Source organism: Hordeum vulgare, chromosome 7H (genome assembly GCF_904849725.1).
Source record: "Hordeum vulgare subsp. vulgare chromosome 7H, MorexV3_pseudomolecules_assembly, whole genome shotgun sequence".
In the NCBI taxonomy this organism is placed as follows: domain Eukaryota; kingdom Viridiplantae; phylum Streptophyta; class Magnoliopsida; order Poales; family Poaceae; genus Hordeum; species Hordeum vulgare.
The window spans coordinates 221,566,574-221,638,662 of NC_058524.1; the positions used below are offsets into that span (position 1 = coordinate 221,566,574).

The following is a 72,089-nucleotide window of genomic DNA, read 5'->3' on the forward strand; positions in this document are numbered from 1 at the left end:
TGTCACGAGTACGTCAACCTTGATGTGCGGCAAGACAACCTTCCCGGGCTTGGAGGTCATGATCTTGGGCTTCTCGACGACCTTCTCCGGCGATGTCTCTGGCTCACTCCGCACTCAATTTCATCACCTCTGGGTCTTCACGATGCTAGCACGGACCCCAGGGTCCTGGCGCACCTTGAGGCGGGCCTCGGATGTAACTTCATTGAATGGAGAAGACTTCTCCTTTTCCCCGTGTTCATCGTTACTCTCTTCTCTCTCCTCCTCCTCATCATCATCGCCATCATCTTCTGAGTCCTCTTGGTGCTCGGTATCACTCACCAGGTCAATGGGCGTTCGGTCAACTACTGGAATGGAGTTGACCAACCCTATAAAAGCCTGCCGAATGGAGGAAAGAAAATTACAAATAGATACTGAAACAACAAAGAAGTTCCCTCAGTCTAAATGCATGATGGCTCACGTCATTTGGTGGCAGCGCCTCCGAGAAAGAAGTCACCACCCTCGTGCCCTGATACTTCCCAAACATATCTATAATTTCTGCTTGTTCCATGATCTTTTGGGTGATGTTGTTATATGTTTTGCTACACTTTTATATCATTTTAGACATATTTGGACTAACCTACTAACTCAGTGCACCCAGTGCCAGTTTCTGTCTGCTGATGTATATTTTGCACGGGATTTTACCCAATTTTTTGAAGCCCGAAAAATTCCAGGAAAATTATATAAAAAATCAGTGAAACATAAGCTTTCGGATCATCGAAGATGGGCCAGAGGGGGGCCAGGGGCTGCCCAGACGACCTGCTGGTGCGGCCAGGGCCTAGGCCGCGCCAGGAGGCCGCCTGGGTGGGCCCCACCTCCTCTGGTGCCATCCTTTGGCCTATATTTAGAGTCCCAATAGGAAACCCTTACACAACTTCCAGAATCGCGAATTTCTCTATCGTTCCACCGCCGCAACGCTTCCGAGATCAGGAGCGTCACGAGACCTCTTCCCGGCACCCTGCCGGATGGAGGAGTGACCTCCGGGAGCTTCTCCACCACCATGGACACTTCCCGGACGTGACGTGAGTAGTCCTCCTTGGACCATGGGTCCATGACCAGTAGCTATGTGATGTCTTCTCTCCAATCTTGTGCTTGAATGGTTAGTCCTTGTGATCTACCCTACATGATCAAGGCATCTATGTAATTCTCTTGCTATTGCTATGCTCGGTTTGTTGGGATCTGATGGATTATGAGATTATGTTCAGATTGTTATTAGTTATATATTTGATTATCCTTTTATATTATGTTCCTTAGTGATTCATGCATTTTCTCCATTGCTATTTATTGCTTTGGCCGAGTAGTAGATTGCAACTCCAAGAGGGAGTGTTATGCATGATTGTGGGTTCATGCCCCTCGATGTCTAGCTTGAGTGACAGAAACATGAGACTAGGGGATGTGATGTTGCCACCAGGGAGAAAACAACGGTGCTTGTGACCACGGTTGCAAGGATTGTTTACCTTACACATAGTTCGTTAATGCGGTTATCCGTTGCTTGGAGTGTACACTTTGGTTGGGGCTCGCAACTTAATACCGCCGAGATTTTCTGGATAGATATCTCAAGGTGGATGATTAGTAAGTAGATGCTGATGAATAAACGGTCTACATGTCTTGGCGTACTGCCCATTACTATTGAACCTCTAACTATCAAGTAGCATAATTAGCATTGCGGTGCGTTCATAATTCTGTCAATTGCCCAGCTGTGATTTGTTTACCCAAGCATAGTTGTTTATCGTCTTTTGGGAGATAGACATCACCGGTGAACATCATGTGACTCCGGTCCATATCACCATCATTGTTTACACCTCCATTATTTACTACTTTCATTTACTTTTCTGTTGCAATCACTATTACCTTCCCGCTTGTGTTTTGATCCTTTGCAAACTACAAGGTCGGAGATATTGAAAACCTCTGTGTACTCATTGGGAGAAAAGTTATTTGTGTGTGTGCAGGTCCAAGTCTTCGGCTAGCGCCATGGTGGAAGACACCTACTTGTTGAGCCTAGGAGTCCTCTTGGTTCGATAAACCTTATAGTCTCCATGTAAGGGAAGACTTGTTGCTGACTACTTCTCAACCTTCCACTTGGGGTAACCAACGAGGTGCGAGAAGTATGTACATAATCTCTTCATCAAGCAAAGTTTTCTAGCACCATTACCAGGGACTCCAGTCTTTAAGATAGGGAAGTTGCACGCTATCTTTTACCTTTGCTTTTAGTCTTGTTAGTTTGCCATGAGCTAGTTAGGCTTATGGAAAACTACATTCTTAGTTCACTGCTTGGGGAAGGACTCTTTAGCACACCCGTGGTATAGAAGTCTCCTCCACCTACTGAATGTATCCCATTCAAAATACCTCTTCAGAGAATTGAAATAATTAGGGCTGATTGTTATGGAGGAGGTGGAACAGTCGATCCTAGTATTCATTTGTTGAAAGTTACAAAACTTTGTGAGTTGTTTAATATTTCAGGTTTGACAGGAGATGGAGTCATGAGTAAATTATTTGCCTTGTCGCTGAAAGGAAAAGCATTGGAATGGTATAGGCTGCTATATGATTCTCACCTACGGGATTGGGAAGAGATTCAGTCTCTCTTTTACTCCAAGTTTTATCCTCTTCATGAAGTCCACGTGGATCATGGTAACAATGCTTTATGTGATACTTATATTGTTGATTTTATTCATGATCCCATTGAAAATTATTATGAGAAGGGAACATATGCTTATAGATATTTCAATAATATCAAGTTCCCTCTCTTTATGTTGAAGGTTTTGAAGCTGCACATGTTTTGCCATCCTTTTCTTATTTCTTTGTGCTTCAATGAATTATTCTATTGCAATACTCCTTTGCATAGGAAGCATGTTCGACTTAAATGTGTTTGGTATTTTCTTCTTGATGCTCTCTTTTGTTCTACAACTCTTATTCCTACGAGAGCATCATTAAAATCTTAAGCCTATCTTTATGGTTATAAAGAAAGAGCTCTAGGGAGACAACCCTTGTTATCTTTACTTTGAAGTTTTTACTTTCAGTTTTTAGTGGTATTGATGTGTTTTACTACTGTAGCAACATCATTTTATCTTTATTTTTAAGGTTTGTTCCAAGTTATAGCCTCCGATTGCAAGAAAGTTCAAGAATTGTGACATGCTATCCAGAAACAGATTATGTCTGCTTGACGGAACTTCGCCAAAAATCACCAGATCATCTTTTTGATCTGACTTTTTTTGACAGCATGCTCTCTATAATTGCCTTTCTCACATCTGTTCAGAGTTTTTCGATTTGAGTTGCAGAAGTGCCCCGTATAAATTATTTACTACCCATTGTTCTGTTATTCACAAATTGTGCCATGTTTTGTGTTTCCATTGTTTTGCAAATCCTAAGCTTACTTTTTATTGACAAAAACCTTTTAGCAATCATGATAAGCAGTAGATTTTAATGAAAATCTTTATTTCCAGTAGGTAATGAATTATTTTATTAAGGGTACTAACCAGTCTAATCAGCTTATGATGAGTTTTGTATGAAGGGAGTTTTCAAGTATGCGATGGGAGATGATGAAAGAAGATACATGAGTGTCAAGCGCTCAAGCTTGGGGATGCCCCCATGCACCCAAGAAATATTCAAGGAGACTCAAGCGTCTAAGCTTGGGGATGCACCCGTGCATCCCCTTCTCTATCAACAATCATCAGTTCGTCCATCTCTATGCTATATTCTTCTCACATCATATGTTATGTGCTATGTTTGGAGCGTCCCTCTATTTTCTTTTTAGTTTTTTTAGTTTTGCTTCCTGTTCATACCAAGTTGGAACCTATCCTACCTTGTTTGGGAGAGACACATGCTCTATTCTACTCTAGAACACAACATAGGTTTTCATGCTTATCTTTTTGTGTGTTCTCCATCTTTCCATAGCTACTGTCATGCTTAGCTCTTAGTTTTCATGCTTATATTTTAAGAGCTTTTATTTAGGTTGCTTTTGGAACTCTCTTGAGTTATCATGCTTATCTTGTTTAGATAGTTGGCTCGTTGCACTGAGTTGTGTGTCTTGCATAAGTAGGTAATGGAGATTGCTATTTAAGTATAATAGTAACCTGCAATGGTTTTGAGGTATTGATTTGAGTAATGTTTGGAATATTGGTGCCAAGAGCTTGAGTCTATTAGTGATAGGTGTCGTATTTTGGGAAATCCGTGTGTTTTTCAAAAACTAAAAATTAGTTGATAACTCTAGCTACTAAATTGATCGCTAACCTCTTAAGGGTTGGAATATATAGAGTACCCTCACGTTACCATGAGTCGAGGATAACAAGGATAACCAAACCCCCAAACACTCCTCCTCGGGGTACTTGTCTCTTTGTGAATTTCCTAACTAGATAGAGAGTTACTAATAATAAGTGTATGAGTTCTTCGGACTAATGTGAGTATTCGATTGTTGGCACTTCCACCATCCATATTTTGCTAGCCTCTTCGGTACCGTGCATTGCCCTTTCTCACGTTGAGAGTTGGTGCAAACTCCGCTAGTGCATCCAAACCCATGACATGATGCGCTATGTCATACATAAGCCTCATTATATCCTTCCTCAAAACAGCCACCATACCTACCTATTAAGGCATTTCCATAGCCTTTCCGAGAGACATTACCATGCAACAACCACCATCTCATGACTTGACCTTCATGTCATACATGCTTTTGCTTGATCGTAGACCCGCATGATATTTGCGACTTGCCCCAATTATTGCTACATGATGCGCTAGTATCATTGCATATCCTGCTACACTGGCAGAGGCATACATTTGCATACATCATGATAGTTTTCACTTCTTATAAAGTGTGATGATCTTCTTTTTATTCATGTAAAACATAGAGTGTTGCCCTTAAGTGAGGAAAAGATCCCAAAGAGGGCAAACAAAAGATCCCAAAGAGGACAAATGAGAGATAAAAAGAAAGAGCCAAAGAGGCCACAAAAAAGAGAAAAAAAAGAAAAAAAAAGAACAAAGAAAAAGAGAGAAGGGGGAAACACTACTATTCCTTTTGAAGATCCACACTCGTACTCCATTGCTATATTGGTACTACATAGAGATTATCATTCATGCATAACTATGTGGGGACCCTTACATTATAGATCTTGGTTTTCATATTCCAATGATGAGCCTCCTGAAATGAGCTCTAGGTCTTCATGAGCAAACAAGTTGGAAGCACTGCCACTAGTTCCATTGGAGAGCTTACCCTAGCTCATATGTGCATCCGTTACATGGCAATCCCTACTCCTCACATCATATCTATCAGCTGGCTTTCTCTCGCCTATGGTTATCCTCATTGATGTGAGCCTTTCACACCTTTTTGTCTTCCTTCCCCATCATTATTCTGTTTGCCATCCTAAGTGCCAACATATCTTTCTTACGCTCATCCATTGCATGAGTGCTCAAAGTCAAAAGGAGAGGATCATTTTGTCTTGTGCCTGACTAGTGGTCTAGGGATGAGTCAAAATAAGATTCTGAAGGAGACTAAGTGTGAAATTTTAGTAGATTGAGTTCTCAATTAAAAATATATTTTATGATCTCAACCCATCTCCCACTTCTTGCACGCAAACACCATTTGGAGACATTCGAGTCACGGACAACGAGAGCTCTTGCACCTTTATGTTCTTACTTTGCTAAATTCAATACTAGATATAGACTCTTGTTTGTTATTGTTTTGACTTGAATTGCATATCTAACTTGCTTTACTTTGAAGTTCTTATATGTGTGTTACCATGTTACCATAGAAATTATTGTGATATCATTTATCTACTCGAGGACGAGCAAAAATTAAGCTTGGGGATGTTGATACGTCCCAAACGTATCTATAATTTCTGCTTGTTCCATGATCTTTTGGGTGATATTGTTATATGTTTTGCTACACTTTTATATCATTTTACACATATTTGGACTAACCTACTAAGTCAGTGCACCGAGTGCCAGTTTCTGTCTGCTGATGTCTATTTTGCAGGGGCTTTTACCCAATTTTCTGAACCCCGAAAAATTCCAGGAAAAATATATAAAAAACCAGCGAAACAAAAGCTTCCCGATCACCGAAGATGGGCCAGAGGGCGGCCAGGGGCTGCCTGATACGTCTCCAACGTATCCATATTTTTTTATGGTTCCATGCTATTATCTTGTAAAACTTTGGATGTTTTGTATGCCTTTTATATCTTTTTTGGGACTAACTTATGAACTCAGTGCCAAGTGCTAGTTCCTATTTTTTCCGTGTTTTTGACCCTTTTCAGAGGAGGATTTTAAACGGTGTCCAAACAGAATAAAACTTCCGAAAATATTTTTTTCGGAACAGAAGATACGCACGAGACATGAAACCAAGGCATGGGCCACCAGGGGACCCCACAAGACCCCTAGGCGTGGCCAGGGGGGCCCGTGCCTAGCAGGCTTGTGGGGCCCCTGTGGCTCGTCTGCCCTACCTCTTCCACCTATAAATTCAGAAAATTCCAAAACTGCGAGAGAGATCCTCGAAAATACTATTCCGCCGCCGCAAGCTTCTGTCTCCGCAAGATCCCATCTGGGGCACGTTCTGGTGCCCTGCCGGATGGGGGATTCGAATACGGAGGGCTTCTTCATCAACACCATGACCTCTCCGATGATGCGTGAGTAGTTCATCATAGACCTTCGGGTCCATAGCTAGTAGCTATATGGCTTCTTCTCTCTCTTGTATCTTCAATACAAAGTTCTCCATGATCTTCATGGAGATATATCCGATGTAATCTCTTTGCAGTGTGTTTGTCGAGATCCAATGAATTGTGGATTTATGATCAGATTATCTATGAATCTTATTTGAGTTTCTTCTGATCTCTTATATGCATGATTTCATATCCTTGTAATTCTCTTCGAGTTGTGGGTTTTGTTTGGCCAACTTGATCTATGATTCTTGCAATGGGAGAAGTTCTTGGTTTTGGGTTCATACCGTGCGGTGACCTCTCCCAGTGACAGAAGGGGCAGCGAGGCACGCGTCGTGTTGTTGCCATATGGGTAAGAAGATGGGGTTTTCATCATTGGTTTGAGTTTATCCCTCTACATCATCTCATCTAGCTTAAGGCGTTACTCTGTTCGTCATAAACTCAATACACTAGATGCATGCTGGATAGCAGTCGATGTGTGGAATAATAGTAGTAGATGCGGAAAGTATCAGTCTACTTGTCTCGGACGTGATGCCTATATGTATGATCATTTCCTTAGATATCGTCATTACTTTGCGCGGTTCTATCAATTGCTTGACAGTAATTTGTTCACCCACCGTATTATTTGCTATTTTTAGAGAAGGCTATAGTGAACACTACGGCCCACGGGTCTACTTCACACCATATTTTCAGTCTTACACTTTTACTTCGTTGCACTTTCCGCCTTCAGATCTCACTTTGCAATCAATCTTGAAGGGATTGACAATCCCTTTATAGCGTTCGGTGCAAGCTCTTTTGTGTTTGCACAGGTACTCTAGAATTGGCGCGGTTCTCCTACTGGATTGATACCTTGGTTCTCAAACTGATGGAAATACTTACTACTCCTATGTTGCATCACTCTTTCCTCTTCAAGGACAAAACCAACGCAAGCTCAAGAGGCAGCAGAAGGATTTCTGGCGCCGTTGCCGGGTAGGATCATGTCAAGAAATCATCCAAGTAAGTGTCGCAAACTCATCTCTGGCATTTACGTTTTTTGCCTCTCGTTTTTCCTCTCCCCCACTTCTCAAAAACAAAATTTACAAAAATATTTGGCTTTTTCGTTTGCCTTTTTCGTTCGCCCTTTTGTCTCGCTTGCTTTCTGTTCGCTTGTGTGCTTGTTTGCTTGCTGAAGTCACCATGACTGAAAACACCAAACTTTGTGACTTCTCGAATACTAATAATAATAATTTCATTAGTACTCCGATTGCTCCCGCCACTAGTGCGAAATCATACGGAATCAATGCTGCTTTGCTGAATCTTGTTATGAAAGAGCAATTCTCCAGCCTTCCTAGTGAAGATGCCACATCCCATTGATACGTCTCCAACGTATCTATAATTTTTTATGGTTCCATGCTATTATCTTGTCAACTTTGGATGTTTTATATGCATGAATATGCTATTTTATAACTTTTTTGGGACTATCCTATTAACCCAGTGCCAAGTGGCAGTTTCTGTTTTTTCCGTGTTTTTGACCCTTTTTCAGACGGAGTCCAAATGGAATAAAACTTTACGATGATTGTTTTTGGACCAAAAGAGACCCCCGAAGGTTTGCATGAAGGCCACAAGAACCACGAGTGAGTCACAAGCCCGGGATGCCCGCCCCCCCCCCCTAGGCGGGGCCTAGCAGGCTTGTGACCTCTTCGTGGGCCCAATCGACATAATTCCACCGCCATAAATTCCTATAAATCTTGAAACCCCCAAAAAGAAACCTAAATCGGGAGTTCCGTTGCCGCAAGCCTCTATGGCCACCAAAAACCAATCTGGAGCCCGTTCCGGCACCCTACCGGAGGGGGAATCCATCTCCGGTGGCCATATTCATCATCTCGGCGATCTCCATGACGAGGAGGGAGTAGTTCTCCCTCGGGGCTGAGGGTATGTACCAGTAGCTATGTGTTTGATCTCTCTCTCTCTCTCATGTTCTTGAGATGTCTTGATCTCGATGTACCGTGGGCTTTGCTACTATAGTTGGATCTTATGATGTTCTTTCCCCTCTCCCTTCTTGTAATGAATTGAGTTTCCCCTTTGAAGTTATCTTATCGGATTGAGTCTTTGAGAACACTTGATGTATGTCTTGCACGTGTCTATCTGCGGTGATCAACTTGCGGGTTTGTAACATTGGGAACCTATTCATATGGGTTGGCACACGTTTGATGCATGTGAGTACTCGATGTATGTTTTGGTGATCAACTTGCGGGTTCGTGACATTGGGAACCTATGCATAGGGGTTGGCACACGTTTTCACACTCCGATAGAAACTTTGGGGCACTCTTTGAAGTTCTATGTGTTGGTTGAATAGATGGTTCTGAGGTTATGTGATGCATATTGTATAATCATGCCCACGAATACTTGAGGTGACAATGGAGTATCTAGGTGACATTAGGGTCTTGGTTGATATGTGTCTTAAGGTGTTATTCTAGTACGAACTCTATGATGGATCGAACGGAAAGAATAGCTTCGTGTTATTTTACTACGGACTCTTGAATAGATTGATCATAAAGAATAACTTTGTGGGGGTTTCGTACCCGACAATAATCTCTTCGTTTGTTCTCCGCTATTAGTAACTTTGGAGTGACTCTTTATTGCATGTTGAGGGCTAGTTATATGATCCAATTATGTTATCTTTGTTGAGAGAACTTCACTAGTGAAAGTATGGACCCTAGGCCTTGTTTCCACGCATTGCAATATCGTTCGTGCTCACTTTTGTTACTAGTTATCTTGCTGTTTTTGTAATTTCAGATTACAAAAACCTATATCTACCACCCATATTGCACTTGTATCACCATCTCTTCGCCGAACTAGTGCACCTATACAACTTACCATTGTATTGGGTGTGTTGGGGACATAAGAGACTCTTTGTTATATGGTTGCAGGGTTGCTTGAGAGAGACCATCTTCATCGTACGCCTCCTGCGGATTGATAAACCTTAGGTCACCCACTTGAGGGAAAGTTGCTACTGTCCTACAAACCTCTGCACTTGGAGGCCCAACAACGTCTACAAGGAGAAGGTTGCATAGTATACATCACCCATCTTAATACCTTGATTGAGCTTTGCGATATGCAAAAGAAGAAAGATGTGGATAATGATGTGATTAAATTGAAGCTTTTTCCGTTCTCGTTCCGAGATCGAGAAAAAACTTGGTTTTCGTCTTTGCCCAAAAATAGTATTGATTCTTGGAACAAGTGCAAATATGCTTATATATCTAAGTATTTTCCGCCAGCTAAGATTATCTATCTCCGTAATGATATCATGAATTTTAAGCAACTTGATCATGAACATGTTGCACAATCTTGGGAGAGAATGAAATTGATGATTAGAAATTGCCCCGCTCATGGCTTGAGTCTTCGGATGGCACGTTCCTGGAAATCACGTTAGGAGAAGCCACAAAACTCCTAGACAATATCATGACGAACTACTCTCAGTGGCACACTAAAAGGTCACCTACTGGTAAGAAGGTACACGCTATAGAAGAAATTAACTCATTGAATGCTAAGATGGATGAGTTAATGAATTTGGTTTCTAGTAGAAGTGCTCCTTTAGATCCTAATGACATGCCCTTGTCTTATTTGATTGAGAGTAGTAACGCTAGCTTGGAAGTTAATTTTGTTGGTAGGAATAACTTTGGCAACAACAATGCTTTTAGAGGAAACTATGTTCCTAGGCCTTTTCCTAGTAACCCCTGTAATAACTTTGGCAACTCCTACAACAATACTCATGGAAATTGCAATAGATTACCCTCTGATCTAGAGAGTAATATCAAGGAGTTTATCAACTCACAAAAGATTTTCAATGCGTCAATAGAGGAAAAACTACTCAAAATTGACGATTTGGCTAGGAGCGTTGATAGAATGTATAGTGATATTGATGCTTTGAAAGTTAGATGTGCTCCTCCCAAAATCAATATGGATGAAACTTTGAAAGCTATGCGTGTTTCCATGAGTGAGAGCGAAGAAAGAACCGCCCAAATTCGTGCGAGACATGAATGGCTTAAAAAGGCGTGTTCTCGTGATAAGAATCACGAAGATCTTAAAGTGCTTGGTGTGACTCCCATTGAATCTTTGTTTTCTTGTGTCAAACCTAATGATGATGGGGCTGGATATGAATCCACTTTGGTTGAAAAACTCCCCAATGATTCAGAGTCCATCTATCTTGATGCTAAAAGCATTGAAAGTGGAGTAGAAGATATTAAAACCTTGAGTAGTAATGAAACTACTACTTTGGATTTCAAGGAATTCAATTATGATAGTTTCTCCTTGATTGAATGCATTTCCTTGATGCAATCCATGCTAAACTCTCCACACGCTTATAGCCAAAACAAGGCCTTTACCGATCATATCGTCGATGCTATGATAAAATCTCTTGAAGAGAAACTTGAATTGGAAGTTTCTATCCCTAGAAAGCTTCATGATGAGTGGGAACATACTATCAAAATCAAAATCAAAAACTATGAATGCAATGCTTTGTGTGACTCCGCGATTCCAAAGTCTTTATGTGATGTTCTGGGTTTTAATGAGATTGAGGAGTGTTCTCTTAATTTGCATCTTGCGGATTCTACTCTCAAGAAACCCATGGGAAGGATCAATGACGTTCTTATTATTGCAAATAGGAACTATGTACCCGTGGATTTCATTGTGCTTGACATTGATTGCTATCCTACATGCCCTGTCATTCTTGGTAGAACTTTCCTAAGGACTATCGGTGCTATCATCGATATGAAGGAAGGGAATATTAGATTTCAATTTCCTTTATAGAAGGGCATGGAGCATTTTCCTAGAAAGAAAATAAGATTGCCTTATGAATCTATGATGAGGGCTACTTATGGTTTGAGCACCAAAGACGACGATACATGATTCTATCGCCTTATGCCTAGGTAAGGGCGTTAAACAATAGTGCTTGTTGGGAGGCAACCCAATGAATTTATCTTTTTCTTTTTGTTTTGTTGCGTCCACACCGTCATAATTCTGTTATGATTCTGTCTTTTGTGTTTCTTTTTGTGTTTGAGCCAAGCAAAACCTTTATGACTAGTCTTGGTGATGGTTGCTTGATCCTGGTGGAAAAAGACAGAAACTTTTTGCTCACGAGATTATATTTCATTTTTATTCAGAAAGAGATTTCTAGTTGATTCTTTTTGCTGCTGGTTAATATCCCTTTTGCCCAGGCAGTCGTAATGTTTCAGAATTTTTGAGGTAACAGAAGTATACGAAGTATACAGATTGCTACAGACTGGTCTGTTTTTGACAGATTCTGTTTTTGTTGAGTTGGTTGCTTGTTTTGATGAAACTATGGATAGTATCGGGGGGTACTAGCCATGTAAAAGTGAGAATACAGTAAACTAACACCAATATAAATAGAAATCAAGATAGGTACAATCACTAAAGAGGTGGTAGTTTGTTTTCTTGTGCTAATGATATCACGAGTTTCTGTTTAAGTTATGTGTTGTGAATTTTTCAAGTTTTCGGTGATGTTCTCATGGACAAAGGGATAAAGAGTGGAAAGAGCTCAAATTCAAGGATACCAAAAAGCCTAAGCTTGGGGATGCCTCGGGAAGGCATCCCCTCTTTCGTCTTCAATCCATCGGTAACATTACTTGGAGCAATATTTTTAAACACGGAGGGCTTCTTCATCAACACCATGACCTCTCCGATGATGCATGAGTAGTTCACCATAGACCTACGGGTCCATAGTTAGTAACTAGATAGCTTCTTTTCTCTCTTGGATCTTCAATACAAAGTTCTCCATGATTTTCATGAAGATCTATCCGATGTAATCTTCTTTTGCGGTGTGTTTGTCGAGATCTGATGAATTGTGGATTTATGATCAGATTATCTATGAATATTATTTGAGTTTCTTCTGATCTCTCTTATGCATGATTTCATATCCTTGTAATTCTCTTCGAGTTGTGGGTTTTGTTTGGCCAACTAGATCTATGATTCTTGCACTGGGACAAGTGCTTGGTTTTGTGTTCATACTGTGGGGTGACCTCACCCAGTGAGAGAAGGGGTAGCGAGGCACGCATCATGTTGTTTCCATCAAGGGTAAAAAGATGGGGTTTTCATCATTGGTTTGAGATTATCCCTCTACATCATGTCATCTTGCTTAAAGTGTTACTCTGTTCGTCATGAACTCAATACACTAGATGCATGCTGGATAGCGGTCGATGTGTGGAGTAATAGTAGTAGATGCAGAAAGTAGCGGTCTACTTGTCTCAGACGTGATGCCTATATGCATGATCATTGCCTTAGATATCGTCATGACTTTGTGCGGTTCTATCAATTGCTCGACAGTAATTTGTTCACCGACCGTGATACTTGCTATTTTGAGAGAAGCCTCTAGTGAACACTATGGCCCCCAGGGTCTACTCCACACCATATTTTCAGACTTACACTTTTTACTTTGTTGCACTTTCCGCCTTCATATCTCACTTTGCAAACAATCTTGAAGGGATTGACAACCCGTTTGAAGCGTTGGGTGCAAGTTTGATTGTGTTAGCGCAGGTACTCTGGACTTGACAAGACCCTCCTTCTCGATTGATACCTTGGTTCTCAAACTGAGGGCAATACTTACTGCTCCTGTGTTGCATCACCCTTTCCTCTTCAAGGGAAGAACCAACGCAAGCCCAACCTCTGTCAACGTGTCAACTTCTGGTGGTGTTGTCTGTGGGATAGCAATACCCTAAGGAAACTATTGGGTATACCTTCTATCTTAGATCCGAAGGTAAAATCTTTGTTGCCAAGAACGGATCCTTTCTAGAGAAAGAGTTTCTCTCAAAAGAAATAAGTGGGAGGAAAGTAGAACTTGATGAGGTAATTGTACCTCCTCTCGAACCGGAGAGTAGCGCAGCACGGGAAAATGTTCCTGTGGCGCCTACGCCAACTGAAGAGGAACTTAATGATGATGATCATGAAGCTTCGGATCAAGTTGCTACTGAACCACGAAGGTCCAGAAGGGTACGTTCCGCACCAGAGTGGTACGACAACCCTGTGATAGAGATCTTGTTGTTAGACAACGGTGAAGCTTCGAACTATGAAGAAGCAATAGCATTCCAACAAATGGCTTGAGGCCATGAAATCCGAGATAGGATCCATGTGTGAGAACAAAGTATGGACTTTGGTGGACTTGCCCGATGATCGGCGAGCCATAGAAAATAAATGGATCTTCAAGAAGAAGACTGACGCAAACGGTAATGTGACAGTTTATAAAGCTCGACTTGTCGCAAAAGGTTTTCGACAAATTCAAGGAGTTGACTACGATGAGACTTTCTCTCTCGTAGCGAAGCTAAAGTCAGTCTGAATCATGTTAGCAATTGCCGCTTTTCATGATTATGAAATTTGGAAAATGGACGTCAAAACAACGTTCCTTAACGGGTATCTTAAGGATGAGTTGTATATGATGTAACCAGAAGGTTTTGTCGATCCTAAGAGTGCTAACAAGGTATGCAAGCTCCAGCGCTGCATCTATGGGCTGGTGCAAGCATCTCGGAGTTGGAACATTCACTTTAATGAGGTGATTAAAGCGTTTGGGTTCATACAAGTTTATGGAGAAGGCTGTCTGTACAAGAAAGTGAGTGGGAGCTCTGTATCTTTTCTCATACTATATGTGGATGACATATTATTGATGGTGAATGATATAGAGTTATTGGAGAGCATAAAGGCCTACTTGAATAAGAGTTTTCAAATGAAGGACCTTGGAGAAGCTGCATACATATTAGGCATCAAGATCTATAGAGATAGATCGAGATGCCTCATAGGTCATTCACAAAGTACATACCTTGACAAGATATTGAAGAAGTTCAAGAGGGAAAACTCGAAGAAGGGGTTCTTGCCAGTTTTGCAAGGTATGAGATTGAGTAAGACTCAGTCACCGACCACTGTAGCAGATAGAGAGAAGATGAGTACTGTCCCCTACGCTTCAGCCGTGGGCTCTCTAATGTATGCCATGCTGTGTACCAGACCTGATATAAACCTTGCCATAAGTTTGGTAGGGAGGTACCAAAGTGATCCCGGTATGGAACACTGGACAGCGGTCAAGAATATCCTTAAGTACCTGAAAAGTACTAAGGAGATGTTTCTCGTTTATGGAGGTGACGAAGAGCTCGTCGTAAATGGTTGCATCGATGCTAGCTTCGACACAGATCGGATGACTCTAAGTCACAAACCGGATACGTGTATGTTCTGAATGGTGGGGCGGTGAGCTGGTGCAGAAGCAAGCAAGACGTCATGGCAGCATCTACATGTGAACCGGAGTACATAGCTGCTTCGGAAGCAGCTCATGAAGGGATCTGGATGAAGGAGTTCATCACCGACCTTGGAGTGGTTCCAAGCGCATCAGGTCCGATGACACTCTTCTGTGATAACACTGGAGCCATTGCCATAGCCAAGGAGCCCAGATTTCACAGGAAGACCAAGCACATCCAACTCCGCTACAACTCCATCCAGGACCAGGTTGAGAGAGGTGTCATAGATATTTGTAAAGTACTCACGGATCTGAATATTGCAGACCCGTTGACTAAACCTCTTCCACGAGCAAAACTTGATCAACACCACAATGTTATCGATTCATCACAATGTAACTAGATTATTGACTCTAGTGCAAGTGGGAGACTGTAGGAAATATGCCCTAGAGGCAATAATAAAATAGTTATTTTTATATTATCATGTTCATGATAATCATCTATTGTTCATGCTATAATTTTATTAACAGGAAACAGTAATACATGTGTGAATAAATAGATCACAATGTGTCCCTAGCAAGCCTCTAGTTGGCTGGCTCGTTGATCAATAGATGATCATGGTTTCCTGATCATGGACATTGGATGTCATTGATAACGGGATCACATCATTAGGAGAATGATGTGATGGACAAGACCCAATCCTAAGCATAGCACTAGATCGTGTTGTTCGTATGCTAAAGCTTTTCTAATGTCAAGTATCTTTTCCTTCGACCATAAGATTGTGCAACTCCCGGGTACCGTAGGAGTGCTTTGGGTGTATCAAACGTCGTAACTAGGTGACTATAAAGGTGCACTACGGGTATCTCCGAAAGTATCTGTTGGGTTGGTACGAATCGAGATCGGGATTTGTCACTCCGTGTGATGGAGAGGTATCTCTGGGCCCACTCAGTAGAACATCATCATAATGAGCTCAATGTGACTAAGGAGTTAGTCACGGGATGATGTGCTACGGAACGAGTAAAGAGACTTGCCGGTAACAAGATTGAACAAGATATAGGGATACCGACGATCGAATCTCGGGCAAGGGAATTGTATACGGGATTGATTGAATCCTCGACATCGTGGTTCATCCAATTAGATCATCGGGGAACATGTGGGATCCACCATGGGTATCCAGACCCCGCTGATGGTTATTGGCCGGAGAGGTGTCTCGGTCATGTCTGCATGCCTCCCGAACCCGTAGGGTCTACACACTTAAGGTTCGATGAGACTAGGGTTATAGGCAATTATTGTATGAGGTTACCAAAGGTTGTTTGGAGTCCCGGATGAGATCCCGGATGTCAAGAGGAGCTCCGGAATGGCCCGGAGGTAAAGATTGATATATAGGATGGATGGGTTTGGACGCTAGAAATGTTTCGGGCACCACCGGCAACGTGCCGGGACCACCGGAAGGGTTCCGGGGTCCCACCGGGAGAGGCCACTAGCCCTGGGAGGCTACATGGGCCAAGTGTGAGAGGGAACCAGCCGCTAGGTGGGCTGGTGTGCCCCCACACCCAGCCTAAGGCGCACAAGAGGGGAAGGAGGGGAAACCCTAGGCGCTGGTGGGCCTAAGGCCCACCTAGGGAGTGCGCCAACCCCTCCCTTGCCCTGACCACCACCACGTCGTCGTGCTGCCGGAGCTCTTCCCTAACCTCTCCCTCCTCCTTGCTGGTTCAAGGTAGGGGAGACGTCACCGGGCTGCACGTGTGTTGAACGCGGAGGTGTCATGGTTCGGCACTAGATCGGAATCACACCGCGATCGAAATCGCACCGAGTACGACTCCATCAATCGCGTTCTAGCAATGCTTCCGGTTAGCGATCTTCAAAGGTATGAAGGTGCTCTTACCCCTCTCTCATTGCTCGTTTCTCCATAAGAAGATCCATGTATGGCGTAGGAAAATTTGGAATTTTTGCTAAGTTACCCATCAACGGGGTGGTCGTCTTCGCTGCGGTGACTGAGGGGATCGACGGTGAGGCCTCGGCCATTGGGGCAACGGGGAGCTCCAGGAGCTTGGGGAGGGGCTAGAGGGCTTGCTGGCGGATGGCAGGGGCTCGGGGATGCGCTTAAATAGCAGAGGGGAGGGGCTATACGATGCGGGAGAAGTTGCCCGACGCTTCCTGTCGTGGCGAAGCTCCGGTGGAGCATCCATGGCTGCAGACGCCTTCACGAGCTAGGGGACGAGGGGGAGAGGGCTCTGGGCGATTCACGCGAGCGGTGAACGTCCCTACTGCGCTGCCAGACAAGCTAGATCTCGCTGGATAGGGGCTCCCGAAGGGTCCAACGCACAGAGCACAAATTTGGCATGCTCTACCCGTGGTCACCGCGCGGCCACGACATTGCCACGCTCCACTAGCTGCCAAGAGGTATCTAGGGTGTTATCCACGTTTCACTGAGATGACTTGACTCATCAAACGCTACGTTACAGCTCTGGTGTGACCTCTCCTTGCTCAACAAGAAGCCAACAACAAACTGTTTGTGCTCTGTAGTGGCCATCACAGTGCTCCTCTTGTCCTGAACTTTGGCTGAGGTTGACCACTCACTAGAGTGAGTATTTTGGCCAAAATGCAGCACAAACAAATAAGTCTAGGGGGTACTTCCTTTGTAACCTGGCAATCTGACCAGAAATGAAGAAGATGATGCTGGGATCAAATGGCTAGATGAAAACGGCTCAAACTGGGTGGAGACCAGTAATTTAGGCATATGGAGGCATTGTAAAAATTTCATACCATGTGCATAAGTATAAATGGTACTTCCTTCCCAATGCTCCAGTCTGGACAGAAACTTGGATAATTTTCTGAGGGAGAATGGCTGGATGGAATGGGATAAATTTTGGTCGACGAGGGTAATTTATCATAATGAACTACCCTGCAAAATTTCAGTCCAAGGGGATCAAGGAATCAAGCATTTCCTTTGCAAACAGGAAATCTGGGCAGAATTAGCAAAGGGATGTTGTGCTCAACTTTTGCATTGTGGAACTTGATATTTTGATGGAAATGGTGAATATATGGATATGAGAAGCTCCACAAATTATTTGGGATTTTTCCTAGCTGCCAAAATGGTAGTTCCTTTGGAAAAGCCCCAAATTGGAATATTGGCTTTAAATAGGAAAAAGGCAATTTTCCCCATTTTGTAATGGCCAATATTTTACGAGCGCTCAATATGATCACAAAGAATATCTCCACAACTTTTCATGACCTTGGGAGATGGTTAGATATTTTCTTGGATTTACTTCCTCAAAAAGGCAGAAAGAGGAATTAATTCTAAATGAGAAACATTGGATATAACTTGGCAATATTTTTTCACATCTAGGGTTTATGAGGGACGAAGGAGCTTTGGAAATTTTGGGAGGATTAACAGAGCAAGGGAAATGGTAGCTCCTTTGTAAACACAAGGGTAGGATTTCCAGTTCCAATATTTCAGAAGTAGGGTTTGAAAGAGGTTTGGGGTTTACTAAACAAAGGCAGGCTGGCACAAGGACATGGGAAAAGCACTGAGAGGTTGAGGATAGACTGGATTCACCTGGTCATTTGCCAGATTCCAGACGAAAAATTTGGGAGAGAAAATCTTGGAAGGAATAACAACACAAAAATCGATAACCTGATTTTTGGGGTTTTACATCTGGGCAGGTCACATGCTTTGTGTCTGGTCAGTCTAGACACATCTCAAAGCAGTGCCCCAATAAGAAGCCTGATGCACCATGCCCCAAGCACCAAACCAAGGACAAGGTCATGGAGTGCCACCCAGGAACAAAGCTCCAGAAACCAGCCAAACAATGGCCAAGGTCGTGTGAATCACGTCACCGCTCAAGAATCCCAGGAAGACCCGAATGTTATAGTGGGTATGTTCCTTCTCAACTCAACCCGTGCAACAGTTCTGTTTGATCGTGGTGCTTCGCATTCTTTCGTTACCCAAAAGTTTGCACTAGAGAGTGGTATGAAGCCTACACATTTCGGTAGTCATATGATGCACTATGGGAAACAATTATTTTGCCTACTGTGAAATACTTTGACGTCAGCCTATAGTCTCGGTAGACGACAAACATTATTTTGCCGCCTTTGAGCAGACGGCAAAGTAAGACAGACGGCCAAAGTGACGTAAAGCAAACGACAAAGAATACTTCACGACAAAGATGGGTCTGCCGTCAACTAGTTGGGTAGCTGAAGGCAAAGATTGCATCTTTGTCGTCGTCCTCCTCCATAGCTGAAGGCAAATGGTTATCCACGGGCCTATCTAATGGACCTTGTCGGTGCACTAGAGACTGGGGTCCCTTGTGCCCCAGACTTGTGCATAGGCATCGGCGACGCCCCAAACAGTAGTGTACCGGGAAGAGCAGCAGGAAGGCAATCCAAAACCCACCAAGGCCATGCCCTTCCCTCACTGAGTAGGGCGTGGGATACAAGGGCTCCACACACAAGGCCCTGACAAGGCCTCCTTGCCGGGAAGATTCCCAAGGCCCCGGCAAGCCCGCTTCGCTGGGAAGACTACTCGAAGAATAGCAAGACCCCTGAAAGCTTCCCTTGTCGGGAAGTATCGCACAGATTGGCGAGGCCCCCGGCAAGCCCTCCTTGCTGGGAAAGTGTCCAAGGCCCCCGGCAAGCCTTCCTTGCCAGGGAGGTGACCAAGTCACCCGATGGAGGCTCCAGGCCAGCAAGCCCTTGTTCACTCCCCAGGTGTCCCCGCCACTTTCTAGCACAATCTGACCACTCCAGCACATCCCTCGGGTCCCAGCACAAAGCACAGGTGTCGATTCACCTGGGTACGTGTCGCAATCATCTTGCGGCAGGTCAGGGGTCAGACAAGGCATCTACTGCCCGTGACACCACCGAAGAAGTAGAGCGGTGAACACTTTTGACTGTACATCCCATGAGCACACTGTTGGTGACCCCTTTGCCTATAAAAGGAGTCCCAAAGCTCATTCTTAGGGGTTGGAATTTTTGGGGATCAAAGCCTAATCACCTACTAAGTTACTATTACAAAAACACCCTACAGTAAGCACACAATACAAACTAAGCAGGAGTAGGGTTTCACGCGCCAAGTGGCCCGAACCTGGGTAAAGAGGACCTTGCCGGTGTTGGCCGCTAGTTCCGCTCTCGACTCCATACCTCTCTCTCCCCGCCAAACGATCAAGGGACTCCTCGAGTTTCCCATAGCAGTTGGTTTTCCCTGATAGACCAGAACATGTATACATTTTGTCGACTTGCATTCCGTCCAACTGATGGCAAAGAGGGCTGCTTTGTCGTCTGCTTTCTGCACCCACGATGACAAATAAAAAAACCCAGCCACACACCCCACACTCACCCAAAATATCCCTTGCGGCCCCTCTCTCTCTCTCTCACACACACACACGAGCGGATCGATGTCATTCTCCCTGTCACCCGCACCCCGCATCTCCTCTCCTCTCCCGTGCCCCTAGGGTTAGCTGCCACCACGGCCGCCGCCGTCGCCGGTCTCCGGACGGAGGCTCCAGATCCACACCACTGTGTGTGCCTCATCTCTCCTCTCCCCACTCGACCGTCGGTGCCCTCCCACCTTCTCTCTCGAGCGGAGAAGGTTAGGTGGCGGCCAGATTTGCATCGTCCAGCTAGGCCATTGGCCTCCACAACTATGCGTCGGTCTTCTCTCGGGCTACCGTCATGGTGTTCCTTCCCTAACAACCACACAACAGGGGATAGGAGGAGTCCTCTGTCTTCTTCTTATCCATGAAGAGGATTTCTAACCCGAAACCCTAGCCCACGGGTGGCCATGACGACCGAGATCCTTGCCATCTCTCCGCACGTCAACGATTTGACGTCCGGTTTCTTCTACCCTGCTGTAGCATGTAGGTTAGATGCTTGCAATTTCATCTATCCCTCATGTTCCAGTGTATTCTTTGCTGCCCGTCCCACCAGATTTCTATTGGTTGCTGCTCCATTCCTGTATTGTAATCCCTCAATTTGCAGTTTTTGTAGATCAATTTACTTCATCGATGATGTTTAAAAAAGTATAAAATATTATTTGCCTCTGGATTGCTAGTTGGATGCTTCTCGATCTATCCCTTGCTTGTAATTTCTTTGATTTGCATTTTTTCTATTATTTGTTAACTCCAGAACTATAAAGAGGAAATTAATAATATGGCATTATTCATATTAAAAATCACTTCTCAAACATAATATCTCAGACCAAAAAAAATCTTGGAGTACACTCAGAAGATAATTATTAATAATTATACTTATAGTGTATACACTTATACTGATTTTCTTATGGTCATTACTGGCCAACTAAATTGAAATCATCAATAGACTATACATATCTCTACTATTAAAGGGGGATCTGCCGTCGTGATGGTTCGACCACGACAGACCCCCCTCGTTAGCACTGCCACCGTTAGCAGTTCCACCGATTTTTTTCGTTCCTGCATAAACCGATCGATTAAATATAGAAAAAAAAACATCTCATCCCTCATTGCTTACCCCGAACCGGCCGAACCGCACGCACGTCCCCGTCCCTATCTCTCTGCCTCGCCCACGTCTCGCCTCTCCCGTTCAAACCTGCGTCAGGTCGTCGCCGCCGCTCCCCTCGATCCATTGGCTGCGCTTGATCCCGCGGGATCCGCCCCCCGTCGGTGCGGTAGAGATCCACCATGGAGGCCATGGAGGATGGCGGCATGGCTCCGGGAGGCGGGGAATGCCGGCGCTCCACAGCCATGGCGGGTCGGCCTCCTGGGAAGAACAGATGAAGGAGAGAGAGGAGGTGAGTTGGAGAGAAGGCACATCTCCGGGAGGCGGGGAACGCCGGCGCTCCACGGCCATGGCGGCTTGGCCTCCTGGAAAGAACAGACGAGGGAGAGAGAGGTGAGTTGGAGAGAAGAGAAGCAGAGCAGGGCGACACGGATTCCTTGTTCTGGTCTGGCGACGGCTCCGGTCGGCTGATCCAGGTATGTGTCCCGACTCCTCTCCTCCCTGTAAAAACAGATCGAGCAGCGGCTCTCCCGATCCGTGCTTCACTGGGGTTGCGTGGTTAGATCTATATTGCTCCTATGAAGGCGTTGGTGCAGGAGAAGATGCGCGACTGGAAAGTGAAGCTGGGCTCGTTGGGGATAAATTGCTTGGAGATGACAGGTGATAGCGAATACTGCAAAGGCCATACATGATTCCGATTTGATCCTCACCACTCCTGAGGTATATGTCACTACTTGTTTTGCATCATATGATCTACATAAACCTCTGCTTCTGCAAACTATTTCCCTATTTTTCCCAAGCAACATTTGCGTGCAAAAGCTTGATTCTATGAGTCGTAATGGAATAAGGGATGGAAGATTGGGTTTCTTCAGTGATATTTCTCTGGTCCTTATTGATGAAGTTCATATTCTCAATGATCCACGTGGAGCTGCTCTGGAAGCAGTGGTCAGTAGAATAAAAATGCTTTCTCGACCTGGCAACATGAAATCTGCTCCATTGGCAAATGTTCGATTCATAGCAGTTTCTGCAACTATCCCTAATGCTGAGGATATATGTTAGTAAAAACGTGAATTAGATTGACCATTTCCAAAAACACATGTGTCATTCAGCCCATGGATAACCACTGTTGCTGCTGGAGATGATGACTGCAGATACAAGAATCATTTGATACTAGGAAATGGAAAGCGTATTGGTAGACTTGGAGTACCACGTAAGTTCATTTGGATATTTGGTGCATACTATGTTACAAGAAATATCCTGCATTTGTAACATGTAAACAGTATCTTGGCTCTCTCTTTTTTGCCCTGGAAAATGATGTAGTCCCACTGGTCTCTGCATCGATTAATGCATGTTGTCATAACAGTATCCTTGGCTATGCCCCACAGTCATTTATAGTGCTAATGGCCACACATGAACTCTACCATGAGTTCCCGTTATACTAACCAAGACTCTTATGGAATCCTAATATACTACTTAAGTACTTATCCAACATCTTTTATCTGATTGTGAAAATACTTTGGTTGGAAGATGCATTATGTGTTTTGTTCTCTTTGTAGGCTCTTGATTGCAGAGTTGTAGTCCTCCTGGTGTAATCTTGCAATAACATTCAACAAGTCCATTTTATAGTACTCTGACTGGTGTTGGTATTCTGACAATTAACTATACACTTCTACCTGAAAATTATCTCATCTGATTACAGCTGCAACACATGGAAATAAATCATTTGGCCTGATTTCTGCTACTGATGCTCTGTTGGGTCTATCTTCAACCAAGTACAGTGCGCTAGATTGTCAAGGCCAGAACTCTTAAATAAGAGGAAAGTTCAGGGGAAAATTCTGTTGTGTGGCTATTCTTTTAATTATATTTCTGGGACAGCTTCAATCAAGAAAGTGTCTCAAACAGCCACGAGTCTAGGTGCTGCTGGCTTTGTTGTTGTTGTAGAAGATAGTTACCCAGGGACAAAGTTTGATCTTGTGCCTGTCAATATTCCTGGGATTCTCATCACAGATGTCAGCAAAACAAAGGTATTTTATCTCCAATGGAGCCTATTGTGCAGATATGTACGGACAAACACCATTTGTAAAAGTAGATGCGACATGTACTACAAGTGTGAAGTAGATCAGCCTGTTTATTTGTTTTCTCAATAAGCGACTTAGAAGCCTGAATAAAAAAGTTAACATACAACAGAATTGTTCTCAAATATCAAAACTAACTGGCAGGTACTTCCAGAGCAGTAATGTAGACCATACCATGTATGCACTGCTGCTATTGTAGGATGACATTGCAAATGAGAAAATTTGTTTAAAGTACCCATGCATGTTAAGTTCTATAATTATTTTTCTGATACATCACAATGACATTAATTTTGGCCATGTAGGATCTTATAGACTACTACAACTCTTCTACAACAAGAGACTGGGCTGGACGGGCTACAACGTTCCAAGCAACAGTCGGTATCGCAAATGGTTTGGCACCAACATTGTTCAATTCAGCTCCCTAGGTCGCGTTGTTCTCTTCCCGAGGGCCTAATGTAAAAGGTTTTAGCTTTCAAGATGCTGATGTTGTTAAACCTGATATACTCGCTCCTGGAAATCTTATATGGCCTGCGTGGGCGCCTAATGGAACACATCAAGCAAACTACGCCGGTAAGTTTTTGCAATAGTTTTTCCCTTAGTGGTAGCAGACAAGCTTGTTTGCATGTTATGGTCAATCAATTATAAAAATCTCTACTATTAAAGGGAATATGCCGTCATGATGGTTTGACCACGACAGATCCCCCTTGCTAGCACTGCCATCGCTAGCAGTTCCATCAATTTTTTTCCGTCCTTCCATAAACCGATCGATTAAATACAGAAAAAAACATCTCATCCCTCATTGCTTACCCCAAACCGGCTGAAACGCACGCACGTCCCCGTCCCTATCTCCCCCTATCTCTCTGCCTTGCCCACGTCTCGCCTCTCCCATTCAAACCCGCGTCAGGTCGCCGCCGCCGCTCCCCTCGATCCATCGGCCGCGCCTGATCCCGTGCGATCCGCCGCCCGCCGACGCGGTAGAGATCCACCATGGAGGCAGTGAAGTTGACTACCAAAGTTCTTGGTATGATTCAGGCTTCTTGTTATTTTAGTATCTGGATGAGCATATGAGTGCATAAGAAAGATTGACGTCGTACTTTGGCAACCCATAAGGTGTTTATCATGAAGCTACTTGAACTTTTCTTATGCTCTAGGCCAACTGTTGTGCTGGTCCGACATAGTGAAAGTAATACTCAATCTATTCTTTTTTTTGTCTTGCCATAAAGAATTGATACCCTTCTAGATCTTATCAATTATATTGAAAGCTTTGTATACCATGTGCTTCAAATTTTGGTTTAATCGTGTTAAAGCAAGAGAAACATTACTCATGGTCGAGTCCATCCTCTGCATTGAAGGGGTGCAAATTTTACCAGTCATAAAATCATGTTAAAATAGATCTTTACTTTGTGCTGCTAAAAATTTAGGAGCATGTGGATTTTCCCTAACAATTTGATAGAAGTTAACATCTCTGATGATATTTAGTACTGTCAGCCATTGGTGTGTTTTCCCTAATTAATAATTATTTCATGGTGCTATTTAGGTTATGCTCCAGCGAAAAATGACTTCCTCTTCAAGAGAGTACGCATAATTCCTGTCCTATAATGTTTGTTTTTTCGAAATTCTAGGGCCGGATTAAGGACGGGTGTTCGGATATATTCTATCATACTTTATGCACAACATTTTCTTCTAAAAATATTGGACACTGTTTGGATAATTTTTTAAAACTTAATTTCCTTTGTTTCTTTCACTTTCAGAGGCTACAAAGTTTCATTTTCGGTAAGTCATATCTCCTCATCTGTCAATTACACTGCCTACTGCCCATAAGTTAAATTGTCAAAATTGAAGTGCTCAAAATAGAAAGTGAATATTGTATACAGATATACTGATGAAACATTCAAGAGGGAAGTCTGCACTTGTTTTCTGTTCTACAAGAAAAGGTGCACAAGAAGCAGCACGGTGCCTCTCACAAACTGCAGGGTCTCTTGGCTATTCAAATCCATTCATGAAATCTATGTAGCAGTATGAACATCTACGAGAGGCTTCCTTAACCTGTAGTGACAAGCAGCTGCAGTCTTGTATCGTACATGGAGGTCATGTTGAATCTTGTTCTCTGGGACATGACCTTCCTAATTTTGCTACCGATTACAATGTTTTTGTCTTCTTATATGGACACTCATGTTAGGTGTTGCCTAAATTTACACTGACATAGTCATATTTCGAAATTTCAATTGGTTTCATAATGGTGGTCTTTGCTTAAAGGATCAGAGTCTTGTTGAGGGGCTTTTCCTGAAGGGTGATCTTCAAATTCTATGCACGACAAGTACTTTGGCACGGCATCAACTTACCTTCACATATAGTAGTGATAAAGTCGACACAATTTTTGTGAGAACTTTTTTAATGTGAAAGCATTTCTACCAACTTTTTTTAATGTGAAAGCATTTCTACCTACCCTATGAACTTTTTTATGATATTTTCTGATTTTTATACATTTTGTAGCAACAAAGAGAAGGGATCTTATGTATAATATGAGAGATCCATGGTTCTCCAGGTGTTCTACTAAGTCTCAGTTGCTCCTGCAAAATAACATCTTAACAAACAAAGGATAAGCACCACCAAGCATTTATTTGCTATGCATTTTTTTCCTTACAGCCTAATATACATGTTGCCTAAGGTGTTTTTACTTGCTTACCTGATTAATAAATGAAAAAAAATAATAGACAGGTTAACAAATTTAGCTCAGGCCTCGTTAATATCGATATAATTATATGTGAACTGTCCTTTGAATAACATAAGTTGGTTCTGACTTTGTTCCCGCAAATGATCGGATATGCTAAATTATTTTTCATGTATACAAGGATTTGGTTATCCTGTAATGCATTACCGTATTTATTTAAAGTTATTTACATTTTGTAATTCAAATAGGAAATGATGGTATGTGATAATGCCCTTGCTTCTGATAGAGCCTTTTTTTGTCACCTCACAGATGTGTGGGAGGGATGTCCGTCCACCATTTGATGATACTGGAGCATTCGTAATTATGACAAGAAGAGAGACAATAAATTTTATGTGTTTTCCTCTCTTTTCCTCTCTTGTTAATTCTGAAATACCATTGTCAGGAAAATGATTGATTGTAACAAGCACATATGTTGAAGCATATACAACATTGTTTCTTACCGCATAAACTTAATTTCCCCTCATGTTGTTGACTTTCAGTGTTGAACCTAAATAAGTTTTACGATCTACAGATTATAGTTACAAGCCAAAAAAGCTTCAAGAAGGTATTTTACAATAATATTCATGTGATGAGCTAGCGACAGTCCAGTTTCAGATTATTCTTTGTGCAAGTGTTTTTTAAAAGAATTATCTATGCACATGTTGGTTCACTGCACTCACTAATAGTTTCCTACATAGAAACCTCTGCTGCACACTCAGGTTTAGAAGACAGAGCCAACCTTCTATTCTACGCCTTAAGAAAATAGAGCAATCAGCAGTACCCATGAATACGATAGGAATAAAGAGTAGAGAAGATGACACACACTTTTTGGGATGTTTCATAGAGAGTTGGACGTGCATCTCTGTCTAAATTTATAGTTACACAACAATGTTGAGCATTTATTTGGGGGCCAATATACTTGAACTTGTATGAGTTTTGATCAAGAATGTACCGGTATAAATTATTATTGACTTGCTTATGTTCAACTCAAATTTAAGTATGAGTCGCATGTATTTTGTTTTAGTGATACACTGTATAGGACAAGAAAGTATATGGTGATATTTTATGTGATGGACGCTTTCAGTGGAAGGATTGTAATGGAGGGGTTGCTAGGGTGATAGAACCTATTCATTGGTTGACGACGACGAGAAACAAGGGATTTATTACGATGGCGGCGAGACAACTGATAAGGTTGGGTCGGACTCAACAGCTAGAAATAACGGTGAGCAACATAAGTTTGTTATTCCGTGGCAACGCACGGGTGCTCAACTAGTAAATTATAAATGTGTGATGTTTTACTTGTCAGCTCAAACGACAAGGAAGTTAACGAGGGCTGGTCATATCTAGTGCCCGAAGAAGTTAAACAGGATCGCTACCTACAGGAGTATGGATTATTCTTAAAAGTAATCATTCTGTTTCCTGGAGAAGTTCCCACCATTTCCCTAGCCTTGCATATTGCACACATCACCATCTTGGGTCTAGTAAACAAAAACTACAGTAAACTACAATGTTAATAAGATCTCATTTTATATGAGAGTGTGTCTTCAATACAAAAATTGTGTACTCTGTATTCTAAAAATATTGCACACTATGTGTTATTCTCTTCCTACCATACACTTGCAGGATCAGGTGTACTAAACAACAAACCAGTAAGTTATCTTTTAAAACAAATTGCGAAGCACATGAGTAAACTTACTCTAGTTTCTCATAAGCATCATGTTTAGAGCAAATGATCTCTATGTATAAAAGGAAGTCATCTTCTTTGAAACTTCATAAACTCCTAGCATCTAGAAGGAATGTAAAATCATAACTGGCAATTATTTTCATGCATAAAAATGAGGAGAAAATAAATACGTTATTTGACTTAACATCAAAATATTGTACCAAACACACTTTGCAAGTTTTGAAAATGGGAACACGTCCAAAATGGGGAAGTTTTATGGTTGTGGAGGAAATGATTCAGATATAGTTCTCGAGTGAAATAAAGTCTCCATGGGTGATGAAATCCACTACTTAGTATTTTTCTCTGGCCTTCAATACAAAAACAGTCAATAGTAGACTAATCCTTCCTCAAACTTTATGGAGGTGTTTGGATTAGAGAGTGGTAATGTAAATGGTAAGGCAGATCATGCTGGTAAAGGAAACGTAACGGACAAATCTATGTTTTGTTTGGTTGATGCATGTAAAGTAATCAGAGTTATGGTGTCTCTTGCGGGGTCGTCAGTCGTCTCGGCCGGTGAGGAGACGGGGAGGAGAGTATACAAGGGAGGAGGATGAAGAACTGATGGTTGATGACAGAAGGACAGGAGGAGTGAGGGAGCGTGCACCTTGCAGCAAATAGTCCGACCGACGACGAGGGCGAGTTGGGACGACTTGCACGAGGTGTCGACCAGGAGAAGGCGTGCGCTCGGTTGCTCGTCAGCCATCGGAGATGGGAGGGAGGTGGCTACGAAGGGGATCGGGAGAAGGGGGAAGGAGGTGGCGTCGACTCTGGAACGGGATCGAGGTGGCAGCAGTGCTGGTAAAGGAGGAGGGGATCATGGAAGAAGAGGTACTTGTGGTAAGGCAACCTTTACTGGAGGGGTGTGGGTGGTAACGATTGATAGGTGGGCTGGAAGCATTTATGGAGGTAGCCAATTATGACCCATACATACCAAACACGCGTAACGTTTTGGGTTTACGCTGTAATCAGGTTACGGGGATTTTCTCCCGAAACAAACACCTCCTATATCTTTAAAATCTAGATATTCTATTGAATGTCATTGATCCCTCTAGAGTACCACCCTGTAAAATTACACATGTGTTAAAAACTATGTCTCGTCATGCGATATTAATGGCCCAAGCCAACATTGTAGAACTTACTTTCCGGTAACCACGAGGATAAAATAACCAATATCAATAACCACATTACCAAATTAACAAATATCAATAACCACTCTATAGTGAAAAATATCAATAACCACATTACCAAATCATTATAATTAGATACATCATAAAATATATTTTCACATTTCATTTATTTTGTATTGTAGAGTTGTTGATATATTTTGATATAAACATTAGTCAACTATAGAAAAGTTTGACTTTTGGAAAACGCTAATATACATTATATTTTCGAACAGAGGGAGAATGCCATAAGTAAATATATTTTTGATCAAAGCAATACATTTTCCTTGTCCTTGTCATGTTTTAGTCTGAAGATAGATTTGAGAAGTGATTAGGATATGATGTGATGGCATCTTATGACTAGTTTAGCTGTATATAATTTTCTCCTGTCGCCTCTATTAACTATGATTCTCTATGTACTATTTTTAGAATCTCGTTAACCCAGAGCATATTCTTGGAGACAGAACTCTGGAAGTGAAGATAGCGACTCCTAAGGTAAATATTAGCCAAAAAGTATAAAATCTTATCTACCGTATGCAGCATACAACAGATCTTCAGTGCCAAGGCTTTTCTTGTTTTGCCTTTTTTGGTAACAATGTGATGAGTTCTAAACACAGGAAGAAATGCGAGCTCCAGGAAACAAGAAAGCTACTAGGATATTTGTTGCTGAGATTCCATAGTCTGTGGATGATTCAATGTTTCCCATGTCAGTCCTAGTACACATTTTGTTATTGTTGATTTACCCAACCTTTAATGTATGAACTTGTCTAAGCGTTGAGATTGTTTGGACATCCATTTTCAATCTTTTGGAGAAATAACAAATCTTTATATGCCCAAGGCGAGGAGGTTAAGCTGATACGAGATATATAGTATTCTAGATCAAAGTGTCATCATATAGTTTTGCTCATGTTAGTGTATTTACTAACTCTAGTAATATACGAAAAACAAAAGCAGTTGCTGACTCGCATAAATTTTCTGTATGTTAATCTAGGATTCGATGAATGTGTGCAACCTTTTCTTTTTTGATAGTACATTGAAGATATTTCCAGCCAACTTCTGCACTATTTTAGTGGAAGTTACTTGTCATGTTAAAGATCAATGTAACATCCCAAACTTTGGAATGTTATTTTAATAATTAAATGATTGATTGTTTGAATAAATTTGAGTGAGATTTGAAACTCTTTGAAACTTTTGAGTGAGAGGGAATAAAATGATTTTCCCCTTTTGATTTTGAATTCAATTTCATCCAATCAAAACCATTCACATAAGATGACATGACTTCTTCCAAATAAAGGATTTGAAAAGTGGAATTTAAAACTATTGAAAAGTTTCTATTTAATACGTGGCCCTATTTTAAAGTTTAAATGGATTCCAATTCCTTTGCCCAAATTCAAAAACAAATGAGAGGAGGAACATAACCCTTCATGTCAGGGTATTTTTGTCAATTGTTTTGAGCCATACAACCCAAGGGGTAATTTGAAAAATATTTGCAAAACGAAAATAAAACAATTTAGGGATTTTCTGAAAAACTTTTTTTTGATGTATTTATTTTGGCCGTGGAAAAATGTTCACCTTATTGGATTTGTTTTCTTGATAATTTTGATATATAATACTCCTATATTTGGAGTTATATTTATTTTCCTTTTTATGTTTACTTTCTAGTTTTCAAATAACAGGAATAAATCGCTTTAAAAGGAAAAACCATCGCAGCTCATTAGAGCCTGGGCCTCACTCCACAGGTCGTCTTCCACCTCGCGTTCAACTTACTCCAGATCATTGCTGGAAGACCATGTCCGCGATCCTCGCGCCAGGTGCCCCCTTCTTTCCTCTACTCCCGCGGAAGCTTCCTCCCCTCTAGATCCTTCCCTTCCCGCTCCTCCCCATCATTAAGACGCATTAATGGCCGAGATCACCGTCGCAAAAAAATCGGCCATGACCGGAGTGACATGCCCTTGCTGCCGCACTCTCGACCCTCCTTGCCCCTATATAAAGACCCCTCGAGGCCCCCTCATTCCCCTCAACCGATTTTACCCTCGGAAGCCCAAACCACCCTCCCCATCCAGAGAAATTGCTTGCCGGAGTTCGCAAACTCTGACAGCTTCTCCACCGCCGCCCGAGGATCCGTTGGCCGTTCCCGGGCCTCCCTTGAGGTTGTTGTGATACTCCCTTCCCCGTGCCGTGCTCAACTACCTCCGGATGTCACTGAATCATTTTATCCTGTGTACCCCACAAAAATATTTTTGAATTTTTAATTTGAAATCAAACAGATTTGATTCAAAACATGTTTTTAAATATCTTGAGTTTAAAAATAGGTTTTGAGTTGATTCTTTTTGCTACTAGTGACTAGTAATATTATTTATCAATAGGTATAATTTCAGAATTTTTAGAATATTTTAAATTAGGGTTTTAAGCAAAACAGATTTTGTTTTAGTTCTTTTTAGGTGTATTGCTATTTCTTTTGTTATAATTGTTTTTAATTTGTTTTCTTTTGTACTTGTGAAAGGATTATATCTTGTTTTCTTTTAGTTAACAGTAGATTTTCAACAACAATAAAATTTTAGTTTATTTATTTGATAGCATGAAATGAATTATAGTTCTGTAATAACTTGCAAGTTGATTTCATTGCTAGTTTGATTTCCTATTTGAAAATACTTACAAATAGTATTGTTTTATAAGTTTTATTTTTTGTTAACTTTAGTTTAGACAAGAAAAAAATTGTATTAAAGTTTAAATTGTTTTTGATTTAATTCAAGTTAACCTTGTTTCTTTTGGATTCTTATTTGATCTTTGGTATTGATTTTATTGCATCAATTTTTATTGTTGTTTTTTATATTGATTGCTAGCATGATTGCTAGTATGATTGCTTATGTGAATACTATGTTTGATTATATAGAATTTCATTGGAGAGTGACTAATAGTTCTATCAAGTTATTTCCCATGAGCGATATTTATCTTCATCAACCTTACCAGGCAAGTTCACATTGATCATAATTTACCTATGGTTTTATTGCATTAGATCAACCTTCTCAACCCATTTCATGCAAAGTAGGTACTTGGAAATTATGGGTCTTGAGTGGTATATTTTGATAGGCACCCCTAAATCCTTGTTACTTTGGCCGGGACGTTATTTTCCTATGCTTCTAGTTGATGGGGTTTGGTTGAGTGTTTATCATGAGTGTTGTGAGAACTTAATAATCAAGACCTGAAGATTTCAAGACTTTCAAGACCTCATGATGCAATATACCTCTGGGTGAAGGACGGTTCAGATGGGCACCCTGGGGAAGCCAGTGGATGACCCGGGATGCATGGGGAAGCGCCATGACATCTTGAGGAAAGCTTCACCCAGTCACAAAGAGATCGATGGATTCTTCAGACCCGAGGCTTACCTGCACAACTACAATTCATTATGAGCTCTGGCTTGGTTGGACATTGTGGTGACTCTGGACGTGTGGTGCTACGAGATGTAGAAGAACGGTAGGATTGGGTGGACATCGACAGTGTCTCAGAGGAACCCTTTGGAAGACCATGTTTCGATCATCCGGTTCTCAAACACCGTAAAGTGCATGGACTTCAACGGAGGCGATCAAATTTTGTGGGGAACGTGTGCAAAACTCTACAGAGTACTCAAACCTAATCGATTGGCGGTGTCCATGGTCATGGACAACTTGAGCCAAAGTATTTGAAGCTATCAGGAATTCTCAACACCATTAGCTTATTGATGTTGGTAATATTGATAACTTGGGTATGAGAAATGGTTGGTGGAACCTTCTCATTAACAGCCAACAATGTAGTAAATTTTGCTTTTACCCTCTCTCTTGTTGTAGGAAAAAATTGCTTTACGCAAAACTTAAACTACAGCCCCACCTGCCATATATGAGTATAGTATAGAGGATATTTTCACCCCTCTCTTTTGTGACATGCCGGCATATTCAATACGCCGACCTACACGGCTGCAACGTCTTATGCTGCTGATACATTCTACGACAAGTAAGAGTACAATTCAGGGTTACGGTCTGCACTCAACCTGTCGTTAATGTTTATTGGGACTCCACTCTCTTGATTGTTTCCGCTGAGATTTTGAGGTATATATCAGTTTTACGTTATTTACATGTGATTGCACTTTGATATATACATTGATGTACTGTGTGTGCCAGCATACTGATCCAGGGATGGCACAAAACACACAGAGGCTTGACTCGTTTTGAGTCGGCTCGCTACAATCACCAACCTTTCATGGCCATTCATGATCACTCAAGGAGGCAAATACCAAAGAACATTGGTTCTAGCGTTATCTTCACTGGAAATTAAAATTGATGATGTTCAAGCATCTTCTGGAGATATTTCAATAAAATTTAACGCATAAACCTATGGTCAAGCTACTTTCCCCACATGTCTTCGATTTGTTTTGAACACTTGACAAGAGACATAGTGCCTTAAATGTTAAGAAGGAACTGCTGAGATTCTACCAGTATAAATTAAGAATCTTTGAGATATCTTTCCTGAGAAGCTATAATGAATCTTCATCTATTCTTTGGAGCTTTCACTTCTAACAAACTCATATTATTGTGATGTATGTAGAAGAGGGTTCAAACTTACAGACTTGTCTACCGGTAGACACCTGTGAAGGCATACAGCCTTTTGATGAGCATGGTCAGCTCGCTTGCATCACTTTTAGTTAGAGTAGACAAGTTTGGTGGGCTTGGATTTGCACATGCTCAATTTCCTTGATTTTCTAGTCCCTGTAATATATTTTTTGTGCTGGCCACCTATTTGATGCAAACATTCCATGATCATGTCAAAAATATTGTACAGAAAAATTGCAGTTTCATTTGACATCCTTCTGCTAACGTGGGTTTTGGTCTCCCTCTCATCTCATGCAGGAACTGGGTTCAAAAGAACATCGTGGAATTGGGTTTGTTACTTTCTGGAGTGCAGGTGCATGTATTGAATCTTCTAAGAGATGTTTTATTTAACTAATACATTGGTAGGTCAGATTAATAATAGAGGAAAAATGTTATAACTTATGGTCTTCCATGTAATGCAAAAACATTGCCTTGTAGTCCTAGCAATATAATGGTGGGAATGGTGCTTGTAGTGCCGCTATAGTACAATCAAGACCCCTATGATTTTCACCATCTCCCATAACCTTAAATTCATGTAGGAGGGTTTGTAACTTCCATTTGCTTCACCATTTACCACGAGGAATATAGTGTTCTTCAACAACCAGTAACAAAAGGTCCACTAAAATATTAAAATTCTGTGATTCTAAAAAATTGCAATATAGTTTCAAAGGCACTAGAAATGTGACATATTGATGATTTCAAGCATGTTATTTTTGGCATATCAATGATTTCAAGCATGTTATTTTTCTTGTTGTGTCAAAATGTGACACAGATCATTTCGTCTTGCAGGTTGCCACCTGGATGCTCATCGGACTATGGAATGGACATGAAGACACTTGTTGTAGTGGCAAATCTTATGTAGCGATGCTCGCTTGGTTCATTGTGTATCATCTTTGTTATGTAACTATGCTATGCATCTTTGTTATGGAACTATTGATATATATATATATATATATATATATATATATATATATAGAAACTATATTCATCACCCAGGATGCATAATAGTGTATTCTTCACCCGAATTAATCTTGCGATCAATTTACAAATAAATTGAATTTGAAATACAAATAGTTAGGTTTATATTGAATCACTACGTAAAATTTTACAAAAGAAAAAGAAAAATATAGGTCACAAGAGCAGGAAAAAACTGAATTTATTGTATTTTTGCACTATTTTTGTATGTTCATAATTTTACGTGACATAAAATAATTTTACATTGATTTTATTTTTTTACGGTCTCTTTTTATGTATAAAATAAGACAAAATTTATGGAACATAAAATTACCGTGCATTGATGTTAAAAGAGAGGGGGTGAAGAATAACTATTCCTCATCCAGGGTGATGAATAGCGTGACCCTATATATATATATATATATATATATATATATATATATATATATATATATACATATATATATATATGCGCTCTATCATGGACCTGTTGGGGATATTTATGTATTTTGTTCATTATGTACTCTTTGTCGGCTGCTGTTTTGGACACCTAACGACAAAGAATTATTCTTTGCCCTGTGGCAGACATGGGGTTGACGGCAAAGAATTACTCTTTGTCTTCTGGTGCATGATGGGAAAGGTTTATTCTTTGTCGTCTGGTCCGCATGAAGGCTGACGACAAACACACAAACTCCATCCGTTTGATGGCTGGTTCCGTGAGTTGCTTTTTTTGTTGTCTTTTCCGGACTAGCTGACGGCAAAGAATTCACACTGTCGGGAAAATATTTGCCGTCTGTGCAACCAAATGATGGCGGCAAAGAACCACTTTCCCCACTCATAAATTGTCTTCATTCTTTGTCGTCTGCTGGTAGACGGCAAAATCTTTGCCGTTTGTATACATCCCTTTTCGTCTGTTTTTGCCTAACAACAAACTTACTGATTCCCGTAGTGATGGTACAAACCCCGGGTGCAGTATTAAGGACCAAGATAGGGTCTAAAGGTGTTGGGATTAACATCAACGGAGTGGACTTCCAAGAAGACCTCATAATTCCGGATTCGCCAAGCGTGGACATTATCCTTGGAATGAATTAGTTGACCAAGCACCAAGGCTTGCTACATTGCGCCAAGTGAACTGTTACCATGACCAGTAACCAAGGAGTTCAACTGAAGTATGTTCTCAACCCTGCCTTTGCTCAAGCACCTCGAGTCTATTGTTTGTCGGGAATTGAGTTGGACCTAGTGCGAGTGGTATGTGAATACCCAGATGGCTTTCCTCATGAGCAGCCCGGAATGCCTCCTGCCCGTGACATTGAGTTCATTACTGAGCTAATGCCTGGAGCATGGCCCATCTATAAGAAGACCTATAGAATGGGATTCGAAGAGTTGGTTGAACTGAAGAAGAAACTGTCTGAGGAACTCAGAAAATGATTTATTTGCCCTAGTGCCTCTCCTTCGGGATCATGTGTTCTATTTGTGTCAAAGAGGGACGGAACTATCATACTCTGTGTTGATTACCGTTCACTCAATGAGGTCACAATAAAGAACAAGTACACACTCCCCAATATTGAAGACTTGTTTGATCAGCTAAATGGTGCCAAGGGTATTCTCTAAGATCAATCTTAGGTCTGGGTACTACCAGTTGAAGACCAGACACCAAGATATCCCAAAGACAACATTCGTTACCTGATATGGCATGTATGAATATACGGTCATGTCATTTGGGTTGACTAATGCCACAGCTTACTTCATGTACCTTATGAAGAAATTCTTCATGGAGTATTTGGACAAGTTTCTCATTGGCTTCATCAACGACATACTCGTCTTCTCCAAGTGTGAAGAAGAACATGATCAACACTTGAGGATGGTCCTGGACAAGCTTAGAGAGCACTAGCTTTATGACAAATTCAGCAAGTGTGAATTCTGGCTACATGAAGTTGGATTCTTGGGTCATGTGTTGATGGCAGATGGATTGTTACTCGATCCCGCCCAGATAGAAGCGGTGACTGAATGGAAATCTCCGAGCAACGTGAAGGAAGTCCGAAGCTTCCTCGGACTCGCAGGATACTACTACAAGATTGTTGAAGGGTTCTCAAGCATCGCCCGACCAATGACTCAACTCTTGAAGAAGGACATGATGTTCGAATGTATGCCAAAGTGCAAGGAAAGTTTCCAAGAACTAAAGAAGAGATTGACAACGGCCCCAGTTTTGACCATTCTCTATATTCACAAGGAGTTTGTGATATATTGGGATGCATCAAGAACCGGTTTTGGTGGCGTCCTGATGTAAGAAGGAAGAGTCATGGCATATTTGTCCACACAGCTATGCCCTCATGAATATAACTACACCACTCATGAGCTTGAGTTGAAGTAGTGGTTCATGCCTTGAATACATGCCGACATTACCTTCTGGGAAAGCGATGTGAGATATACACAAACCACAAGAGTTTGAAGTATATTTTCACTCAGAAGGTATTGAATATGGGGCAGTGAAGATGGTTACAATTAATCAAATACTATAACATTAGTGTTCAATACCACCACGGGAAGGCCAATGTGGTAGATGATGCCTTGAGCAAAAAGGCTTATTCCTTAAATGTTGTGATTAAGGAAAGGCTACCCGCCTTGTATGAAGAACTTGAAGACTTCAATTGGAGCTTGTTGCACCAGGATTTCTGGCCAACCTCGAAGAAAAGCCTACGCTGATGGATGATATCAAGGAGGCTCAGAAGGTACACGAGAGCATCGAAGGCATCAAGAAGAAGATCAAGATTGCAAATCCCCAAGATTCTCAACGATGAACAAGGAGTCACATGGTTTGGGAGTCGCATCTTTGTACCCAACAGGGTTGAGCTCAAGAACTTTATCTTACAGGAGGCTCATGACACTCCATATTCCATCCACACTGGAGGGACCAAGATGTACCAAGACCTCATGGCAAGATTCTCGTGGCGTGGAATGAAGAGGGAGATATCTTCTTATGTCTCCAAGTGTGACATATGCTAGAGGGTCAAAGCTAAGCACCAGCGACCCGCTGGACTATTACAACCTCTCAAAGTGCCTGAATGAAAGTGGGAAAAGGTTGGGATGGACTTCATCATCGATATGCATGGATCAAGCAAAGGACATGATTCCATTTGTGTCGTTGTCGATCACCTGACCAAGGTAGCCCATTTCATTCCTCTCAAGATCCAGTCTCTACATCATGCGTATTGTGAGCTTCCATGGAGTTCCCGAGGAGACTGTGTCAGACCAAGGTACTCAATTTACCTTGAGGTTCTCGAAGTAGTTCCAAGAAGCCATAGGAACAAGCTATCCTTCAGCACTGCCTTTCACCCCCACACAGGCGGGTAGACGGAATGTCTAAACCACATACTCGAAGACATGCTTCGCGCTTGCATTTTCACATATGGGGTCAAATGGGAAGACTTCTTACCTTTCGCTGAATTCTCTTACAACAACAACTAACAATCCAGTATTCAGATGGCACCATGTGAGGTGTTGTATGGATGCATGTGTCGCAGTCCTCTCAACTAGTCAGAAACTGGAGAAGGACTAATATTAAACTGAAATATTCTCCATGAGGGTGAACAGCAAGCGCACCTTGTCAGAGAACACCTGAAGAACCCCCCAAGTCAAGACAGAAGAGCTACGTCGACTCCCATCGGCGGGAAGTGAGTTTCAACAATGGAGACCATGTCTATCTTCGAGTCACGCCTCTCAAGGGAACCAAGCGCTTCCATGTCAAGGGAAAGCTTGTGCCAAGATACATAGGCCCCTTGAAGATCACCGCAAGACAAGGAAAAGTTGCCTACCAGCTATAGCTACCTTCCGAGCTATAGGATATGCACAACATTTTCCATGTGTCACATCTTTGGAAGTGCCTCCAAGTTCCTAACCGCCCCGACCTCTAGAAGGACATCGACCATCAAGCCATCGACCTTCAACTAGACCTCACTTATCGTGAGAGACCGATCCGCACATTGATGCCATCGAGCGTTACACGCAAAGCCGCACCATCAAGTACTTCAAGGTCCAGTGGAGCAACCACACCGAGCAGAAGTAACATGGGAGCGTGAAGACTACCTTAGATCAGAGTTCCCTTATCTCTTTAGCGCTTAGCCTAGGAATCTCAGGGACGAGATTCTTGTAAGGGGATAGGTCTATCACACCTGTGTTTGTACCACCTTGCAACATTATGCTTTTGCAAAAAACTAGAACCAATTAAAAAATTGCATGCTTGTGATGTCTGATCTCGTTGCTACTTGATTGTGTGATTGATTGTGTTTTAAATCACAAAAAATCTTCTTCCCTCTAGAACTCATCTCCTTAACCCCAAACCCTTTCCCAATGATCATACCATGTGTATAGGACCAGAAACTATTTTTATAAAATACTATCTTAAATAAAAGGGCATTAAATTATTTTAAGCTATAAAAAAAACTTGAGTTGAGATTTGTACTACAAATTCTCAACTTAGGAGAGATGTTTCACCCCAAATATTCTATTTGGATCCTATTATCAAAAAATCTTCCCAAAACCACAAAACAATTATTTTAAAAGCTATTTTTCTATTTTAATTAAATACCTGTTTCTAATGCCAGAAATGGTATTTTGAGAAGGAAAATTATTTTCTTGCTTAAAAAATATTTGAGAAAATTAGGGAAACTCAATGGACATATATTTACCATATATAAGAGTTTCAACACATGGTCATGTTCAAAATATTGGACAAAACCCCTCCAAACCCTTTCTGCCTATTTCAATCTTTTGAAATATTTCCCTAGGAAATATTATCAATAAATTCGAGGAACATTCTAGCATGTTACACATGATATATGTGGTGATCCTGAAAAATTCCATCTCAATCCAAGTTCATTTGGTTCAGCAAAATATCCCAAAACCCTCGTTGTATAGAACCAAATTTGGGCAACTTTACATTGCCAAGTCTATCCTATTGATCCCAATCTTTGCAGGAGTGATCTAGACACCAAATAAGGATGATATAGCAAGTTGTGAATTTGTGGGGATTGATTTGTCAAGCTTAGCCTTCAGAAATCTGGTTATGTCCATTTCGAACTTGCTTATCCCTCTTGTTTTTACCCACAACCCCGCCCTATTAAGTCGCACAACAATAGGACAAGGGTATCTTGCCCAAAGCCCCATCAAACACCTTCTGGTGTTTCTCCAAAGAGGCTAATTTCACCACTTACCATGTTCCCCTTGCCTCCAATTTTTGTACCACAGTGGCTCCTAACCCCTTGCACCCCATGTAAGAAACCTACGACAGCAGCTCAATCATAGAGGGGTTAGACCCCTCATTCCCCTCTCTGGAGAGCACCTTTCCTCCCCTCTCTTTCTCCTCTCTCTCTCCTAGCCACCATCTGGAGCATCCAACGCTCCCGTCCCCTTTATTTAATCCCCCTGCTACAAAAGGGCGCAAGTGGCCATGCCAGAGAGCATCAGTGGCAATGTCATGCCGGCCAAAACCACGCTCTCGAGCGTGCGACCACGCCCTAGAGATTTGACCTCGCACGCTCATCCTCCTCGAGCCCCTCCCGCACGCCAGGCTCTGCATCTCGACGTCTGCGAGCTGCCAGGGCAACGGCCCCTTCGTCTCTGTCCCTCCCGCTACTCCCTCCCGTGCTCGCTCACTACCGCTAGAGAGCCCCAATGAGTGAACTCACACACACGACATCGAGAGCCTCTCTGCTTGTCGTCAACCCCACCACAGCATCCCTTGCGCCCCCCCGACCATGGCCATGTCGTGCAGCCGGCCGCAATAGTCTAAGGACCTGCTCCAGAGCCCTCGCGCGCGTGCTGCACACTGCCTCTTCTATGCGCCTATTTAAGGACACCTTGAGGCTCCTCCTACCCTCCATATCCTCTCTCCTCCTCCCAATCAAGCCCCAGAACCACCCAATCCTCCCTTCGATCTCCCTGTGCTCCGCATAGAACGAAGCTCCACCGTGACAGGCCACTGTCGATCTCGAGGTATGGCCGCTCCTCGGCCCTCCTTTCCTATACGTCGGGTCTGCCTTGCCTCTCTTATGTTTTTCCCTCTCTCTCCCACGTGGATTACTGCAAGGCAGCATCGTCTTGGAGCTCACCCGATACCCTCCACCGTGGCCTTCTCACCGTTGGTGACTCCATGCACTCCGGCGGCTCCCCTGACCACCATCCGAAATGCAAATCCCTCCTGGTTCCATTCCCACCATCGGTTGCCCTCGCCGTGCCTTCCTCCGCCATTGGTGAGCTCCACCGCTCTCAGACCAAAAGTTGACGATGGCCCTGACACGGAGACATGTCGTGGTTTTGTCATGGTAGATGTCCTCAACAAAGGACTTAGTGTTGCAAACATCGCAACAACGTGGCGACTCAAAGGGGTTGATTGGGAACGAGAGTCAAGTTTACCCAGGTTCGGCCCCTCCGATGGAGGTAAAAGCCTACGTCGTGCTTTGTGTGTATTGATGATGAAATCGATTACAACGGTGCGTATTCACCTGACCTAGCTCTCGATTGATTCTAACGTGTCCCTATCAGCCCTAGAGACTCGCCTTTAATTACAGGTCAAGACCCTAGGTTTACAAGAGTCCCAATCACTCTATGATTCGTGACCCGTTATGTTTCTAACTCGCCTTGCTCCCTTTAGCAAGGAAACTCCTGACGACCTTCTCCCTTGTGAGCCAAGAGTCGCCATCTTCATGTCCTGGGCCGCCGCCGGCTATCTTTAATGAACCGCCTTACGCCTCCTGCCTTGCATGTCAGGGCCCATCTTGGGTATGAATGTTGATCACCAACATCTTGACCCAGATTCATAGGGCGGGTCATACAGCTGGATAATATCCCCAACACTAGGCCCGAGATTGACTTGAACTTATTCATGTCAATAGTCTTTTCTTTAATCTTGGTAGCTCATATGCAACCCATGTTTTGTCTTCCGAGGCAGAAATTCCCGCTTCAAATGTCTTCCTTAGCTCTCACTCTGTTAATTAATGATGTCACCCGCCCCCGAAATTTAGGGACTCAACGATTTCATCACGGCTGCCCTTTGTAACGCCTCTTTTGACTTATCCAATTAGCCCAAAAATCGACGCACCCTTGGCTCTGAATTTTATTGAACCTCCCTGATTCACGCTCCTAGCGTTTCCATTTCAGCCACGAGCCTTTAGATACTCGCGAGGGGGGCCCTCTTCATTTTCTGCATCACTTCCTTGCTTCTTCTTCATCTTCCTCCAGCTCGGATCTTCATCGCGCTGCCGCCGTGTGACCCCCATCATCGAGCGATGCCTTTGTGAGCACCGCCAGGTAAGTCCCTTCCTCTTCCGAGATATGCGTGTTAATCCAACGTAGCTCTCTAGGGTTTGTCGGAGTTCATCCTGTGTTCGTCGCTATTACAGACCCGCTTGATCCTCCAATGAATATTTTCCCATCATTTAAGCTGCGGTAGATGTAATGATCTAGTCTCCTGTATAGCTTCTCCTAGAAGTTTTGTAAGATTCGTGAAATAACGACTTGCCACTTCTTCTGTATGTTGCTATAATCTAGGGTTAGTGACTTTTCTCCCCTTTGAACCTTTGGTAGATCCATACTTTCATGCAATTTTGTAGACACCTCTTTGTCCCACACTTAGTAAAATTTGAGATCTACTTTTGTAAGCCGCCTTTACCCTTTTAACTGCTTCCTTGTTATGATTGTAAATCCTTTGTAAGCCGCCTTAATGTTAGGGCAACTTGAACATAAGTGCAAACCGCCGTGCTTCTAGCGCCATCTTTGTTGCTCCTCGTGGAGACTCATATTTGGGCGACTTTTATGAATAATTTTGTTGTCTCTAGTGAGCTGAACTGTTTCCATGCAAATATCTTGCTTTTTAATTTTTCCTTTTAGATAACGCGCCAAATATTCTTCTACAGCTCTTGTCTTTCTGAGAATACCAACATGACCAAACCGCCCACATGCAACTGGGTGCCTTCTCAAGTCACAGATGAAGTACTCAATGAATATGTAACTGTTGGAATCCTTCCATCCGAGGAGATTATTGGTTGGCGAAGTGCTTATGTGGAAGAAAAACCCTCACCCGCAAAGGAAAAGTTGTAATTTTCGCCGACCACTTTGAATGGGGTTTTGCTCCTACGAGGTCAAAGTTCTTCAGAGATATCTTGCATTTTTATAACCTCCATCCTCAAGACTTGGGTCCCAATTCCATAACTAATCTATGCCAGTTCTAAGTATTTTGTGAAGTTTACCCGGGGATAGAACCTTCTGTTCTTCTATTCCGGGAATTCTTTTATCTTAATCGTCAGACTGAATTGCTGATGGACCCTGCTTGGAGCTTGGCGGGGTCAACATCCAAAGACAAAGAGAGTCTGGATTTGCAGCCGCGACGCTGCTCATCCATCCTAAGGGTTGGGGTAAGACCTAGTTTTACTTCAAGGATACATCCGCTGATGATGAGAACCGGCTGTCGGGTTACAGAGTTGAGCGTCTCCCAATGAACTTCGAGCTACGTGGGCCTATTATGAATGCAGAGCGTACTCAACTCACCAATGTATATCCTAAACTTGGAGCTATGACGGCCAGTGGCTTAACCGGTGTTGATCTCACCAGGTGCTAGTTAGACTAGCGCATCTTGCCCTTGAGTCACTGCAGCTCGCTAATGTGTCAATATTACGGCGATTTGAACAACCCTCTGTGTTTTAACAACACCCTGCTTTATGTTGATGACATCAACAAGATTGTGAAGAAACTGCTGGGTGAAAACAAAGATGCTTGTAGAAAAATTGGGGTGAAGCCTTTCTACATTCAAAATCATGCTCCTGAGGTAACAAACCTTTTCCTACCTCAACTTATTTTGCAGGGTTTCTGATTGTTTAAATTTTCTTATGCTTTTCTAACACCACCATAGGCTAACTCATCATTTTGGAAACGACGTCAAACCAAAGATCCTACCATTAAACCCAAAGCCGCCCCCAAGAAGTCAAGGAAGAAAACCACTATAGTAGAATCATCAGCTATGGGAGAGTCTGAGCCTGTAGAAAACCATTGTGACGTAAAAACTTTATTTTGTTAAGTCGCCCTTCAATTGAACTTGCTAACGCCTCCTTATTGATAGAATGACAAAGAAGATAGACAAGATGAAGTTGTCGAGGTAATTCCTACCTCTTCCAGCTCAGAAAACTCATTTCACCCACAAGCTTATTTGGGTCGTGATTTCCTTTTGAAGAAAAATCTTTATTCCCCAAGGCGCCATACCCGAACTGCTTCGGGTGAACTTTTATCTGGTCTACCCAATAACCGGCCTCTTAACAGTGTCCAAACGAGGTGCTTCTCATTCCAACTTTTTCCTTTCCAAAAGCTGGCCTTCTTTGTTGATCACTCAATTTTTCCGGGTTCCACCTTAATAGGCATCACTACGTTTATCAGGAGACTCAACTGCTTCCAAATTGCCTCCACTTATTCACCTTCAAGGGTAAATCCTTGTTTATATGTCTAGTACTTGCCTCAGTACTTCTACTTGATTATATATGTCTTAACCTTAATCGTCAGACGAAGAACAGAAAAACTGGCGGGTCATCAAACAATCCTGAAGCACCTAAACAGGAGGAAATGGATTTTACTATCCCAGGAGCTCATGTTGACCGGCTGATATCCATGCTGAGCTTCCTGAAACCAATCAAGACGTCACCGACGATCTTCGTGATATGCATGTTGAGTCGGCAAACACTGACGACATGGGCATGGACACAAATCCGAAAACTAATCTGAACCCGCCTAGTCCTCCAGAAGCAACCAACAATGGTATGTATGATGACGAGAGAGTCGTCATTACTGGGACGGGGTTATGCAGTGCCGGTCTTCACCGTGTTGGACAAGCATACTACCAAGGGTGCAACACCCCAAGTAGAGAAAGGGAAAGCTAAACTTGAGCTTCACAACATTGAAAAACTTGACTTTGAAGAACTGCATCTTGGATATTTGAACCGCCTCTCCATGAGTCGGAATATGGAAGCAAGCCTAGTGAATATGATGAAGAAGAGATATGAGGGATGTTATACATCAATACCACACTCCATATATCCTTACGTAGCCCCAAGGGCCAGGTCATCTACCTGAAGATTATCCTGGTCTTTGATAAAATAGTTCAAAATCATCTTGTAGTCCCCAAGGGCTGAGTCATCTTCTTGAAGATGAGCCGGATCTTGTAAATATTTATGTCAAAGACTTGAACATGTATCCCCCAAGGACCGGGTCTTCTTTCTTAAAGATGAACCGGATCTTGTAAATTTTTAGTTAAAAACTTCAACATTTAGCCCTCAAGGGTCGGGTCATCTTCTTAAAAATGAGTCGGGTCTTATCAATACTTAGGGAAAAAGTTCAACATGTAGCCCCCAAGGGCCGTGTCATCTTCACGTGAGCCGGGTCTTGTAAATGCTTACTGAAAAACTTCAACCTGTAGCCCCCAGTGGTCGGGTCATCTTCTTGAAGATGAGCTGGGTATTTGTGAATGCTTACTGAAAAACTTCGACCTGTAGCCCCCAAGGTTCGGGTCATCTTTTTGAAGATGAGCCGGGTCTTTGTAAATATGGTGAAAAACTAACATGCATTAGCCCCCAAGTGTCAAGTATATTGGTTCAGACTTGATACCAATCTTCTATGCAAGCACAAAAAATCTTGTGTAAGCCGTGTTGGCGACTGAACTTTGAACTAATCATCCATCTGGTATTTGATTGTGTAGGAAACTTTGAACCAGGCCGACAAAAAACATGAGTGGCATGAAGAAAAATATGTCGCAACAGCAAGACGTGAGAGCTGAAGCTGAGGAGAAACTTCGGATCTCTTTAGAATAGATTGAAAAACTCAAAGTTCAATATACTTTGTATAAATATGCTGTCGAAGCTGAGAAAGCCGCCTTGCTGAAACGTGTTGAAGACGTCGAGGGTTAGCTGAAGCCGGACATTGAAGAATTAACCAATCTGAAACATCATATCTCTAGGATGACCGGCGCTGTGTTTGGTAAGTATTTGTATACAAGACTGAAAGGATCGATATGGTTGGCTAGAGGGGGGGGTGAATAGACAACGACCACTTTTTAATTAATCTTAGCAAGTTAAGGTAAACACCATACGGGTTCACAAATAATACGACAATGAGGTGAACCCTATAGAAGCTAACAACGAGAGCTATTAAGACATGTAAGATATAGTCACAAGCATAAGCAAATACAAAGTAAAGGATAGAGATAACCACAAGTGGAACCGATGGAGACGAGGAGGTGTTACCGAAGTTCCTTCCCTTTGACAGGAAGTACGTCTCCGTTGGAGCGGTGTGGAGGCATAATGCTCCCCAAAAAGCCACTAAGGCCACCGTATTCTCCTCACACCCTCGCACGATGCAAGGTACCGTGATTCCACTATAGGTGCCCTTAAAGGCGGCGACCGAACCTTTACAAACAAGGTTGGGCCAACTCCACACAAAGCTTGGAGGCTCCCAACTAAACCACGAAGCTTCACCACAATGGAATATGGCTTCGAGGTGACCTCAACCATCTAGGATGCTCAAACACCCAAGAGTAACAAGATCCACAAGGGATTGGTGGGGGAATCAACTTTTCTCTTGGTGGAAGTGTGGATCTAGGCCTTCTCAACCAATCCCTAAAGAATCAACAAGTTTGATTGGCTAGGGAGAGAGATCGGGAACTTTTGAGCTTGGGGCGCAACAATGGAGCTTAGAGAGGTAAGAGATGGGGTTCCTCAGCTAGAAGAACCCTTTATATAGTGGGGGGGAAAATCAGACCGTTTTCCCACTCTCTGCCCGAGCTCCAGCGGTACTACCGCTGGCTGCAGCGGTACTACCGCTGGCTCTCCAGCGGTACTACCGCTGAGTAGGGGCGGTACTACCGCTGCCTGGCGGTACTACCGTTGGGACTCCAGTAGTACTACCGCTGACACCAGCGGTACTACCGCTGGCCCCTTGGTAGTGCAAAAGCACTACTACCGCCAAGAAAGTCTTCGCAAAAAGGTCTGTCCACGAACTACCGCTAGGCAGGTGGAACACAGCTCCTGGAGCGGTACTACCGCTGGCAGGGGCGGTACTACCGCCAGCTAGCGGTACTACCACTGGCTGCAGCGGTACTACCTCTAGCAGTCCAGCGGTACTACCGCTAGAACCAGCGGTACTACCGCTGGGGACCATTTTGCAAAGATGTGAGAAACAAAGTGGCGGGGGCCGCTCCAAAGATGAAGGCAAGAGAGAATGTGAAGTGTGCGCGTGCAAAGATAGATTCCACCCAAACCTTTCCACTACGGATCCCCTCTTAATAGTACGGCTTTCCTATGACTCAAATAAAGAGAATCGTAGAGAGCGCCGTGCTTCCGTTCAATGAATGAGGAGACGTGTCGTCTTCTGCCGTTGACGTGTGTTATCTGAAACCTTAACACACACGGTTAGTCCTGTACGGTACTGTCATCAATCACCAAAATTACTGAGGCATAAACTATGCCCCAACAATCTCCCCCTTTTTGGTGGATTGATGACAATACCGGATTTGCACAGAGAATAATATGAGAACAAAAAGATAGAGATATATGACAATACGGGGCATATGACTCACAAAATATGATGGAAATAAATCTCACATAAGTTCATGTCTCACAAAAGATAGCAAACTAGAAGCAAACCAAGTTCGAAGCAAACCACACGAAATAAAGCAAAGAAATGCAAAGTTCGAATATGAAAGCAAATTCAGCTCCTAGACTCTCTCCCCCTTTGGCACAAGACACCAAAAAGGGGCACACCTAATGCCACAGGTAGCTACTCCTCATCCTCAGCATCACCAGACTCATCTGTCCCCTCCTGATCGGCCTGCTCCTCCTCTTCCGCCTCATCGCCAGACCACTGATATCCTTGAGCCTGCATCCAAGTAGCCTCTGGAGTGATGCCGTCCTCTGATCCGCTGGAGATGTCCACATCCAGAGTCCTGAGGACACGCTTATGCCTCTGGCGGCTCTCCTTCTGAGCCACGTGCATCTGGTACTGACCCTTAGCCTGCATACATAATAGAGTCTTCATCTTGTCGTGCAGTTTGATGGCCCAAGATGGCATGGCAGAAGAGCGGGACTGAGAGGCGGTTCCTCTGTCAGCAGCAGTCTCTATGTCAGTATCCATGTGCTGAGGGGAAGTTGATGGGTTGGCCCATTTGTCCTTGAAGCAAAGCTTGATTGGGTCGTGCACAATGTAGCCAGACTGAGTGTAGAGCACCTCCTCCGGAAAAGCCTCTTGCCACTTATGGCGAATGTATGCGAACAGATAAGGCCCGTAGATGGGAACCTTACGCATGATGATGCAGTTCCAGAGCTCCGTTAACATCACATCAGAAATATCCAGCTGAGCAGACTCCTGAGACATAGCCTCCTCACAAAGCAGCAGCATCTCAGCCAAGGAGCCATGAACCTCGTCGAAGTTACCAATGCGAGGGAAGAGGGTGTTGCGAAGGATCCGATGCATGATGTCCACGTGCTTGGGAAGCACCCCCTTCCTCACATAGAGTTTCTTTAATCTGTCCTTTGCGGGGGGGCTTATCAGTGGGGGCTGCAGCATGAGAACGCAGCCCAAGAGGAGTGTCAGCACCCTGAAAGTCAATGTTGAGGAATTGCATGAACTCACGCCAGGTACCGGTCATCTTCTTTGTCCCAGTCATCCACACCATGGAGCGCTCTGCATCAGGAGAGAAGTGGACCGTGACATAGAACTGAGCAACAGCAGTGGGATCAAAATCTGTCTTGTAAGTGATGATGTCCTTGATGCCCAGTTTGACAATCAGAGAGAGGGCATCACCAAAATAGTCCATGTCCCGCTGAAGATGTGCCAGGTCAATCCACTGAACAGAGACATGGTCAACATCACGGTAGATTCTGCACTGGTCCCTTGCCCATACATGGTCAACATCCTTGATCACAGCCCTCTCGTTGAGATAGTGGTTCTGAGTGCAAAACTGTAGAAAGTCCTTGGGGGACATTGTTCGGACATTGACCCTCTTATCCTTGTGTGCGACCTTCTTGAAGGACTGCTTCTTGGGTTGCAGACCTGAGATGGCAGACCCCTCGGGCGCCTCTTGGTTGCGATACTGTTTTGACTGCGTGTCCCGTGGGGGGTTCGAACGGCGAGAAGAGCTACCTGTGACACAGAACACACAACGAAAAGAGGCGAGAAGAAGAGTCAAGGCAATGAATCTTGAAAACGCAGAAAAAGTAAACACTCATTGCTAAGCACAAAACACACAAAAAATACACAGTGAATGCTCCTGGTACCGCTACCCCTGGCGGTAGTAGCGCTGGGGGTCATAGCGGTAGTACCGCTACCCCTAGCGGTAGTACCGCTGGGGTTTGACTTTCAGATCTGACAGATAAAAAATCGTTACGAGGGCATGGGCTGTATATGAACACTAAGAACTCCACCCCAGCCCTACTTTACATGAGGAACACTAGTAACACCGAAATAAGTACATGCCTAGGCAAGAGAGAGCAAGTTTTAGATCTAATCCAAACATAGTTCAAGTGCTAGATCTAAAATGAGTAAATCCTAGGGCATGGCAACGTAATCAACAACAATCCATAGGACCTATACTCCCCTCAAATATCTCCTTCATGCCATCAAAGATATGGATCCAATCCCCAATGCTCCTATCCCTAGAACAAGAACATCAACCAAATAGAAGAAGGGAGGAGCTTTACCGGGATTCATGGCTCTTGGAGGAGGAAGGAGAGGTGGAGCAACCCTTCCAAACCAACGGGGAGAAGGAGCTCCACGGAACGAGATCCAAACATGGAGTTTTCGGGCTAGGGGAGGGAGGAGCCGCGAGGAAGAAGAAACAGGCTGAGAAAACGGGCTCCCCCGCCTTTATATAGCCCAAGGGGTACGGGCCAGCGGTAGTACCGCTGAGGACCTAGCGGTAGTACCGCTACCTGGCGGTAGTACCGCCAGATGCAGCGGTAGTACCGCTGGGGTCCTGGCGGTAGTACCGCTCCCCCTGGCGGTAGTACCGCTCCCCCTTGAGGCAGCCCTAAAAATTTCCTAGCCGGTCGTGTTAGATGGGAATCCTGGCGGTAGTACCGCTACCCCTAGCGGTAGTACCGCTGGGGTCCTGGCGGTAGTACGGCTATCCCTGGCGGTAGTACCGCTACCCTGGCGGTAGTACCGCTGTAAATGTCGCAACGCGGCTAAGGAAAAGAGATGAACTTGGGCACATGACAAGTGAGTAAAAACAGATAGCATCCAGGAAAATGTACTGCCTTGTCATTGTATATCCTTTCTTCTATACGCAAGAAAGGATGGAGGGGCGGTGGCCGAGGCCACCTATGTTTGAGACAATGGTATGACATCGTGAAGAATTATCCTTGGGTTCATGACCAATGCTCGTCTTTGAAGCACAAGTGCCATTTGACAATGGCTAAAGTGAAAGACTAGATTGATTTATGCATAATGGGGGGAGGGAAAGTTCATTGAGAGAACAACACTCCCCCTATGTCCATGCCTACATCTAGACCAAGATGGAATGCAAAGTGAGGTGCAATATGCCTAGTTTCAATCCACATTACTTGAATCAATGATATTTAGCTCATGCCTTAACTCCCGGAACCTTGCTTCATCTAGAGTCTTAGTGAAAATATCTGCAAGTTGCTCTTCAGTGTGGATGAAGTGAACCTCAATATCACCTAGTTTGATATGTTCACGAATGAAGTGATGACGAATATCAATATGTTTGGTTTTGCTATGTTGTACTGGGTCGAGGGAAATCTTGATAGCGCTTTGATTGTCACATAGAAGAGGCACTTTGTCACAAGTGACACCATAATCCTTTAAAGTCTGCCTCATCCATAGCAATTGTGCACAACAACTTGCAGCTACCACATACTCAGCTTCGGTGGATGATAAGGAGACGCAATTCTGCTTCTTTGAAGACCAACTTACCAAAGAGCGACCAAGGAATTGGCATCCTCCAGACGTTGACTTCCTCTCCACACAATCTCCTGCCCAATCTGAGTCAGAATAGCCAACTAGATTGAAGTTTGCTCCTTTGGGATACCAGAGGCCAAAGTTTGGGGTATGAGCCAAATATCGAAAGATTCGCTTAACAGCCATGTAATGACTTTCTTTTGGTGCGGATTGAAACCGTGCACATATCCCTACACTCAACATAATATCCGGTTTAGATGCACACAGGTAAAGGAGGGATCCAATCATGGAGCGGTATACCTTTTGATCCACTGCTTTACCATTGGGATCACTGTCAAGCTTGCATCTTGTTGGCATGGGGAACTTGACCGGTTTGACATCTTCGAGCTCAAACCGTTTGAGCATGTCTTGAGTGTACTTGGCTTGTTTGAAGAATGTCCCCTCTAGACCTTGTCTAATCTCGAACCCGAGGAAGAACTTCAACTCTCCCATCATGGACATCTCAAACTTCTCAGTCATTAGTGCAGCAAATTCTTCATTGAATGAAATGTTAGGAGAGCCAAAGATAATATCATCAACATATAGTTGGCATATGAAGCAATCCCCTTTAACCCTCTTAGTAAAAAGAGTGGGATCTATCTTCCCAATTTCAAACCCACGATCTTGTAACAACTCACTAAGATACTCATACCACGCGCGTGGGGCTTGTTTAAGGCCATAGAGTGCCTTATTAAGTTTGTACACATGATTGGGGAGCTTGGGATGTTCGAATCCCGGGGGTTGTTTGACATACACCAACTCATTCAAAGGACCATTAAGAAAAGCACTTTTCACATCCATTTGCTGTAATTTGAAGTTATGATGAGAAGCAAATGCAAGTAACATGCGAATAGATTCTAGACGAGCAACAGGGGCAAAGGTTTCACCGTAGTCGATACCCTCGACTTGGGAGTAGCCTTGACCCACCAATCTTGCCTTGTTTCGAATCACAATTCCATTGGCATCTTGGTTGTTCTTGAATATCCATTTGGTCCCGATGACATTATGTTCCTCCGTTGGCCGAGGCACTAAATCCCAGACTTGGTTGCGCTCAAAGTTGTTAAGTTCTTCGTGCATGGCCATAAGGCAATCCTCATCATCGAGCGCTTCCTGTACCTATTGAGGTTCACAATACGAGACAAACGCGTGATGCTCACAATAATTCCAAAGCTGTTGACGGGTGGATACTCCCCTTTTTAAACTGCAAAGTACATTCTTCATAAGATGTGACTTGACTCTCAGCTTGTTCGCATTCTTGGCTGCTCGACGCTCCAAGAGTTCTTCATTAGATAATGGGGGAGCATCGACTTGTTTCTTTTTCTTGCCCTTGCGTCTTGAGCCGGTTGTTGGAGCTCCAGACGGGAATTGTGAGACAGTCTCCTGATCATCTTGTATTAGTGGTTGCTCTTGATCTTGATCTTGTGCTTCTACTTGGTCTGAATCTCGGGGTTGCACTTGATCTTGATCATGAGCCGGTTCGGAGTCTTGGGGTAGTGCTTGAATATCATGGGACACATCACCATTGTTGGGCAATTGATCTTGACCTTGAGCTTGTTCAATTTGTTGAGAGTCTTCTCTTTGTTCATCGGAAGCGTGTGGGGCTTGTGGGGGTGATGGCTCCACTTGAGTAGAGCATTGTCCTTCTCCTTCGGCCACAAGGGGTTCCTCAATGGGGAGTATTTGACCAATCCCCATTCTTCTTATGGCTTCGGGAGGAATTTCATCACCTATATCACAAAGACCACTTTGCTCCACTTGGGAGGCATTATTTTCATCAAACTCTACGTTACACGTCTCCTCAATTAGTCCGGTGGACTTGTTGAGGACACGGTAAGCATGAGAGTTTGTAGCATAACCAACAAAGATACCCTCATGTGCTCTAGAATCAAATTTAGCTAATCGTGCTCCTTTTTTGAGAATGAAACACTTACAACCGAATACCTGGAAGTACTTGAGATTGGGTTTGTTTCCAGTTAGAATCTCATACGGAGTCTTGTTCAAGACTTTGCGGATGTAGAGCCGATTGGATGCATGACATGTTGTGTTGATGGCCTCTGCCCAGAAGTTATATGGAGATTTGAATTCTCCCATCATTGTCCTTGCAGCGTCTATCAAGGTCCGGTTCTTCCTTTCTGCCACGCCGTTTTGCTGAGGGGTATATGGTGCAGAATATTGGTGCTTTATTCCCTCATTGCCTAGAAACTCATCTAAGGTGTAGTTCTTGAACTCGGTGTCGTTGTCACTCCTAATCATCAAGATCTTTGCTTCATGTTGACGTTGCGCTTCATTAGCAAAGTTGATGACCGTTTGTTGAGTTCCACTCTTACTTTTAAAGAAATATACCCAGGTATATCTTGAGTAGTCGTCAACAATCACTAAGCAATATTTTCTGCCTCCAAGACTATCAAATGATGGAGGACCAAACAAATCCATATGGAGAAGTTCCAAAGGCCTCTTAGTGTAGATAATAGTCGTTGGACGATGAGCAGTTTCGTGAATCTTTCCTTCAATGCAGGCACTGCAAGCACGATCTTTAGCAAAGCTCACATTTTTTAGTCCACGAACATGGTCCCCTGTCAGAAGACTTTGCAAAGATGTCATATTGACATGAGCTAAACGGCGATGCCAAAGCCAGCCCACGTCAACTTTAGCCATCAAACATGTCGCAGTCTTAGTGGGTCGCTTTGAGAAGTTCACCACATAAAGACCATTTTCGACATGTCCAACATAGGCTACTTTAAGAGTCTTGCTCCTTAGGAGGACCACACTGTCAATATTAAAGAATGTGGAAAAACCCATAATTGCAAGTTGATGAACCGAAAGTAAATTGTAGGCAAGTGACTCAACAAGCATGACCTTCTCAATAGATAAATCTTGAGAGACGACCACCTTACCAAATCCCAATACCTTTGAAGAGGATGCATCGGCGAGTTGGACATGGGTGGGCATAGATGGAGAAGGAGGCACATCCACCACTAAGTCCTTGCTTCCGGTCATATGATTTGTTGCTCCACTATCGAGCAACCATGACACCCCACCGGAAGCAAACTCCTGCAATAGATCAAGGCTTGGTTTTAGGTACCCATTTTTTAATGGGTCCTTTCATGTTAGAGACAAGGGTCTTAGGAACCCAGATAGCCCATTCAATATCTTCATCGTAGGAACCAACAAATCTGGCATAAACATGCCCATCACTAGCACAACACAAAACATAAGAAGAATTGAGTTTGTCGGCTGTGTTATTAGGAACGGTTTTGCCCTTCTTGGGGTTCCCATAGTCCACCTTGTTCCTGTTCACCTTCTGAGTCCCCTCACCCTCTTTGACAAAGATGTCCATGAGGGTGAGAGATCGTTTGTTCTTGTTCTTCCTTTTACCTTTTGACTTGGAGGTAAGTCCAAGTCCTTCCTTTCCTACAACACCCTTTTGAGTGCTCAAGAGATCGTTCAGACTCTTCTCACCTTGTATGCATGCCACAAGGCCCTTCTCAAGTTTCTCCTTTAACTTGGCATTTTCCTCCACAAGATGAACATGCTCACAACAGGGGTTAGTTGCACAAGTATTATAAATTAACACAAAGGGAGGACAAGTAGAGATCTCCTTGGTAAGCTTTGCTTGGAGTTGATCATGAGACTCTTTCAGAGAGAAATGAGCACCTTTCAAGGCTTTGTGGGCCTTGTCAAGTATGTCAAACTCCTCTTTGAGTCTGTCATGGCCAACCCCAAGAGCATACTGTTCAGATTTAAGCATGCGAGTAAGAACAACATCATGATCTAGTTTCTTTTGCATTTTAGCGCAGTCATCGTTATATGACTCCTCAAGAGCCAAACGAAGAGTGCGCTCTTCTTCTAGAGCACTAGATAATTCGGCAATTTCATCAGCATAGTCACGACTATGTCCCTGAAGCTCGGAGATGGTCTCCTCATGAGACTCAATGAGGTCAGTGGCCTCACCCAGTTGTTCCAAGAGAGCAACAAAGTGCTTCTTGGGTTCTCCCTTAATAGTGCACAGAAACTTATCAAGATCATCCTCATTAAGTTCCCCAACATCACTATCTTAAACACAATTTAACAATGAAGGAGCAGAAGCAATGTTGGTCTTAATGATGGGAGTTACCTGATTGATACCTTTTGCCATGAGGCACTTGGTGATGTGGTTCTCGTTGGGGGCGTTGAAGAGAGACCCCTCTGGGAAGAGGTAGTGGCAATAGCAACAGTTGACGTTGCCACTGTATCATCATCATCACCATCATCATCGGAAGGATACTCTTCCAGGGCCACCATCCCTTTTGGGTGAGGTTTCTTCACAAAGTTGTTCTTGATTGGAAATGATTTGGTTTTGTCTTTGCGAATGAGCTTGCCTCCGTTGTCTTCCCTTTTCTCATAGGGACATTCTGCCACGAAGTGACTCACGTTGCCACAGTTATAACATGTCCTTAATTGTTGCTTGGGTTTGAATCCACTCGAGTTGTTCTTGGTGAAGTTGGGTCTTGAGTTCCTTTTATTGCCCCAGAATTGCCTTGATGCAAGAGCCATGTGCTCATGATAGGCATACTTTTTGTCTTCAAGGCAGCTGTCCTCTTCCTCATCTTCTTCTTCTTCTTCAAGCATTGCTCTTGCTTTCAACGCAAGGTTGGGTGAAGTTGTGTTTGATCGAACACGAGCAAGTGCATTGTCGGCTGTTTCGTTCATGATTGACATTGCTATGAACTCATCCAACACTTCACTGGAAGAAAAGGAGTGGAAGTCTGGCTGCTGACGAATGACAGATGACATGGCTTTGTTGAAAGGCATGATGGCTTTGAGAAACTTGCGCTTGACCCATGTATCATCCACATCCTTACTCCCATGATCCTTTAGTGCCACAGCAATAGCAGTCACCCTCCGATAGAGATCACGAGGGTCCTCGTCTTCCTTCATCACAAACTCATCGGCCTTATCAAGTATCACTTCATAGTTGGATCGTTGAATGCTTGAGCTTCCCTTGTACAACACCATAATATGCTCCCAACAATCCTTGGCCAATGTGAAGGGACGTAAGTGGGGAAGATCTTCAGGTGGCACAGCAGACTGGAGAACAAACAACGCAGAGTGATTATATTGATTGCCTGCATCTTCTCTTGGAGTGAGGTTGCTTGGGTCATGGGGATAATATCCTTGCTCGATAATTCTCCACAAGTTTATTGAGCTGTGATTCAAATGAGACTTAATAGAAAATACCCAGTTAGCAAAGTCACCTTTCACAAGCTTAGGAGGAGGACCAACAGGATTAAGACAAGGTGCGGGAACGGATCCTCCATAGACCATGGGGGTGGAACTGAGGCATATGTTCCAGTCCCATCCTTTTCGTGAGGTGAAGCAGGTCGCATACCTTTAGCCACTTCCTTAGAGGAGTGGGCCTCCGAATCGGTGATGGTGGGTTTAACCACTAAAGCCGGTTCGGGTAAACTTTTAAGACCCTCAATTAACTCTTTAAGGATGGTCTTGACTTCGTTCGTCAAGGACGTCTCGAGGGCTGCCATAGCCGTATTCAAGTCGTCCCTTGTGACCGAAGTCAAGTCCATGTCCTCGGGTTGCCCATGGTTAACTTCCTCTCCGCCTTCCATACTCTTCGGGTGGTTAAACCCTTAATAAAGAGGCGTGGCTCTGATACCAATTGAAAGGATCGATATGGTTGGCTAGAGGGGGGTGAATAGACAACGGCCACTTTTTAATTAATCTTAGCAAGTTAAGGTAAACACCATACGGGTTCACAAATAATATGACAATGAGGTGAACCCTATAGAAGCTAACAACGAGAGCTATTAAGACAAGTAAGATATAGTCACAAGCATAAGCAAATACAAAGTAAAGGATAGAGATAACCACAAGTGGAACCGATGGAGACGAGGATGTATTACCGAAGTTCCTTCCCTTTAACAGGAAGTACGTCTCCGTTGGAGCGGTGTGGAGGCACAATGCTCCCCAAAAAGCCACAAAGGCCACTGTATTCTCCTCACGCCCTACCACGATGCAAGGTACCGTGATTCCACTATAGGTGCCCTTGAAGGCGGCGACCGAACCTTTACAAACAAGGTTGGGGCAACTCCACACAAATCTTGGAGGCTCCCAACTAAACCACGAAGCTTCACCACAATGGAATATGGCTTCGAGGTGACCTCAACCGTCTAGGATGCTCAAACACCCAAGAGTAACAAGGTCCGCAAGGGATTGGTGGGGGAATCAACTTTTCTCTTGGTGGAAGTGTGGATCTAGGCCTTCTCAACCAATCCCTAAAGAATCAACAAGTTTGATTGGCTAGGGAGAGAGATCGGGCACTTTTGAGCTTGGGGCGCAACAATGGAGCTTAGAGAGGTAAGAGATGGGGTTCCTCAGCTAGAAGAACCCTTTATATAGTGGGGGGGAAAATCAGACCGTTTTCCCACTCTCTGCCCGAGCTCCAGCGGTACTACCGCTGGCTGCAGCGGTACTACCGCTGGCTCTCCAGCGGTACTACCGCTGGGCAGGGGCGGTACTACCGCTGCTTGGCGGTACTACCGCTGGGACTCCAGCGGTACTACCGCTGACACCAGCGGTACTACCGCTGGCCCCTTGGTAGTGCAAAAGCACTACTACCGCCAAGAAAGTCTTCGCAAAAAGGTACGTCCACGAACTACCGCTAGCGAGGTGGAACGCAGCTCCTGGAGCGGTACTACCGCTGGCCAGGGGCGGTACTACCGCCAGCTAGCGGTACTACCGCTGGCTGCAGCAGTACTACCGCTCGCAATCCAGCGGTACTACCTCTAGAGCCAGCGGTACTACCGCTGGGGACCATTTTGCAAAGATGCGAGAAACAAAGTGGCGGGGGCCGCTCCAAAGATGAAGGAAAGAGAGAATGTGAAGTGTGCGCGTGCAAAGATAGATTCCACCCAAACCTTTCCACTACAGATCCCCTCTTAATAGTACGGCTTTCCTATGACTCAAATAAAGAGAATCGTAGAGAGAGCCATGCTTCCATTCCATGAATGAGGAGACATGTCGTCTTGTGCCGTTGACGTGTGTTATCTGAAACCTTAACACACACTGTTAGTCCTGTACGGTACTGTCATCAATCACCAAAATTACTTAGGCATAAACTATGCCCCAACAAAGACTTCCTTTTGCAAAAAATTATGACCCGTCGGGTGACTTATACTTCTTGAATTCTTGTTGCAGGCTGAAGACAACTGTGTACTAAAGTTGAAGGCTTTGTACACCCTCACAGAGCAACTGTAGGCTGGCGGTGTTTCACCATCAAGCTTGTTATGTGTGACAAATAACTAGTAAAGTTCATCTCGGACATGCTTAGGCGTCTTTCAACCATGCCCAAGCAGATCGAAGAATTAAAGAAATCAGCCGAACATAAAGGGTTAATCACTGCACTGAGCCGGGCTCTGGTTTATGCACCAGAACTTAAGCCGGAGGAGATAGCAGGACGGTTCCGTGAATATAAGGACGATGGATGAGAGTTCACTCACGAAGATTATGCCCGTTGCATGAAGGCGGCTCGCCCTATCAGCCAGTAAGCTTGTCGAAGGTCTTGATTTAACAAAGTATTAGGTGGCTTATGATGAGAGAAACAAACGTGTGCCACCTCCCACATTTGAACTAGTGGGCCTTACTCCTAAGTGCCATAAGAACCTTTTTGCCCCTTACATTGATTTGTCAACCATCTTGACTGAAGAAGCTGAATTCCATGCTTTAATCAATTGGAACTGGGATATGGGCGACTTCCAGATCCAGGATCCTGAAGGTTCGGCAGAGGATAACACGAAGGCGGCTTGATCAAGGTGTCTCCCCAAGATTAACGAGAGGATTCTAACCCGGAGGAACTGTCCACCAGGTTGACATATTGAAAAACATTGGCCTTCTATAGCCATGTAATATCTTTAGATGTAAAGACTTCTATTTTGTGTTATACCTTTGTGCATACTGAAGCTTTTGGCATCACTTAATATAAGTCACCTTTCTTAATTTTACTGTCTTCTATTGGATTTTTCCTTCATGAGAAAAATAACTTCAGAGCCACAATGTTTTGCATGAGCTGGTAGGAATACTGTAGTCTTCCTTGAAAAAAGGTAACACCACATAGGGTATCAAATTATTATAAATAAGCCGGCCAAATGAGTCACGACAGGTGACGTGCTTGCAAGGCTCTAATCATACCCTAAGTTAGGTTTGTTCAATAACCTTTATAATTTAGATTGGCTGATCAGGCTCAAGTCAGGCTTCAATGAAGCAGGTTCTATGAACCCATGGTTTTGTCTATTTTCCATATGATGCCTCCCACACGACACCTCAATGTTTTAACATTGACAAGGTAGGGTCCACAATGGATTGCCTGATCAAGAGTACACGGGGCCAATAGGGGGAGTCGCAAAGGCATACAGTCCAGTATAACCATCATAAAGCGGTAATTTTTCGCAGGCCAACAGGGTAATTAAGCTGAACTCAATGTGTTGGAAGGCCCCAGGTGACCTATGATCAGGGAAAATTCAGGCATAGGATTGCATAAGACAATGCTATTGCTGCTAAACAACCTGGGGACTAATAGCCCCCGGGTAAGCCGGCTTGATTCTCAAGAACATAAATTGGCGCCTATGTTTGAACCTTGCATCATGGCAACTCGTCCTCTTTGGCTTATCAACATCCATGTTTGAACAATCGCAACATGGTGGCTCATCCTCTTTGATACTAATAGCGTACATGTTTGAAAGACCTCCTTGCTGGCGGCTCATTCTCTTGGGCGGCTTATCAAAAACAATAAAGACTCATGCTCATTATGTAGGCTGAAACGACAGAGACCCTGAATTTCATGGGCGTCGGCTTTATTGTCTTGATAAAAATAGTAAAACATTATGAAATATGTACATGGATAACAAGCCGATGGCTCTACGTATAGCAAGGCCGAAGATGGGCGATGTTCCATGGTCGGGTCGTCTCCTCCTCCAAAGTTGGCTTATCTGGACAAAGGTCTATCACATAGTAGGAGCCGTTATGAAGATTTTTACTAACGACGAAAGGTCTTTCCCATGGAGGTGATAGCGTGTGCATGCTTGTGTGATCTTGAATCAATCGAAGCACCAAGTCGCCCTCCTGGAAAATCCGGCTCTTAACCCTATGGCTATGATAGCGACGCATGTCTTGCTCATATATTGTTGACCGTGCTGCAACCAAGTCATGCCCTTCCTCCAAGGCATCCAAGGAATCCTGATGCGTCTCCTTGTTGTCTGCTTCCACATATGCGGCGAATTGAGGAGAATCATTCCTTATATCACTTGGTAAAACCACCTCGGTCCCATAAACGAGGAAAAAGGGCGTGTAACCAGTTGATCTGTTTGGCGTAGTCCTGATGCTCCAAAGCACCAAGGGGAGTTCCTCAACCCAACAACCCGGAGTGTGCTGCAAAGGAACCATAAGTTAGGGCTTGATCCCACGCAAAATCTCGTGATTAGCTCGCTTAGCCTGACCATTGGGTTGTGGATGTGCTACTGCAGATACGTGAAGACGGATATGCTCCCGTTGGCAAAACTGCTCCATGGCACCTTTGGATAGGTTGGTACCATTATCAGGAATAATACTGTGAGGATAACCAAAACGAAAAATCAACTTCTTGAGGAACTTGACTGTCGTCCCTGCTTCGCAATTGCTGATCGGCTCCGCCTCGACCCACTTGGTAAACTTGTCAACCGCCACCAATAGATGAGTCTTTTTGTCGGAAGACATCTTGAACGGACCCACCATATCAAGCCCTAGACTGCAAAAGGCCATGTGATCGGGATCATGCGCAATTCTTGAGCCGGTTCTTGAACTTGACGGGTAAACTTCTAACACCCATCACACTTGGGCACTATATCCTCTGCATCTGCATGAGCCGTCAGCCAATAGAACCCATGTCGAAAAGCCTTTGAAACCAAGGATCGTGGCCCTACATGATGCCCACAATAGCTAACATGTATCAAATTGAGAATTTCTCGTCCTTCTTCCGGGAAAACACATCGTTGAAAGACCCCAAAAGTGCTTTGCTTGTGTAACTCGCACTTATGGATGATAATGGATTTGCTGTGCCATATTATATGCCGAGCGGTGATCTCATCTACTCGCAACTCGCCTTGGGCTAAATAAGCCATATACGGAACCGTCCAGTCGGGAATTGCTCGGAGAGACGCCACCAGTTGTGACTCCGGGTTAGGAACTGCTATGTCTTCTTCAGAAAGCAACTTCATAGAAGGGTTGTGCAAGACATCCAAGAACACATTGGGGGGAACCGGCTTGTGTTGAGATCTGAGTCGTGATAAAGCGTCAGCCGCCTCATTGTGTCGATGATCAATGTGATCAACCTAGTAGCCGTGGAAATGACACGCCACCTTGGTTACTGCACACCTATAATCCACCATCAGTGGATCTTTGGAGTCCCAAGTTCTAGAGACTTATTGAGCTACCAAATTCGAGTCTCCAAAATATCTGACCCGACTAAGGTTCATCTCCTTAGCTATACTGAGTCCTTGTAAAAGAGCCTCATATTCAGTTGCATTGTTGGTGCAAGGAAAATGAGTCGTAATACGTAGCAAAACTTGTCACCTCCTGGAGAGGATAGCACCACTCCAGCCCCGAGCCCTCCAATTGCTTGGAACCGTCAAAGTGGATAGTCCAGTATGTATTATCCAGCCTATCTTCCAGAATCTACAACTCTGTCCAATCGTTGATGAAATCCACCAAAGCTTGAGACTTTATGGCTGTGCGGGGCATATACTTTACGTGATTGCGACCAAGCTCAATTACCCACTTAGCAATACGTCCATTAGCATCGTGGTTCTGTATAATGTCTCCAATTGGTGCAGAACTGACCATAGAGATTGGGTGCTCCTAAAAGTAATGTTTCAGCTTCCGGCTTGCCATAAAGATCCCGAAGACCAGCTTCTGCCAATGCGACTATCATTGTTGAGACAAAGTTAGCACCTCCCTGACAAAATACATCGGCCACCGAACCGGATACTCCTTGCCTTCTTCGTTGCATTCGGCAACTACCGCTACACTTACCACCTTTGAATTAGAGACAATGTAGAGAAGCATGAGCTCCTTATCTGTTGGGGCGGCTAACACGGGCGGCTCAGCAAGTTGTTTCTTGAGGGCTTCGAAGGCCTCATTAGCTGCATCTGTCCAAACTAAGTTATATGTCTTCTTGAGCAACTGGTAAAGGGGGATGGACTTCTCACTAAGGTGACTTATGAAACAGCTCAACGTTGCGATACGACCCGCCATGCGTTGGGCCTGGTTGATATTAGCCGGCTTACCAAGCGAGGTTATCGCCTTGATTTTGTCCGGGTTAGCTTCAATCCCTCGCTCACACACCAATAAACCCAATAACTTGCCTGCAGGAACACCAAAAACGTACTTGGCAGGGTTAAGCTTCATCTGGTACACACGAAGATTATCAAACGTCTACGTGAGATCTTCCAAAAGTGTCTCCTTCTTCTAAGATTTCACCACCATGTCATCAAAATAGGCATGAACGTTGCGCCCAATCTGACCGCACAAACAGTTTTGAATACAATGTAGATAAGTCGCCCCCGCGCTCTTAAGTCCAAAGGGCATAGAAACATAGCAGAAAACGCCGAAAGGGGTTATGAAAGTTGTCTTCTGCTAATCCTCCTTGGCCACCAGAGTACGCGTTCAGAAAGCACAAATGCTCACAACCCGACGTAGAGTCAATGATTTGATCGATACGATGGAGAGCGAAAGGATCTTTTGGAGAAGCTTTGTTAAGATTAGTGTAATAGATACACATATGAAAACTGCCATTCCTCTTGAGAAGTAAGACCGGGTTAGCCAACTGTTCTGGGTGAAAAACTTCGATGATGAACCCAGCAGCCAAGAGCCGGGCGACTTCTTCCCAAATTGCCTTACGTATCTCCTCGTTAAAACGACGGAGGTATTGTCGAACTGGTTTCATCTTTGGATCCACATTGAGGTTATTCTCATCGAATTCTGTCGATACTCCTGGCATGTGAGAAGGTATCCATGCAAAGATGTCCCGATTCTCATGGATGAATTCGATCAGCGCGCTTTCCTATTTAGGATCCAAGTCAGTCCTAATAGTAAACTGCTTAGAAGAGTCACCCGGGGTGAAATCGACTTGCTTGGTATCATTTCTTGGCTGGAACTTGAGGGGCGGCTTAGAATCAAAAGTGGATTTTTTGAGCGGACTCATGTCGGCTGGGTCCACATTGGCCTTGTGGAACATCAATTCCTCAGTCGCGCATGCCGACTGTGCATAGGCAGCATCTCCTTCCTCTCACTCTTGCGCTATCTTTCGATCCTCATTGACTCTGATGGTACCTTTACGACCCGACATTTTGAGCTTGACGTACACATAGCAGGGCCGGGCGATGAAGCGGGCGTAAGTCGGCCGTACGAACAAGCCATGGTAAGGACGCTTGATTTTAACCACCTCAAACATCAGAGACTCGCTCCTATAATTGGATTCGTCACCAAAATCAACGTTTAATTTGATCCGCCCAACTGGATATGCCGACTTGCTCGGGACAATGCCGTGAAAGACCGTGGTTGAAGGCATCAAGTCGCCCTTAGAAAAATTCATCCTCCGGAAGGTGTCATAATATAAGATATTGATGATGCTCCCTTGATACGTCTCCTTCGTATCTACTTTTTCGAACTCTTTTGCCCTTGTTTTGGACTCTAATTTGCATGATTTGAATGGAACTAACCCGGATTGTCGCTGTTTTCAGCAGGATTGCAATGGTGTTGTTTTTGTGCAGAAATAAAAGTTCTCGGAATGTCTTGAAAATTTACGAAGATGTTTTCTGGAATAAAAGAAAAATATATGCGCAAAGATCCACCGGAGGGTGCGTGCGAGTGGGCCACAAGCCCATAGGCCGCGACCACCCCCTATGGCCGCGCCGTGCAGGCTTGTGGGCCCGACGTGGCACCACCGCCCCCAAACTCAGCTCTATATCTTCCGTCTCGCCCGGAAAAAAATCAGAGAGAAGGTTTCATCGCGTTTTGCGATACGGAGGCGCCGCCACATCCTGTTATTCATCTGGAGGGCAGATCTGGTGTCCGTTTCGGGCTCCGGAGAGGGGATATCGTCGCCATCATCATCATCAACCTTCCTCCATCGACAATTCCATGATGCTCTCATCGTTCGTGAGTAATATCATCGTATGCTTGCTGGACGGTGATGAGTTGGAGGAGATCTATCATGTAATCGAGTTAGTTCTTGACGGGTATTGATCCCTAGTATCCACTATGTTCTAGATTGATGTTGCTACTACTTGGCTATGCTTAATGCTTGTCACTAGGGCCCGAGTGCCATGATTTCAGATCTGAACCTATTATGTTGTTGCCAATATATGTGTGTTTTAGATCCTATCTTGCAAGTTGTAGTCACCTACTATGTGTTATGACCCGGCAACCCCGGAGTGACAATAGCCGGAACAACTCCCGGAGATGACCATAGTATGAGGAGTTCATGTATTCACCGCGTGTTAATGCGTTGGTCCGGTTCTTTATTAAAAGGAGAACCTTAATATCCCGTAGTTTCCATTAGGACCCCGCTGCCATGGGAGGAATGGACAATAGATGTCATGCAAGTCCTTTTCCCTAAGCACGTATGACTACACACGGAATACATGCCTACATTAGATTGACGAACGGGAGCTAGTTACTTATCTCTCCGTGTTATAGTTGTTACATGATGAATCTCATCTGTCATACTCATCCATCACCGATCCACTGCCTACGATTCTTTTACTACTGGTTCTCGCTATGTTACTTTGTCTAGGCTTGTCCCTTGCTACAAAAGGGATTGGGCCACTTTGTTGTTGCTGTCACTACCGTTGTTACTTGTTACTTTGCCGCTGCTGCTATTGATGTTCCTTGCTACTCCGCTGTTACGTGTTGCAAGACTTTTCTAGAACCGTAGCTGGGGAAGCATTCTTCTCAAGAATAATCCCCCGTCAACGTGCTTTTTACTGGCGCCATTGGTACAATAGTTAGGAATAGTTTGCCGTCAACAGATCGTTTCTGGGACCGTTGCTATGATACTACTTTGTTACTGATACTTTGCTTGCAGACACTAATGTTTAAGGTGTGGTTGAATCTGACACATTCAGCTGCTAATACTTGCGAATATTCTTTCGCTTCCCATCATGCGAACCAACAAATTTGGGTTGAATACTCTACCCTCGAAAACTGCTGCGATCCCATACGCTGGTGGGACATCAAGGCTTTTTCAGGCGCCGTTGCCGGGGAGGCACAACTATATTCTCTGAGTCACTTGGGATGACGCTATGCCTGATACTGCTTTGCCACTAGTTGCATTCCTTGAGGCACAAATTGCTAGAGCTGCTGCTAGATGTGATGATACTTCTGAAACTGCTGATACTATTGAAGTAGAACCTGCTACTATGCCTAAATTGCCTGTTATGCCTGATACACGCTATGTTATGGAGGGAGAGATAGCATAAGACTTTCTTGCGTGTAAGGATAGCTATGATGTTGAGAAACTTCTGCGCAAGTGGAAAGAAAAATCTCTGAACGCTAGGATGAAATATGATCCGAAGTTTGCCACTTCGCCTATCTTTGTTACCGATAAGGATTATGAATTCTCTGTCGACCCTGAGTTAATCACTCTGGTCGAATCTGATCCTTTTCACGGTTATAATTCTGAAACGGTTATAGCCCATCTTACCAAACTGCACGATATAGCCACCCTATTCACTAGTGAGGAAAAGATCCGCCACTATTACATGCTCAAGCTGTTTCCTTTCTCGCTAAAGGATGATGCTAAGACCTGGTTCACTTCTCTTGCTCCTGGATGTGTGCGTAGCCCCCAGGATATGGTCTACTACTTCTCTGAAAAATATTTCCCTGCCCATAAGAAGCAAGCTGCCTTACAGGAAATATACAACTTTGCTCAAGCTGAAGAAGAGAGTCTCCCACAAGCTTGGGGGAGGCTCATCCAGCTACTGAATGCTTTGCCTGATCACCCTCTTGAGAAGAATGAAATACTTGATATCTTCTATAGTGGACTTACCGATGCTTCCAAAGACCACCTAGATAGTTGTGCCGGTAGTGTTTTTAGGGAACGAACCATAGAACAAGCTGAGATCCTACTGAATAACATCTTGTGCAATGACAATGCTTGGACTATTCCCGAACCACCTCCTAAGCCAACTCCGAAGAAAAGAGGTATTCTATTCCTCAGCCTTGAAGATATGCAAGAAGCCAAGAAATCTATGCGAGAGAAAGGCATTAAATCTGAGGATGTCAAAAATCTACCACCTGTCGAAGAGATCCATGGTCTCGATAACCCGATACAGGTAGTAGAAGTAAATTCTCTGCGTAGGTTTGATGAGAGTGATATTCCTTTTGATAAATCTGCTAGCTTATGCATGGATGAATTTGATAACTTTGTTGCCAAACAACAGAGTTTCAATGATTATGTTAGCAGACAATTGGACCAGAATGCTCATATGCTTAGTCATTTAAGTGCTTGTGTGGACAGAAATGTCAATGATCTTAAGCTCTTGAGTAAACATGCCTCTATGGTTACTACTCAAGTAGAACAAGTACTTAAAGCTCACAATGACTTGCTCAATGAGTTGAATGAAAATTCTGTTAGAGTCGTCACTAGAGGCGGTAGAATGACCCAGGAACCTCTGTATCCTGAGGGTCATCCGAAGAGAATTGGACAAGATTCTCAAGGAGTTAGCACTGATGCACCTAGTCATCCTAGAAAGAAGAAGAAAGATGATAGGAACCTGCACGCTAGCAACCCTGTTGCTGCTACCCCTGAGAGTCCAAACGATGCCTCTGTTTCTGATGCCGAAACACAATCTGGTGATGAACATGAGCCTAAGGATAATATCAATAGTGATGTTCATGAAGATGCTCAACCTAGCAATGAAAAGGATGTGGAGATTGAACCTGTTGATCTTGATAACCCACAGCCTAAGAATCGAAGATACGATAAGAATAACTTCCTTGCTAGGAAGCATGGTAAAGAAAGGGAACCATGGGTTCAGAAACCCATGCCCTTTCCTTCCAAACCATCCTAGAAACAGGATGATGAGGATATTGCGCGCTTCGTTGAGATGATCAAACCTGTCTTTCTGCAGATGCGTTTGACGGATATGCTCAAGATGTCTCCGTATGCTAAGTACGTGAAAGATATTGTGACTAATAAGAGGAGGATACCTGAGGTTGAGATTTCCACCATCCTTCCTAACTACACTTTCAAGGGTGGAACTCCTAAGAAACTAGGTGATCCCAGTGTGCCCACTATACCTTGCTGCATTAAAGGCAACTACGATAGAACTGCGTTATGCGACCTTGTTGCCGGTGTTAGTGTTATGCCTCTCTCTCTTTATCGTCGACTTGAACTCGATAAGTTGACACCCACTGAAATCTCTCTGCAAATGCCCGACAAATCAACTGCTTTCCCTATCGGCATTTGCGAGGATGTGCCTGTTGTGGTTGCTAACACCACTATCTTAACATACTTTGTTATCTTGGACATTCCCGAGGACGATGCCATGGCGGTCATCCTCGGCAGACCCTTTTTAAACACTGCGAGGGCTGTTATAGATTGCAACAAAGGCAATGTCACTTTCCATGTCCATGGTAATGAACATACGGTGCACTTTCCGAAGAAACAATATCGAGTACATTGCATCAATGCTATCGAAAAAACTTCATCGATTCTTATCGGGAGCTTTGAATGCCCAATTGCTCGTGTCAAGATGAAGTATGATTTGCTTGTTGGGGAGATACACATCCCCATTGAGGTGACTTAGTGACTATTTGAAAATTCTCCGTTCTCTTTTGCGATTCGAAAAGGTTTTGTCGAGAGGATTTGATCAACCCCATTGACGGATTTCTTTCGATGACCATGAGATGGATGAATCGAGGAGTCACAAACCTCTGTTCCAAGCTTTCACCTTCGGTTGCTTAGAAGAAAAATGATAGATTTAGTTTAGTTTTCCCTGTTTTCTATTTTAGCGTCCGGTAGAAAAGTACCCCAAAAATAAAAGTTCTCCGAACGCTGTGAAAATCAAGTATGATTTTTCTGGAATTTTTGAAAAATACTGGGACAAAGAGTCTATCTGGGGGCCACACCAGTGGGCCACAAGCCCTAGGGGCGCGGGCACCCCCCTGGCCGCGCCACCCAGGCTTGTGGGGCCCACACGCACTCCCTCCACTCATTCTTGCTCTCATCCGCTTCTCCTACCACCAGAAAAAAATGTTTCGCAGCTCAAACCCGTGTTCTTGCTCCTCTTGCTGGGATTTTTGATCTCTTTGCTCAAATCACCGTTCTCCGAACTGTTTTGGGAAATTACTCCTTGGTAAGTGACTCCTCCATTGGTCCAATTAGTTTTTTCTCCAGTGCCTTATACTCCGCGTATTTTTGTTGCCTTGGTGACCATGTTCTTGAGCTTTGCATGCTGATTCTAGCTGGTCCCAAGTAGTTTTCATGCGTAATATGGTCTCTAGGAACTTGTGGGAGTAGTTGCTAGGAGTTTCGTTGAGCCTTATTCACTTTTCCTTAGAATTGCTAAAAAATTCGGAGATTTTCAGACTTAGAAAAGGGAAAAGATGAGGAGGTTCTTGAGAGGCTCTTCAAGCCGTGACGCCAAGGATGATGGGAGTGAGAAGAAGCCCAAGTATCCGGTCCCTCGAGTCACGGAAGTTCGAGTGCGCGAATGGCCAAGCGACGCATTCTTACGCGTCGCTGTAATTTATGAGGACTTTTATCACTTGGTGGAGAACGCATGCCTTACCGCCTTCATTGAAGATAAGTGTCCGCAATACCTCCTCCTGATTAATATCTTTGTACAAAGCTTTAACTTCTATCCGAGGAAGAATCCTCCTATGGTTGAGTTCAAACTTTATGATATCCCCCAGCGCATGTCACTCCAAGATTTTTGCAATTTTTGCAAATTACCTTACGTTGGGGATATTCATGAACCTCGTCCACGGGACATGGAGGGTTTCATCGGTACAATTGTTGTAGGAGAGGAGAGAGTAGTGTCTTGCGCTGGAGCTGCTAGCATTCATTTTCCCGTGCTTCGGTACTTCTCATTATTTGTGGGAAAATGTTTGATTGGCCATGGGAAAGCTGGGTCACTTAGTTCCCCAGATCTTGAAGTCTTGCGCGAAGCCCTTTATAATGATAAAACATATAGCTTGGGCGCTATAGTAGCTCAATGGTTGAACCTGAACCGTTCTAAAGGTGTTGTCTATGGAGGTATCTATGCTACCCGTCTTGCCAGACACTTTGAGATACCCATTAGACTGGAGGAAGAAGAAGAGGTTCTTCTTCCCGAGAGATATCTAGATTACGACAGCATGGTTCGCCATGACTTTCTTGATAGAGATATAAGTAGAAGGATGATTTATAACCTCGTATTTAGTTAGGGTACTCGTGAGACTATTACTTTGCCTGCTCCTTCTTTGTTCAGTCTTCATGCAGGCAGGTTCACTATTATGCCCTCAGACATCTACGCATATTGGGGCTTGGCCCAACCACAGGTGCCCGTGCCCGAGCCACCAGTCGAGTACCACACGCCAGTTTACCAGTGGGAGCCAGAGGAGCTCACACAGCAGTGGCATCCTCAGTCCACTCCGGAGTACCCGGGAGCTGGTTATTTCCCTCGTTCGGAGTAGACCAACTTAGGCCAAAAGCCTAAGCTTGGAGGAGTACGTGTTCTCACCGACTTTACATTCTTGCTTATGCTTTCACTTTGTTAGCCGGTGTTCACATTTTGCCACTGTATCATCCATGCTAGTTTTTTTTTCTTTTTCTCGTTTTCTTTTCGTGTGTTTGTCTAGTTTGACAAAACCCAAAAATATTTTCTTTTTCTTCTTTTGCTTGTTGGGAGCTTTCCCGTGTAGATAGTTTTCTTTTTCTTTGGGTCAAGGTAGAAGACTATGGTTACAATGTTTAGTGGCTCCTGCATGCATACCTGTTTAGCTTTCAAAGAGCCATATTACTTTGTCTTCTCCTTTGTGTTTGCCTGCAGATTCCAGCGTAGTCCAATGCACGAGCACTCTTATTATTGTTCACATCATTCGGTCGTGCAAGTGAAAGGCAATAATGACGATATATGATGAAGTGACTGAGCCTGGAAAAGCTGGTATGAACTCGATCTATTTTGTTTTTGTAAATATGACTAGCTCATCATGCCTGATTCAGCTTTGTTGTGAGGGAAACATGTTGGCAATGACAACTTAGAGATCATAGTTTCTTATGCCATGCTTATTTAGCTAGGAGCTTATAATGGTTTGTCTTGGATGCCCACATGTATGCTGAGATGACTATGATATAGTATGATAGGATGGTATCCTCCTCTGAATGATTCAAGCGGCTTGACTTGGCGCGGGTTCACGCATGTAGTTGAAACAAAATCAACATAGCCTCTATGATGTTCTTGTTCATGGTGATTTATGTCCTACTCATGCTTTCACTCAATGTTAGTTAATCTCAATGCATTTTGATGGCTGTTGTCGCTCTCTAGTTGGTCGCTTCCCAGTCTTTTGCTAGCCTTCACTTGTACTAAGCGGGAATACTGCTTGTGCATCCACTTCCATAAACCCACAGTTGTGCCATATGAGTCCACCATACCTACCTATGTGCGGTATCTACCTGCCGTTCCAAGTAAATTTGCATGTGCCACTCTCTAAACCTTCAAGAAATAATCTGTTTTGCATGCCCGAACCGCTCATGTGGTGACAGGATGCTATTGGTATCTTCCATGCTAGGCGTGTTATCCTCGATATGTGTTTATTCACTATCATGCACGAGAAAGGGGCCGGTAATTGGAACTCCCAGTTCCATACTCAAATCGAAAAGATAATTGCAAACAAAACTCCCCGAGGATTGATGTTGGTATGGACGGTACCCGAGGATTCGGCTAGCCGTGGAGTGTGATTGATTGGTGTTGGGGGAGTTAAAACTTCACTTTTCTGTTTGGAAACCGCCTATAGCATGTGTAGCGTGGAAGATGTTGAGAACTCTTAGTCATTGCATTGACAATGAAAGCATGCCACCCAAAATTATTATCTCTGTTTTCAAAGCTTGAGCTCTGGCACCTCTGCAAATCAATGCTTCCCTCTGTGAAGGGCCTATCTATTTATGTTCCTCTTGAGTCATCCTCCTCTTACAAAAGCACCAATTAGAGAGCACCTCTGTCGTTTTTATGCTTTGATTTTAACTGTGTTGAGTATGACTATGACTGGATCTTCATTGCCTTAAATTACAATGTTTAGTCAGCACTTGCTCTTTGAAGGTGCTCTGCATTTATGTTTTGCGGTCTCAGAAAGAGCTAGCGAGATACCATCTATTCGTACTGCTTCATGTTGTTTTTATTGAAGTGTTGATATTTGAGGCTTATTATTATTTGCTCGCTAGTTGATTATGCCATTGATATGAGTTTACCGTGAGACCTAGATGTCATTTGCTTATGTGATTTGCTTGTGATGTTGCTGAAATTTTGGTTGTGAGTTAGACATACTTGCAATAACAAGATCAAACAGAGTCCATCAAAGTTTTTCTTTTGTCTCTCTCAATATCTCAACTGAGTTGCTTGAGGACAAGCAAGGCTTTAAGCTTGGGGGAGTTGATACGTCTCCGAACTCTGGATCTACTTTTCCGAACTCTTTTGCCCTTGTTTTGGACTCTAATTTGCATGATTTGAATGGAACTAACCTGGACTGACGCTGTTTTCAGCAGAATTGGCATGCTGTTGTTTTTGCAGAAATAAAAGTTCTCGCAATGTCCTGAAAATTTACGGAGATTTTTTCTGGAATAAAAGAAAAATACCTGCGCAAAGATCCACCGTAGGGGGCGAGCGAGTGAGCCACGAGCCCACAGGCCGCGGCCACCCCCTACGACCGTGCCGTGCAGGCTTGTGGGGCCCACGTCGCACCACCGCCCGCAAACTCAGCTCTATATCTTTCATCTCGCTCGGAAAAAAATCAGAGAGAGGGTTTCATCGCGTTTTGCGATACAGAGGCGCCGCCACATCCTGTTCTTCATATGGAGGGTAGATCTGGAGTCCGTTTCTGGCTTCGGAAAGGGGAAATCGTCGCCATCGTCATCATCAACCTTCCTCCATTGACAATTCCATGATACTCTTCATCGTTCGTGAGTAATCTCATTGCAGGCTTGCTGGATGGTGATGAGTTGGATGAGATCTATCATGTAATCGAGTTAGTTCTTGACGGGGATTGATCCCTAGTATCCACTATGTTGTAGATTGATGTTGCTACTACTTGGCTATGCTTAATGCTTGTCACTAGGGCCCGAGTGCCATGATTTCAGATCTGAACCTATTATGTTGTTGCCAATATATGTGTGTTTTAGATCCTATCTTGCAAGTTGTAGTCACCTACTATGTGTTATGACCCGGCAACCCCGGAGTGACAATAGCCGGAACCACTCCCGGAGATGACCA

General features: G+C 43.6%; 2 long non-coding RNA genes across 7 annotated transcripts; both read left to right on the plus strand.

Moving 5' to 3' along the window:
- The first annotated feature begins 21,425 nt into the window (after positions 1-21,425).
- LOC123407457 lies at positions 21,426-25,523 on the plus strand. Of its 6 annotated transcripts, none has more exons than XR_006612615.1 (5): positions 21,426-22,081; positions 22,471-22,571; positions 23,061-23,385; positions 23,739-24,006; positions 24,974-25,523. It is a non-coding gene; the product is annotated as an uncharacterized LOC123407457 (long non-coding RNA). The 6 variants fall into 6 exon arrangements; XR_006612613.1 differs by lacking the exon at positions 22,471-22,571 and having other exon boundaries at positions 21,426-21,837; positions 21,946-22,081; XR_006612614.1 differs by lacking the exon at positions 22,471-22,571 and having other exon boundaries at positions 21,426-21,837; positions 21,958-22,081.
- A 10-nt stretch (positions 25,524-25,533) lies between these two features.
- LOC123407456 lies at positions 25,534-29,869 on the plus strand. The gene is made up of 5 exons (XR_006612610.1): positions 25,534-25,815; positions 25,930-27,368; positions 27,453-27,549; positions 29,462-29,527; positions 29,650-29,869. It is a non-coding gene; the product is annotated as an uncharacterized LOC123407456 (long non-coding RNA).
- Positions 29,870-72,089: the final 42,220 nt, after the last annotated feature.